Source organism: Garra rufa, chromosome 13 (genome assembly GCF_049309525.1).
Source record: "Garra rufa chromosome 13, GarRuf1.0, whole genome shotgun sequence".
Lineage (NCBI taxonomy): Eukaryota > Metazoa > Chordata > Actinopteri > Cypriniformes > Cyprinidae > Garra > Garra rufa.
Window position 1 is genome coordinate 21,429,445 of NC_133373.1, and position 72,089 is coordinate 21,501,533.

At 37.9% G+C, this 72,089-nt stretch overlaps 2 protein-coding genes across 3 annotated transcripts; both read left to right on the top strand.

Annotated features, from left to right (window-relative positions):
* The first annotated feature begins 15,454 nt into the window (after nt 1-15,454).
* LOC141283713 (uncharacterized) lies at nt 15,455-22,629 on the top strand. Of its 2 annotated transcripts, XM_073817027.1 has the most exons (4): nt 15,455-15,909; nt 16,072-16,234; nt 16,319-16,434; nt 21,450-22,629. In XM_073817027.1, the coding sequence occupies exons 1-4, from the start codon at nt 15,742-15,744 to the stop codon at nt 22,260-22,262; spliced, it is 1,260 nt and encodes a 419-aa protein (XP_073673128.1). In that variant the 5' UTR covers nt 15,455-15,741; the 3' UTR covers nt 22,263-22,629. The 2 variants fall into 2 exon arrangements, with proteins under 2 accessions (XP_073673128.1, XP_073673127.1); XM_073817026.1 differs by having other exon boundaries at nt 16,072-16,434.
* A 6,981-nt stretch (nt 22,630-29,610) lies between these two features.
* On the top strand, nt 29,611-53,303 carry smyd2b (SET and MYND domain containing 2b). The gene is made up of 12 exons (XM_073816833.1): nt 29,611-29,862; nt 30,553-30,616; nt 33,737-33,847; nt 33,938-33,998; nt 36,804-36,928; nt 44,997-45,064; nt 46,251-46,353; nt 51,294-51,404; nt 52,063-52,183; nt 52,608-52,782; nt 52,880-52,988; nt 53,147-53,303. Exons 1-12 carry the CDS (start codon nt 29,687-29,689, stop codon nt 53,225-53,227), a joined length of 1,305 nt encoding a protein of 434 aa, XP_073672934.1. The 5' UTR covers nt 29,611-29,686; the 3' UTR covers nt 53,228-53,303.
* Nucleotides 53,304-72,089: the final 18,786 nt, after the last annotated feature.

Sequence of the window (72,089 nt, forward strand, 5' to 3'; positions counted from 1 at the left end):
TATGTAGCTATTCCTAATAGATAAACATGTCACTGTTTTAGTTGAATGCTAAATACATACATTTTCCCAAAAATTATGAAGCCAAAATGTTACTGGATTCCAGTGATGCGCGGGTTGATTCAAAATGAGCCAGGTTAACAAAAATATTTGTAATGATATTCGGGTCACGGTCGGTCGGGTCGTTTGAAATAAAGATGCCAATTAAACCTTTGTAATTTATATAGTACTAGACACAATTGTCTATGAAATACATAGGCTTACACTTTATTGGCTGAATAATATACCTTTTGAATGTTGAGCGTTATAACTGTTGAATAAATGCTGACGCGGGACAAAACGCCCGATTTCCCAACACGTTGAACTGAGCAATGCCATTGTACCATTTTAATAGGCTACTTCTAAACGCATATAGCTCAGTAATGTCAGTTTTATGTATTTTCTGAGAGGGGGTGGGATTTTTGTTGGGAAAGTCGGGGAGAGACGCACACTTCGATTAGACTGGATAAACACATGCAGCATCTTAATTGTGAAGAAAATGGTTTTCCTAATAAATGTCTCGAATATTTTGATTATGTCCAATGCTTCTCTTTCTTTTTGGAATTATTAGACACATTTCACTATGTCTTTTCAAATGCCTAGGTCTGTTTAATTTCCTTAATTATAACATTTCTAGCACTATTTTTAAATGTTTATTCAAGCAATAATATATAAATTATCTCATGTAGGCTATATGCTTGTTTAAAAGCAGGGATTAAAAACGAATTCCAAGTAAAAACTGTATTTTTTCTTTACATTTCCAGACAGCGAAACGAACGAAATTAAACATTACTTAAATTCCAAAGCACTATAATTTCCTCATTCATTTGATACAACTATTATAGCTATACAATCAATATATATATAAAATAATATTATTTTATTTTATTATTCGTGATTCCTGAATTTATATATGAAAACTTTGTTTTGAAGTGCATTCGTTATGTTATAACCTTGCCTATTAAATTGATTTAATATTCTTGATAATTTTTAGAAGAACTTAAAAGTTAAGAAAAAAGGAATTAGCTTGTAGTCTATATATATTTAGGGCTATAGGCTAATCTTTTTCTTAATTTTTACACTGTATATCGAAATAAAATCTTTCTTGATCGTAGGGCTATTTAACATCGGAGAATCACTGACATACTTCGAAAACGAAACTATTTAAATCTGTATAAAGGAAAGACAAAATAAATCACAACAAGAACAATCTGTATTTTTCTTGTAATCAAGAATATTTCTTTTGACAAAATTACCTAATTAATGCTGAATGATGTTTGACAGTGTACGCATCTCATAGCCGCATAATCGCTGCTGTCAGTCGCAAATATTAAACACGCGGGTCAGGAAGCGGGTCGGGTACAATATTTACCTTTTTTTGCGGTCCGAGTTGTTAGTTGAAAACGTCGGTCGGGTTCGGGTTGTTTATACCCGCGCATCACTGCTGGATACCAGGAATGACCCAGTAGTGTTTTATACGGCAAAGTAGTATCTCCAGTCCATCATTCTTCATAATTAAATCATTCATGTAACACAAAATACATTTGTGTCAGACAGGCCTGATCTTTAAATGCTGTCACAGATTACAAACAGTGAACAGCGTAATTATGCATGCAATGAAGCTCACTCTGCATGGACCATATATGCAATCTTTTGTGCCAGTGATGAAGTAAACTGAATGCTTTTACACATTTTTTTTTTCTCCATTTCTACAACACGTTTTGGCCCTAACGGCCTTCCATACTCTACGGCGTTGGTGTCACGCATCTGTGTGGCGACGTAACCCTTCTCATATGGCAAGTGGATCGTGCCACGGATTACCAGCCGAAGACGACGGTCGTGTACTTTTCCGTTTGAGAAGGGTTACGTCGCCACACAGACGCGTGACACCAACGCCATAGAGAAGTAGGCTACGTCGCCTCAACAGACGCGTGATAAGTTACGTCGCCTCAATAGAATTTCCCCTCGGGGATAAATAAAGAAATTCTGATTCTGATAAGTATGTCTCTGTTAGATTTGTTGAATTTGTAATACATTGTCAGCACAGCTGTAATTTCCCCAGTTTCATACAATAAAAATCAAAGATGAACATGTTTATTTAAAATCAAGTAACATGTAATAAAAACAATATATTAAGTATATTTTGATGGATATGGCCTGTTTTATTTCATTTAAAGGGATGTATTTGCATTTTACTTAAAGGGGTAGTTAACGAAAATCAAGAACTTCAAAACCAAGTAATCACTATAGGCTAATCATTTTAATTTCATTTCAGTCCTATTGTTATTTTCTTTCTTCTGTGAAACAATAAAGTTATTGTTTTTGTTTTTGTTTTTAAAATCTCATCAGTTGAAGGCACTGTTCTCTCCTTACACATGGAATAAAGCTAAGAATGAAATCATAAGTTTTGGATTGTCAGAATACTAGATCAATAGAAAAAAATCCTAAGAATAAAAATTAAAGTACACGTTCATATTATTATCCAATTATTTTCATGACTAAAAAATACAAAATAGACACAATGTTTTGTAAATAATTAATAAATTTTCCAGCATGAATAAAGATCACAACAAGAACAATACGTAATGTTTCAGATGTTTAATCATTTACAGTTTTTTTCAGTCGCTAACAAGCGTTTGTCCAAACAGTTGTCACATTTTCAAAACTCTAAACACAATTAGCACAGCATCGGTCTTTTATGGCCATACCATTTACACATTTCATGTCATTTTCACCCAATATGCAGTCAGTGAACACATTTCCACAATGCTTACATTTTCTTAACAGACAAGCTATACCTCCAAACAAAATTATGGATTGTTTTAGTAGTATTTACGAATGTTAACACACAACATCCCACAATAGCAAAAACAATATTCCAAACCTTAGATACAGTATAAAAACCTCTGCTTCTGCAATGATATCAGTTCAAAAACAATATCAATATCAAAAATATATCTCAGCTGATAAAGAACAAACAATTGAATAGCTGATTTATGTTGGGTAAATTGGGCCAACCACAGCAGATTCCAGTCTGGCTTAGACTCGGAGGCAGTAATTTTTTCTATTACATTTACACTTATACAGTAAAATGAGGACTTTGAGGAGTGATGTTTTGGAAACAGGGTTGGGGTTAATTCAGGAATGAACTCAACAATTCCAATTCAAAGAAGGAAATGGAATTGGAATGGAATTGGAATTCAACAACAATTACAGGAAACAGAGTTGGAATTGAATTGGAATTACAGGAAGTGGAATTCAATTCAGGGAAATTCCACTGAATTCCATTTATTGCTGTTTCTGAGCATCTATGTGTGATTGCATTTAGATACATACATTTTAACTTTATTTGATGCTTTACAAATACCAAGTAATGTATGAAATAGAGTTGATCAAATGCAAGTAAATAAAAATGAGAACTGTACATTATGAATTAATAATTGAATGACAGTGGTGATAAGTTTCTGGATGTACTATACATTCAATATATGATTACCACATAATATATGTCTCAACTCACAAAAAAAATGAGTCATGTTCATTCATGTATTTCATTCACTTTTTATTGCATCGAATTATTATCATTTCCTGAAATTTGGCATGCGAAATGATCATGCTTAACCAACTAAACATGCAGTACTTTGTATTTCTTTTATGTGTTTGTTGTTTATGTGATTTACAATATTTGATGTACTATAAACTAGCAACTCAAGTGGAATTTTTTGGAAATGATTTGATTTCAATTCTGTTTCCTGACATTCCAATTCCAAATCCAATTCCATTCCAGGAAGTGAATTGGAATTTACCATTCATTCTCAATTCAATTCATTTCAAGATCGCAGAGATTAGATACAGTAATCTTGTGCTTTTTTTAGACCCCCCCCCCCCCCCCTTTTCTGTTCTATCATACCGTGTTTCTACTGTACCTCCTGTTATAAAGAGAAAAAGAAACTTATTTGCTTTTTACTGGAATAATTTTGAATGTGAACATAACTGTACATGTGGACAGACAGTTTCCAACCAAGAAATTTAGTGTCAAAACGGTGGATTGCATGTTTTGCATGCAAATACCTGTAAAACTGAAACATAAAAAGTCTATGCAGTTTTTTTAATGTCAACAATAGCCAGTATTTTGAAACCTGGTGTACTTTGATTGACTGCATGTACCTTGTGAAGTGAAAACAAGTGTTATTCTTTGACAGAATAATTTCATTTTGAGTCAGATTTCCAGTGTTTTGGTAAAGTTAGTGTGTGCAGAGAAAGATGTGTTCTATTTTGAAATGAAGAATTAGTATATATTTAACAAAATGTATTTTTGAGAAGAAAATTATCCATTTGGCCAATTGTGTTTTGTAGGTGCGAGTCTGTGTTAAGAGTTTAGAAAAAGTATCTTAAGTATGGGTAAGTGCTTGTTGGCGATTGAAAAAAACTGTAATAACAAATTGTAAAATGCAATAAAAATCAGGAATCTGTAAATTTGATTAAATTTTTTTTTTTACTTTTATTTAATTGACAAAAGTACAACGAAAAGATTTTCAAAGTTTCACTGACCAGCTTAAATATATTTTGTAAATATAAACAAATTTTGATTTTGATGGCTACACCACACTAAAAAAAGTTGGGACAGAGGCTAAATAAAAAAAGGGTTATAGAATATCCAAAATGAGCTGTTTTGGAACAGTTTGTGAGCAGGGTAAATTAGTAATAGGTAAGGTTATTAGGTTTGGCTCATCAGAAAGCTATATATTAAGTGATGCTGCTGGTTCACTGGGCCAGACCTCATCTCAGATAGTCAGAGAGACAGTGGAAATGTGTGCTGTGGTCAGATGAGTTCAATGGGAAAAATGGATGTCGAGCTGTCAGTCCCACTGATCGAAGAGAACTCAAAAATATTAGGCCTAGAAGATTCCTTATCCTGTGGCTCCATCAAGTGGACAACATTAATATCACCGCCTTCATCTTTCAATTAAAATGGCTGATTAGCGTTAGCCTGGGTGTCCCCATGCTGCCTTCCGCGCAGCGCGATTTTATTCACGCTGGAAGGTAGTAGGAAACCATGGACCAAATTTTCACCTCAGATAGGGAACCAATCACAGAACGGGGAGGGAGCAGCAAGACGATGACGCTTTCTATGCGACTCACCGAAGCAGTTTGTTTATAACTATGGATCCAGCATGGCAGCAAGTTATCATTCAATACAGCCGTTCACATGTCGCGCCTAAAAACGCGTGGAAAACACTAGGCGCGTCGCTTTCTCCTTTCCAAACCGCTCTGTAGCTCGCGCATGGAAAACGTGAACGCGTTGCAACCGCGTCGCTTCCATTATGCGCGCGCATACCGCGCGTCTACATTTGAAATAACAAACTTTAGCGCGCAAAAGACGCGACATGTGAACGGCCCCTTAGATAGTGTTCTAAGTAGTTTAGAACGCAAGTTTATTTTGAAAAAAGAGCAACTTTTGGCGTTAAACCATCGCTCTGTATACGTCATCCGGTATGATTGAAACGATTGGCTATGAGCTACGCACAGGCGCATTTTATAGACATTCGTAGCGCCCAATAAACGGCTCTGGGCATTCGTAAACCACGCCTCAAATACGAGAAAATGAACATGTGGTTCCCAGACCACGAATCATGACGAAGTCATAACGTGGTCTGGCGTTAGCCAGGCTAGATTAGCGTCCCAAACATGATAAATTCGTTAAACTAAAGACGACACGCTACAGGACTGTCATGAATGGAATTTGGTCTTGAGGAAGGATCGTGCCTAGTAGGTCTGGGTCTGTTCATGGCCTCAGTCGCTGTTTACAGTCGGCAAAAAAGTGTCAAAACTGTGTCTAAAGATAATAATCTTAGAATCCAAGAACCAGTCATTGCCATTCGTTTTCACAAAGATGTTTTAAACATTTAATATTTGTCACTGACACCAAGTGCAGCTATAGCGGAGAAGTGTTCCCTGTCATATATCATTCAGCATTAATTTTGTAATTTTATCAAACATTTTTCTTGATAGGAAAAATCTCTGTTGTGATTTATTTCTTGTCTTTTTCAATTCATAAGTTTACGCTGCAAATTTAAATAGTTTCGTTTTTATGCAGTCGATACCCTAAATTATGTCAGTGATTCTCTAATTTTTAAAGATGATCAAGTATTATTTTATTTCGATCGGCAGTCTAACACAAGTAAAAAAAAAAAAAAAAACGTATTGCCCCATCTATAGAATACAGGCTCATTCCTTAATTTTTAACTTCTAAAAATTTGTTATGAAGAATAAATCAACTTTAGGCTAGGCTAACGAATTTCTTCATAACCTATATACATAAGTTATAGCCTATACTTCAAAACTAAGTTTTCATATATAAATTAATAAATCACGAATATGACGAAACAAAACTATATGTAGATATAGATATATAATATCCTCATCCATTTGATACAAAACTTTTTTTTGCTTTATATATGTATATATATATATATATATATATTAGGGCCGGGACTCGATTAAAAAAATTAATCTAATTAATCAGAGGCTTTGTAATTAATTAATCGAAATTAATCGCATTTTAATCGCATATAAATATTTGACCTGAGAACAGTGAGAAGTAAGTTTTCATATGGATTTTTAGTATACCATTGAATAATGACTGAATACATAAACTTAAGCAACAAAATATTGTTTATTTTTGTTCAACCAAGTCCAACAGACCAGTGCAATATTGCCATTAAGTGTAGCAATAGGATACAGTGTTTCCCCTAGGTTTCCATACTTTTTTTTCTCGGTACTTTACCCCACTTTGTGTAATAACGTTTATTTAACATAAAACATTTATTTCAGTGAAAAAATAAATCCAAAACTCTCTATTTTAACATTTTGAACAATAGGGCTTTACAATCTTTTGCTATTTTTTTTTTTAAGAAATTCTTGTGTTTTAATTTTCTCATAATCAAATGAAAGCATAAACATTTATTTATTTTTAATCAAATGAAAAATAAACCTTTTTAATTTTTGGCAAACAAACAAGAGGTTTGCTGTTAAAATCAATAAATAATAATAATTTAACATTTAAATAATAATCGTAGTATTTTTTTCTACAATTAAGTGGTTTATCTTGTTGTTATATTTATTTTTTATAATATATATTGTTTTTTGTTAATTATTTAAATAGGAATATTGTTCTGTTTCATGTTAAACCGTACTTTTATTTTGACAGGTTGCCGTGAAGTTTCTGTGTGTAAAGTATGATATGATGCTAGTTTTCTCAAATGAAACGGTAAAAGTGACACTGACAGTAGCTTTGGAGATTGAGTCTGTTCATTTGAGATGCAAATGCCAAAAATTAACGGGAGCATCACGCGTGCAGTAAAAAAAAAAACGCGTCACTGCCATTCTAACATACAGAGGCAAACCGTACATGCAGGATTCATATTAAAACGGTCTTTTTGCATTTCAGTTTTCACAGACACTAGTCCATATCGCGATTTGAATTAAGTGACAGACCAACTTTTGATTTATCAATAAAAAAATCGACGAATTTACGTGGTATTCCGCGCTATAGTAAATTCGTTTTTTATGAATGGAGTCCGCGATCCAGTCCGTGTTTTCTTGGAGGAGACATTGTAAACGCGCCCCCCTAAGATAATGGTAGGGGACACACTGGGATATTTAGAAATATACTAGCCTACATTTCAGAAATTCAGGTACCCTATAGGTAGGTAGACCTTCTGTAAAAGCATTGAGGTGATACTTGAGGCTCGTTGGTGCTCCAGTATAATCGGTCCGCTGAAACTCATCCAGTGAGAAACGTTCCGCGGTGCAAAATTAAGTGCGATTAAAATGCGTTAAAAAAATTTAACGCGTTATTTTTGTGTAATTAATTAATCTTAATTAACGCGTTAAAGTCCCGGCCCTAATATATATATATTGTCATGATCGGGGCTGTGGGTCTCCCCTCAGCCTCCTGAGGTCGCTGTTCACACTGCACTTTCATTAACACTGATTCACTCACACCTGTTCACTATCATGTGGACTTTAAAAACTCTCACCTTTTACTCCTGCTTCATGTCTGCATTGTCTTTTGTCCTGGATGTTATTTTGTGTGTTCCTGATTCCTAGCCTTGACCGTGTTCCCTGTTTTGTTTATTTTAGTATTCAGTTTATGTTTAGTTGTGCCGTGTTGGCCTTTTGTTTGTTTATTTTGTTATTTGTCTCATTAAAAACTACTTTCCCGCATCTGGACCCAGACCTCCTTTCTCACACGTGACATATATATATATGTAACGAATGAAAACAAATAGCCTGCATTTAACTTAGGTCTACAGACAATTCGTTTTAATCCCTGATTGCATTTACGTTTTTTTTTTTTTTTTTACATTTTTAAATTTTTGTATTTTTTTTTTTTACTTTTTAAATCTATCTATCTATCTATCTATCTATCTATCTATCTATCTATCTATCTATCTATCTATCTATCTATCTATCCTTTCATTTTTTTGTCTTTTATGTATTTTTTTATTTCTTTTTTGTGTATTTTTTTGTCATTTTTATTTCTTAGTTCTGTACACAGCAAGGCTTATAACAATCATTAAAGCATCAGTCGTCTGCTTTTCTGTGCAAAAAGACTAACAAATGCATCCATATCTAGGCCTGTGGTTATGCCCTACTCCTGAGCCAGAGTAACTAAATTTATTTTTCTTTCATGTAGCAATAGTGCGGCGGAAGGGAGTAAGAACACGAGACAAAGTGGAGAAAGAGCTCTCGCATGATGCAGATGATATTCCAATCACAATGTCACATACATGCGACGGAGCTGAGGAAAGGCATTCTTATACCCGTGTAGATATTTGCAAACGGTGGAGAGATCTACAAACTCTACATTGCCATCATCATCAGTCTTTTTAAATTCTTTTTCCAGTCTTTTTGCATTTCAGTTTTCACAGACACTAGTCCATATCGCGATTTGAATTAAGTGACAGACCAACTTTTGATTTATTAATCCAAAAATCAACGAATTCCATGGTATTCCGCGCTATAGTAAAGTCGGTTTTTATTAATGGAGTCCGCGATCCCGTCCGTGTTTTCGTGGAGGAGACATTGTAAACGCGCGATCATGTAGAGACAGAAATGACATGCCTTCGTGTAAATAAGATAAATAACATAAGGCTATTTAGTTTGTTTGTTTTATGAAATTCTGAATTTTGCATGCCTATACGTTTGGGGGGGCAGTCACAGCATTTAGGGGGGCATTGCCCCACCTTGCCCATGCCTATGTCCGGGCTCGTGATCAGTGCATGCTAACATTTGTGCAATTTCTTAAAAGGAGGTTGCTATACTTTTATTTTGGATTTGGATACACAGCAGACGAATTTCAAGAATTTTTTTTTTTTTTTTTTTGCTCTTTTATGGATTGATGCATGAACAAATAATTTTATTTCATCATATTCGTGATTCATGAATTTATGTAAACTTAGTTTTGAAGTAGGCTATTCGTTATGAAGAAAATTTGTTAGGCTAGCATAAAGTTCATTTAATATTCTTCATAATACATTTAATTTGTTTTTTATTATACTGCAGATCAAAATAAAATTATTTTAGATACTTTTTAAAAATGAGAGAATCACTGACATAATTTAAGCTACTTTTTTCGACTGGAGAAAAAAACGATTTAAATTATCATTATTATTTGTTTTGCTCTTTAATGGATTCTATTATTGACTTGAAATCGTGTTACATGTGAATGGTCTACATGAGATATATTATTGCTCAAATAATTGTTTTTGAAAACGTGCTAGAAATGTTATAATTATGGGAATTTAACATAGACCTACGCATTTTGAAAGACATGATAAAATGTGTCTACTCATAATTACAAAATGAAAAGCATTGGACTTAATGCAAAACATAATGTAACAGCTAAACAGAATATGAAATATCATTATCATATCATCATCATACATGAAATAGACTTTATTATGCAGCAATTATTATGCACTATAGGTGTTGGTAAATAACTAAATAAAAGTAATAGCCTATAAATACATCTACTGTAATGCAAACTTTAAATTTAGTTGAAGAAGACGTACATGGAGACGATGTATGTATCAGGCGTCATGTGAGGCGACGTATATGAAGATGACGTATGTATCAGGCGTCTTGTGAGACAACGCACCTAGTTCAGACGTACTTATCACACGTAATTTTTTTATACATTTCTCATTTCTCTTTTATACATTCTCTCGCCGCCATTATTGGTTCCACAACAGTGACGTCGCCGTGACATCGCCGCGGATATGTCGTCTGCCTTCCCTATTAATCCCATTGAAAATTTGACACGGACTGACGGCGACGGAAGGGTAGACTGCGCCTTCGTCTTCTTCTGCTTCGCCATATTCTCACACGGAAAACTACACGACCGTCGCCTGCGGCTGGTAATCCGTGGCACGATCCACTCGCCATACTCCCCGACTGCTTTCGGCTAATCTCGCCGATCGGTCTGCGCAGCGCAGCATGAGCTCGAACACACCTGTTGTGTTTTCTGACTTGTCGTTTTGTTTTCTTGTTTGTCGTTGTGGTTTCTGACTTGCTATTTTGTTTCCGGAGTTGTTATTGTGTTTTATGGTTTGCCGTTTTGTTTTTAGATTTGATATTGTGTTTTCTAATTTGTAAATTTGATTCTGGACTTGTTATTTGGTTTTCAGATTTGTTTTTTTGTGTTGCGATTTGTTGTTGTGTTTTGCACTTCTCGGCCACTGTAGATATCCCATGAATTATTCAATAATTCAAGACTTAATGTTAATGCACATAGAACGTATCTCACGTTGTCGTAGATAGTTTGCGGTTTGATATTCAGATTTCTTTTGGCTATAAATACACAGTGCGCTGTAATAAACATGCAAATAATACCGAATGTCGTTCTCCATGATGTGTGAATTCTGGTGATGCTGTCCTCCTGGCCGAAATCAGGTTTTTTTTCGATGTGACTCCTAATTTTATAATGCTTATAGCTCTGAAAGTTGGAAACTTAGAAGTGTGAAACCAGTGTCATCTTAACCAGCATGATCTGTGAATGTCTTCACAGCAAAGCTCTTGTCTCTAAACTCCTTGGTAAGTCCGCTATAAGGAATATGAAAGATATGCGCTCTTCATGCTTAACGTATTCTACCAATAAATATGCAGACCGCTCAAATACAAAAACAATGTTTTTAGGTCAAACTCGATTTGTGAAAACTTACATAATTACAATTTATCACGTGTCAGTGTTTCTTCTTGCTCTGCTCCCCTTTTCTTTTATTGTAATGTCACACTGTGCTGTTCCAATGAATAAAAGTTTTCCTATACACAATAAAGTTGTGGGTGTGGTACCTTTCCTTGGTTTACTTGTCTTCAATATTCTGATTTACAAAACAATACATATATTTAATACACAATATTAATATGGAATATAACATTTTTCTCAGTTGACGGTTTCCCTGAGCCCTTAACTTGATTATTCTGCATTGTGAAAAAATTGGCAGTGCGGTTGGTCAGTTAACCCTTATCTGGGTCACTAACATCACTATTCTGATCTGTGAAAACTTTCACAGTTAAGTATGGGTCAGCTGACCCTTTTCTGGGTCAAGTACATAACTATTCTGATCTGTGAAAACTTTCACAGTTCAGTACGGGTCAGCTGACCCTTTTCTGGGTCAAGTACAACACTATTCTGATCTGTGAAAACTTTCACAGGTAAGTACAGGTCAGCTGACCCGTACTGAACTGTGAAAGTTTTCACAGATCAGAATAGTGATGTTGGTGACCCAGATAAGGGTCAGCTGACCCGTACTTAACTGTGAAAGTTTTCACAGATCAGAACAGTGATGTTAGTGACCCAGAGAAGGGTTAACTGACCAACCGCACTGCCAATTTTTTTCACAATGCAGAATAATCAAGTTAAGGGCTCAGGGAAACGGTCAACTGAGAAAAATGTTATATTCCATATTAATATTGTATATTAAATATATGTATTGTTTTGTAAATCAGAATATTGAAGACAAGTAAACCAAGGAAAGGTACCACACCCACAACTTTCCTTGGTTTACTTGTCCAGTTTTGTGGGTGTGGTACCTTTCCTTTATTGTCAAGAAAAGGTACCACACCCACAAAACTTTTATTCATTGGAAAAGCACAGTGTGACATTACAATAAAAGAAAAGGGGAGCAGAGCAAAAAGAAATACTGACACGTGATAAATTGTAATTATGTAAGTTTTCACAAATCGAGTTTGACCTAAAAACATTGTTTTTGTATTTGAACGGTCTGCATATTTATTGGTAGAATACGTTAAGCATGAGAGCGCATTTCTTTCATATTCCTTATTGCGGACTTACCAAGGAGTTTAGAGACAAGAGCTTTGCTGTGAAAAAAAAATCACAAATCATGCTGGTTAAGATGACACTGGTTTCACTCTTCTAACTTAAGTTTCCAACTTTCGGAGCTATAAGCATTATAAAATTATGAGTCGCAACGAAAAAAAACCTGGGGCCGTATGTATAAAGCTTCTCAGAGTCAAATTTTAGTCTTAAGTGTTTCAAAATTCTAAGAGTGACGTAATTTTACTCTTATTTCTGGACTTAAGATAAAGAGTGATTCATAAAAGTTCTTAAGTGTTAAGACTAGGTCTCAGCTCCTAAATTATTTAAGAGAGTTGGAGAGGTCTCCTAACCTAGTTAGGAGTAACACAATGGCAGCAAAAAGGAGGAAACACACACTTTACAATACACATATGACATATTGGAGTTATATGATGATATGGAGTTGATAAAATGATACAATCGTGACCATCAAGCATTCTTTAATGTATTTATTTTTGTAATTGACCAAGTAATAAGCATGATAACTTAATCCACTCTACAAATCAATGCTCTAGCTGCAATAATATGTTTGTTTGTTTATTTATTTTCACTGGAAAATTTGAAAGATTGTAAAAATGCAGCAAAGCACTGGTGATGACACAGTAAGCAGGGTCTTAAATATTGTGACACTAACCTCACCAAACACATCAGTGACCAAAAGTGATGTGTGGAGGGTTTTAATGACCTCACATTTCACTTAAACCATCAAAATATGAAAAAAACACTGATCAATGTTGCTAACTGCTTTCAGTTGAAAGTAGTTAAAACAGTCACACAATGTAGCTGATGAGGATGAGGACATAATGGTGAGTTCACTGATCTATATAATATAAATATATCAGTGGGAGAGTGTTGTAATCTAAATAAGGTTTAGTCTCAAAGTCTCAAAAGGGGGAAGGACGTCAACAAATCTAGTGACAAAATCACTAAACTGTCAACATTGACATTGAATACAACATAATCAGTTATTAATTTTGTGTTGGTCCTCTCTTGTTTTTGCATGTGTTCATAATTTCTTTGTAGGACAGCAATGCCAATAAATATGACACATTTTACTGCATTATTATAAAAAAAAAAAATAAAAGTAAAAACAATTGACTCCAAGCAAATATGCAATATGCTTACAAAATCAGTAACACTTTTTTCTCTCTCTTGGCCACAACTTAAAGGCAGTTTATTGACTTTCCAACTGACCGTCAAACCATGCTGCAAAACAAGAAACTTTTAAGTTTGTGGGCTTTCTTTGAGTTCTTGGAGCTGTTCACATCATTGCTCCAACTGTAAATGAGGAGACATGGATTTCAAAGCATTAATAATAATTTGTGATAATTTTCCACAATGCAAACCATTTGTTTAAATACACTGAAATATTAAATAGTGTCTTAATTAAATGTTTGTATTGTAGTTCCATCAAATAATTGGTGTTGTGCTGCTGTGACTCACTGAGCAGGCTCACTATTGGCTGATTCAGAGGTCAAGGGTGGCCATTTTGTGTTTCAATCATTGTAGTCCTTAATTTACAACACTTAAGTCAGAACTTAAGAATCAGTCTCAAACTTTACTGAAAGTTGCTTTTAGATTCTTTATAAAAGTCTCCTACTCTTAAAAGAGTCCTACTTCTTACTAAGAATTTTTTTGACACTTAAGTCAAAGTTTAAGACTACTCTTAAGAGCATTTCTTAGAAGTTTTATACATACGGCCCCTGATTTCGGCCAGGAGGACGAGGATGGAACGTCTTGCTGCAGCCTGCGGTGGACATCCAACCCCGCCCACATCCATGTGTGACGTCAGACACCACGCCCACGTCAATGCGTCATCGTGTGACTCCCCTCCCAATCGGTAGCCTTAAAGCGGTGCATTTCAAAATAATTCACGAAATTTATCCATGTAAAGTAGCTCTTTCTAAATTCATGGACATTGATAATACCTGCAGTTTCTGTAACACACATGAGGAAGACTTGTGTCATTTGTTTTATAATTGTGAATTGTCTCTTAGTTTTTGGTCTGATGTTAGCACCTTTCTATTTCTGCAAAGAAATGTTAATTATATGCTTTCTTTAAAAGATGTTATCTGTACTTATTCTCATAAAAGTAAAATGATTGAGTACGTTGTTAACTTTTACATTTTGCAAGGCAAATATTATATTCATAAACAGAAATTGGCTAAATGCATACCAAAATGTAATTTATTTTTATCAGAAATAGAAGTTTTTAAAAAGTCTTTAAAACAAATGAATACATTTGTTGTTACATTTCACGGAGAACTTTTTTTCTGGTTATGCTCCCACAATATAATTTTTGTATATGTAAGGGAAAAGGAAGAAAATTTGAACTATTGTTTAGTTGTTTCTAGGTTTTAATTTAGTTTTTGTTTATTTGTTTACTTTTTATTTATACGTTTATTTATTTATTTTTCCCCCCTCTTATTACATATTGTATTACTGTATACAGATTAAGCTTGTATTTTGTGTATCTGGATTTCTATTTCAATATTTTTGTAATGTCCAATTATTCTTTAATGAAATAATAAAAAAAAAAGAATCCCGATGTTGTACGCATGTGCAAGAATGGCGGAAGTATGTTGTATCGGGGATGTAAACAAAAAAGTTTGTATTAAATAATACAAATTAAACCTAGGTCACCTTTCATATGGAACTAATTACGTTCGAACAGCCGGTAAAACGCTTGCTTTGGTTGATTAAAGTTAGGAAAATGGTAATTGGTAATAAAACATTTAAACCTATACCCTATTTGTTTGTGTAGTGACATAAATTCACGTTTATTATAATCGATTTTGACATAGCTTAGACAAGATCAGATTTAGATGGACAATTAAGTTTTGTTATTCGTAAAAGTAACACTTAGCATATTTTCATTTTCATCTAATTCTCTAAAGATATGTCCACAAATGTGAACATTGCTAATCATATTATCACTATTTTAATATGTGTTAATACTATTTAATATGTTGGATGTGTGACGTATTTGAACATGGGCGTGGCGTCTGGCGTCACACTTGGATGTGGGCGGGGTTGGATGTCCACCGCAGGCTGCAGCGAGCCCTACACTGGGAGGAGGACAGCATCACCAGAATTCACACATCATGGAGAACGACATTCGGTATTATTTGCATGTTTAATACAGCGCACTGTGTATTTATAGCCAAAAGAAATCTGAATATCAAACCGCAAACTATCTTTACTGACGTCCCAAACCCTCACATTTCACAACAAAACGCACGCGAGAAGCAATACAGGAAATGACGTAAGAGCACGCATGAGATAGGAGTTCTCGCGCGAGACTGGAATTCCTAAAAACAATGAACCCCGATTCAGTGTTAAGCAAGCAGCGTGCCTTTCAAGTTGTTTGTGCGTTGATTTGCAGCGAAAAACAGAAGCAGAAAAATAAAAATAAACGAATATGGAAGAGAGAATGTCTGGAACGGCGCGAGCAGCCTGGGTTGTCTGTTCTGCAGAGTGAGTCGGAGGTAAATAAACCATTTAGCAGTGGATGTAGGAAGCTGCCCGCGGGTGTCGCAGCTCTTAAAGGCAATGTTTCTGCTTTGTTTTTGTGTCTAATAATTGAAAAGTCTACGTGTATTTGAATGTATTCCGGTAGCAACTATTTGTTTGTGTTTGCCATACAATAGATGACTGATGAGAATGGGATAGGGGATCTGTGGATGACAGCAGAGGAGTTTGAGTTCCTGCTGCGGATGGTCGGACCCCTCATAACCAAGCAGCACACAAAAATGAGACGGGCAATATCCCCAAGAGATCGCTTGTCTGTGACCTTGCGGTTTTTGGCAACAGGTGATATCAAAATAGTTACTGATTTAGCTATTGGCAATTTTAAGGGTGTTTTCTTGTATATTTTGTATTTTATTTCTTACGCAGGCAAAACGTTTAGTTCCCTCAGTGCACAGTACAGGATTGGGGCCAGCACTATTTCACAGATAGTTATGGAGACCTGTGGCGCTCTATACCAGCTCATGAAAAAAGACTTTCTGAAGGTAAGTTTTGATAACCACCATTTGCTCAAGTACAGTGCACATTTACAGTTTTTTACAATCGCTAGGACACATTTCTCAATATTTGGGTCACTTTTTCTCCTAACCATTTTTCAACTTGACACAGCAGTTCATTCACATTCAAAATGCACTAAAACTACAAAAACACTTTATTAATACCTCAAATCAAGTAATTTTTACATAACTCTAGCAAAGGTTTTCCTCAGACAAACACACTTTACCACTCAGAATGCAACAACCTAAAAAAAAACACTAACAACAGGTAGCATTATACAATGTTTTCTTTTGTAAGATTTCTTTACAAAACAGGATCGATACTCTCTACTGTTTATAAATCATTGCAGTATATGTTACATGGTCCATGTTTACATTACAGTACAAAATTATTCGTAAATTTTACACAACATCAGTCTATGTGGTGTAAACCGTGAATCAATTATCATTGCTTTGACACAAAATGCATTCATTGACGACATCTGTCAATTAATTATTTTATCACTTTGACACAAACACCCCCAATCTTTATCAGGGTGTCAGCGGGGTTGTAAAAGGTAGTAAAAGGTAGTAAATGAAATTAGCCAAAATTAAGGCCATTAAAAAGTATTAAAAAGTAATAAACGTCATCTGACGAGGTATTAAATTTTCGAGCCCATTTTTTATTTTATTTTTTGTAGATAAATTTTCTATTTGTGTTAAGTGCAGGCCTTTTTTCTAAAATTTGCGTGGATTTATTTTTATGTTGAGAGTAGGACCTGAGGATGTTCGTTCGTGCGCGCGCTGAAACAAACTGGGCACCCAGCTGGTTTGCTGCCAAACATGTAACGTTAGGCGAGCTCGCTTCAAATCGCATATGGAATCAAATAGCCACCAAGCCAGGATGCGCGGAAGTAGCGAGCAGCTTTCCATATCAAAAGAGGCTTAATTATAATTTTAAGAGGTCTTACATTTGGGTACAGAAAGACGAGAATCGCGATAGGGCTGGATAAAACCAGAGCCATATAGAAAGGCTATATTATTTCTATATGGCTCTGGATAAAACTAAAAGGCAATGATGTCATTGAATAAATATGCATGCTTCACGTTTTAAAGTTAAAATGCTGCACGGATGTCTTTATATGAATGTATCTGAAGGGAACTGACTGTCCTCAGAAACGTGCCGTTGGCATTTTCATTTCTTGCCTGATAAAACGGCGCTAATGCTGATTTCATTTGTGTGCAGCCGTTACTAGGGAAACCATAGTATTTCAGCCAAGCGTGCCGTAGGTGTCCTGAAAAGTGAAGCCAAAAGTTTTCGATCGCCCCCTGGTGGCTGGCTGCAGTATAGGTCATAACCCCCGCCCTCTCCATGTAATCTAATGGGACGTGAGCCAAACTAAATAATCGAATTACACTTAAAATAATTTTTTTCCAAAGATTATTTCCATCATGTGAGGTGGTTCCTATAATGCTGATTGATGTTCAAGTGTTCGTTTTTCTAATAAGTTCGCTTTTAAGTAGTTATTTGATGCTATAAAAACGGGGTGTGGTGTCATGATTGTGATCGTGCAATTGGGTCTGCGGGAGTTTGGGCTGGATTTTGACACTGCGGCTCCGCCTCACGACTCTACTGCGCAGACTCCGGCTCCAAACGAGTCTCTACTGCGCATGCTCTGGCTCCAAATGACGCAATTTCCCCCAAGATGGTAGCGGCCATATTTAGATGTTTTGGCTTCACTTTTCTACATGGGAAAGAGGCGGAGACGCGTTGTCCATCTTTTTTTACAGTCTATGATTTCAGCGCTACTAAAGCGCCCCCTCGTGATTGAGAATGAATTTGCACGTCCAAATTTTCAGCTGTTTTTAGTCAGATTATTGTAAATATCGTCCAATGTTTTTATGCAGTAAACACATAGAGTTGTAAATGTGAAAGAAGTTAATGTGCTTTCTAAAAATCTTAACAATTATTAATAAATATAATGCATTATATGCTTGATTTATGCCTTTTAATGGTATAAAGGCTGACATGCCATTGTATAAGATTTTTTGCTTTTGTGAAAACCTGTATCTGAATTGTAAATCATGTAATTTTATGGCTTAATATGTTACCGTACATCGTCCAACCACACTCTGCTGTTCATACTTGTGCAGCTCTTAAAAAAGGTCATAAATTGCCTTAAATTGATATTTAAAAATTCTGCAGATACACTGTAAATAGTGAAATAAAATTCATTCATTGATATTTGATAATATTTGTGTATTTAAAATATTTTTGATTTACATTTAGACTCCTATCTAATTTTTTTTATATTTAAAAAAAATAAATTATTTGGGCTAGTTAAAAAAAATTCCGGGCTACAAAAATCTGAAGAGTACCAGAGATTTTGAAATTTTGCAAGCCCTGAAGTCATGCTGTATCAGAATTGCTCATTAAGTTGCATAAGTTGGTTTGCTTGCAATTGTCAATTGTAATATCCAGCATTTCAAAGGGTGATTTACGTTGTAGCCTAAAGTGGAGGTTGTATATGGAAGTGTGATTGCAGAGAACCGACTGGCACATAGTTAATGAGATATTCTGCACTTTATTAATTACTATTAAGGCACTTTATTCTACTAAGAGCCAAATGAGTAAACATGCCAATGACTGGTCAACATGTGCCCACATTTACAGGCAGTAAAATCTGTCACATACTTATATAATTACAGTGTAAAGTTGCACTTTATTATTATCTGGTGGCTTCCTCTTTTTATTTTTCAAGGCCCTAATTGAACCACTGTTCATTCAAATATCCAACATTGTTATGCAATTGTTACTTTTTGACGTTGATTAAAAACTATGGACAAAGGCCCATTGTGACATCTTGATTAATCCATCTGCTTTACTTAAATGTATCAGCCTAATTTATTTTAATAACACCTGTGCTTACTTTACGACCACCTCTTTTAGATTGCTTACACATCAGACTTACTGACTAATGATCTATAAAGAAGATGTCTCCTTCCTCTTCTGTCTTTATTTCTATTTTTATATCTTTGGGCAATTTGAGTCCAGTGTTGATAAGTTATAATGACCTTGTTACATTGTGATGCAATATGTTATTGCATTTGGAAAGATATTTAATTTACGCCACTACAGTTGCAGCTCTAAGTTGCGCTGGTATTAAATTTTTTTTTGAAGGTATTAAAAAGGTAGTAAATGGTATTAAATTAAACTTAAGAAGTTCTGTATATACCCTGTTTATGTACTAAGCCAATTTGCACAAGTTCACATACTGAAGTTCAAAACCTAGCACAGCACAAAAATGAATAGGCCTAATACAGAAATTTGCAACATTTCTACAGTAATATCATATAGAAAAATATTTTAAATGTAAAAAAAATCAAATATTGTCAAAACAGTTGAATATAGCTGAACATCTTCACAAGTGTTACAGTTTTTCACTTTCATTACCATATATACAAAAAGTGAAAACTTAGGAATAATTTTGTACTGCAATGTAAACATGAGCCATGTAACATATACTGCAATGATTTATAAACAGTAGAGAGTATCATTCCTGTTTTGTAAAGAATTTCTTTACAAAAGAACACATTGTATAATACTACCTGTTGTACTACCTGAAGTCATTGCCTCAAGATCATAAACTGAGGGGGCATATTTTAATGTGTAAGCAGCCATAGCAATCTGGGATTAGCCAAAGACTAGACTTCTGGCCTCTGGGTCCCCTGTAAGAATCTCTTTGAATTTATTTTGAGTTAAAAAATTTTTGCAAACGTTAATACGTGCGTGTAAAACTGATATTTTTACATTCAGTCGACTACATATGACAGCATTTTTTACTAGCTTTTTCCTTGCACAATTTCACACATCTTATTCTGCAGTGTTTAGCTTCAACCCTGATCAAACAAACCTGAAAAATCTAAGCAAAGTCTTCAGGATTACATAAAAAATCCAATGTTGTTGCATAAATTATATTATTTGATTGATTAGGGATGGAGCTAAACCCTTAGGACAGTGGACCTCAAGGGGTGGAATTGCCCATCTCTGAGGATGAAGACGAGTTGAGCAATGTAAAAATACAAGAAATGTCTCTGCCTCATGCCTCAATTTTAGTACACTTAGACTAATCAAACATGCAGTGTGTTTTGAATATTAAAAATTTGTATGCATCAGATAAGTCATAGAATTATTGATGACTTATGGTGCGTTCACACCGCCCCAACCGTCATGCGTCAGTTGCGGCAAGATTACATGTAAAGTCAATGGTTGAGTCCGTCAGCGGTCCGTCAGGGGCTCTGCGTTGCGTTGGGTCCGTTGGATCCGTCGACTTTTCAAGCGTTACCTGCGTTTCAAGCGTCAACGCAGCCAACGCAAGCAACGCAGAAGTTCAGCTAGTTGAACTTTTGACGGACTTAACGCACTTGACGCAGTGCGTCAACCAATCAGAGCGTCTCACTGTAGCGACGTCACCACACGTATCTTGAATGAAGCGGGAGCAGAAAAAAATATCGTTTTCAACAATGGAAGACAAGCTTATTGTAGCCGTCTGCAATCGCAGAGAACTGTATGATCCGTCCTCGTTTTTGTATAAAGACAGGAATGTCTATTTAATAAATAAAGCCAAGCCACTCTCTCGATACGATCCGCCATAGTTCAGAAAGTCCAGCGAGGAAGCCCCTACCACGTGATCTTTTTTGCTCAACGCACATGCGTTGCCGGACGTGTGCGGTGTGAACGCACCAAAAAGCAAGCGTTGCAATCTTCAACGTACATGCGTCAAACTAGATGCGTTAGGAGCGTTGCCTGACGCAGACAAAGTGTGCGGTGTGAACGCACCATTAGGCTGTTTATATACTCTAATAGGGTGAGGTATCCTGGGAGATACAACTCATAAAGATCAAAAATATAAGTCTCAATTTATGAATTCATATTCATAGTACTGAATTGTTTTCATGCGTGAGAAATATAAGAATCAGTGTACAAATCTTTGTCTTAACTTTTTTTTTTGTTCTGTTGCTAGACACCATCAACAGAGACAGAATGGCGGGCGATAGCCCGGGACTTTGAATCGAAATGGCAGTTTCCGCATTGCCTAGGTGCGCTTGGTGGGAAACAGATTCATATACAGCCTCCAGCAAAAAGTGGCTGCCTTGACAATAATAACAAGGGCAGATTATATGTGACAATAATAGCTGCTGTGGATGCAAATTACAAGTTCATTTGTACAAGTGTGGGAACCCAAGAGAAGGTCTCTGATGCTGAACTGTTCACTCACTCTGACTTGTGTAAGGAGATGGATCAGGGTCTGCTGAATTTTCCTCCACCTGAACCATTGCCCAACAGTGACATAATGATGCCGTACGTTTTTGTGGGTGATGAGGCGCATCCTTTGAGGCCTGATCTCATGAAGCCATATCCAAATAAGCAGATGGACCAAAGTCAGCGGGTGCTGAACTATCGTCTTTCAAGAGCACGGAGAGTTGCAGAAAATGCATTCAGCATTCTAACAAACAGGTTAAGGTTTTTTAGGAGCACCGTATACTTGGAGCCAGACAAAGTCATTAAGATCACTATGGCCTCCCTATGCATCCATAACTTCCTCTGCGAGCGCAAGTCTAAGGCATATACAACTCCTGCCATTGCAGATTTGAAGAATGGGGACCACAGCATGGTTGAGGGAACCTGGAAGAATCAAGGGAATGAGTCTTTCCAGCCGGTCGAGCAAAAAAGGGAACCCAATGCATTAGTTACCGTAGAAACACAACGAAACCTTCTCCGTGACTATTTTGTCTCGCAGGCAGACTGTATTCCTTTGCAAGAGGAACACATTTAGTATTGTTGGAATGGAGAACACCGAAGAACGTCAAGAGTTAAATGTATTGTATAGCACTCTTCACAATACAGAAAAACTTTTTTTTTTTTTTACTGCATCAGCTTTTAAGGAGTTTTTTTTTTTTTTTAATAACTGTATAAACTTTATAATAGTGATATGTTGTTGTTGTTTTTTTTTACACTGTAATGCTGGCAGTTGGTGAGGCATGTAACCGTTAAATGGGGGAGCAAAAGTCTGTGATGTTTATGGTGTTCCAGGTGTTGTTCCAATTTGTGAATTTTATTTTTTGTATGTTTTAATACTGTTACACTAACACAACTCTTACATGTACAGTGTGAATTACTCACAAAAAAGACTAAAAGCAGAATCGATATAAATATTGATTATATTACAAACTGCAGAAAAAGACAATAAGTGAATAAGATAAAAAGACAGTGTATAATGTGTACAACAGACATTGACACACACACACACACATATATATATGTGTGTGTGTGTGTGTCAATGTCTGTTGTACATACACTGTCTTTTTGTTTTGTTCACGGGTGAGAAATCACACAACAAGGTCGCTCAGTGAAATAACCCCGGAGGGTGGATTTATTAAATACTTTAAAAGGGTGAGGGAAGAAATAAGGTGAGTGCTGTCTTCGTGGCTGGTGCTCCTGTGAAGTCCTCGTGCTCGTGAAGGTGGGTATCCAGGCGTGCTCAGTCGGGCTGTCGGTCACTCGCTGCCTTCTGTTTGACGAGAGCGAAAAGGTTAGTACCAGCATGTTCAGCAATAGACAGTTGTCTGTCGAAATGAGAGCGGTGGCGGCTTTTGAAGCCGCTTGATGACGGGCTGCAGCTGTGACCGATCAGCCCATGATGAGGACGTGCAGGTGCCGTGCCTTTGCTGCCAGGGCGAAGCTGATGAGCCCAGAGAGACTCGTCACAATATACATACAGGGCCGCTGCTGGCCAAATGGGTGCCCTAAGCAGAAATTTACTTTTGTGCCCCCTCCCCCAAATGTTACAGAAGTAAAAATAAAATAATACAAAAACACCTACTATAGGGGCCAAAATAGAACTTTATTCAAATAAAAGTAAATAGTAAATACATAAATAAATTGTATCATTTATAAATTACAATTGCAGCTCTACAGCAAAAAATACAAACTAAAATTACACTTTAAATAAAACATTTAAAAATGTGAAATCTTAATAAAATAAACAATAATAAACTTAAATAAAATCAACACTGTCATCTGCTGGAGCTTTCCAAAGTTCAAAATTTACAAAGGCACACTTCTGCTTTTTCTTGAGGCAAAGTCGTAAATGAGCTCTTCATATGATAAAGCCTTTGCTATTTGACAATAAAGCAGACAAGGGTTATGATGTCCACATATTTTTGTTGAGGAAATGATAGGAAAGATTATGTGGATATTTTAATTAAATGTTTGGTCAATATTAAACAAGGAATTCGATCATCATGTAAGTGTAACAACTGCATTTACCAGGCCTTTGGAGCCCTTTTCAGGCATTTCTATTAAAATTGTAATGTAAACTGTTAATTTTGTATTAGATTATGTATTTTAACACTGTTATTTAATTACACTATATGGTCATTATTAATCAATAATCATAATTACCATAATTGTTTTAATATAATGCATTTTAAGTCATTTTGTTTACTTAGGTCTGCCTGTATTCATATTAAGAAAGGTGCGTTAGTCATGAAATTATTACCGACATTAAAACACATGATTAACGTCGACAGAATAATATAAAGTTTCACAGGATTATGAAAGTACCTGAAAGTGATGCACGGGCTTCATCTTGGGCTTTTTTTTTCTTTCGTTTCTCGGCGCCGGACTGTTGATGTCTCTTTCCAGGACCAGGCATATTGTTCATTAATTCTTATCATCATTTTTGGCCAAATAGGCAGCCGTAAACAGAGGTGAGGGCGCGTTGTGGCGCAGATGCTGCGCGTCACCACGTGTGCTTACTAGCCTATAGTCTGCGTTCACCGTAAAATGCAATATATACATTTATATTTTTATATTTTTGTTTATTTGTGTATGTATATTATTAATATTAATTTATTATTATAATATATAAAAACGATTTTTTTTGAGCAGCTGGGATGGTGCCCCCCGGGAGTTGGTGCCCTACGCAGACTGCGTACTTTGCGCATAGGGATTCCATAAATTGGCTCTATTAATAACTGATCACTGAAAGGCAATTTAAACCCAAAATATTTGGCAAATTCTCTCCAACTATTCTCTATCTCGACCCAGTTATGGTACAGCTCAGAGGAAACCTTAAATAGGCATTGGTACTCCTGCCAAAATTGTTCTCTATATCATATGTCCAAGCAAATCAGGAGGAAATCTTTTTTTCAAAACTGAAGCCATGCTTGCTAATGTTCTGATGCAGGTCTATGACTCTTCCATCTGAATTTTCCATCTAAAACACATTTTTCACATTTGGATTCGCATCTTGGTACGGACATCATGACAAGTAAAGTAAAGGGCCAGTAGTAAAGTAAAGTGAATTGCCTTTTCAATGTTAAAGTCTTGGTGCTATCGTAACATATTCACAACTATAAACAAAAGCATATATTATAACTCCCACCATTGCTGTTGCCATGATCAGCAAACATATTTTAAGTGAAAACTGTACCATTTATTGGATGTCATGCAAACTTTTAATTTGATATAGTTTTCCTATGGGGTTGGACATTTTTTTTTCCCAAAGCAGTTCACAAACATTAAACATACTTGAGAGGTCTGAGAGTGTGTCCTTTTGACCATTTGGGGCTATATGGTTTTTCTCCTCCAAATCACATTTTAGTTTGCGTTTCAAGATAAAAGGTAAGAAGAGCTTGGAAGAGACAGAAGTGGTTAGCTGTTTGGAGGCAAATGCACCCTCTTCTACCCCCTAAAAAGCCAATGGGCAAGTTTTAATAACAAGCAAGTTTTAATGTCACTTCCTATAAAGACATGCACAATAGCGCTATGGTCCTATTATGCACTCAAAAAAATAAATTGTTCAATGAACATGATTTAATCGTAGCACCCATTATACCCACTAAACCAATCTAATAAACTTGGAAAGCTTTGAATATGTTATATGAATGTGATTTAAACTTGCAGATTTAACATTGTTTTAATATGTCAGTGTAGCTTCTTTCCAACTAATTGAATCAAAATGTTTGTATCGTGTTAGTCTAATATGTCAGTAAAAGCACTTCAATTCAACAAAATTCTGCCTTGTTACATCTATTAGTTAATGTCTTGTTCATGTATAGTTTTGGTACTTTAATTAATACCCATCTTGTTGTTTCAATTAGATTTGTTTTAGGTGAAAGAACTAAGAACCAAAACATTACCAAAATTTCAGTAACCTACAGAAAAACCACATAAAACATGCAAACAATTAAACATTTTTATTTTTTCATTCAGTTTTAACATACACATACAAATAAGTTTAAACTACTTTCTTCACTTTAAGTCTCCTATCCATTTGAGTGTTTGTAAAACAGGATTCAAACAGCATATCAGTCCAAATAACAGCACAAGCCTGACTTCCACACCTTCAGTTAGGACACCAATGTCCTGTGGGTCATTGTTAGGAAGCGTTCCCTCGTTCAGTATGACATTCACTCCCGCCACAGTTTGCTCCATGGTACATTTTGACTCGATGTCTGAATCCTGTGGGGCAAAACACATAAAAGATCACAAATAAAAATAATTGTTACAAGAATTGCTTATACACTTATTGGCCACTTTATTATGTACACCTGTAAAGTAAACTTCAATCCAATACAGGAGCTCTGATGTGAATCAGAGGTTATAATTTCTCAGTTTTTAAGTTGAAACTGTCAGAAAAGTAATAATTCTTCTCTGTTTATTATTGAGGTCACAGTGGGTGCTGGTGTGTTATTGCAGTGCATTATATTAAAAAAAAGTTATAATTTATCTGGCAACCATATTTAAAATGAATGAGGTTGCTAAAACATTATAACCACCGTAGAATATAAAGCACTCCAATAAAACAAAAGCATGCAAGTATAGTTTTCTGATGTGGTTTAATTTATTTCTTATTATTATTTCAGATCAATTTAAATCTTTAGTAGGGCTTTACACAAAGTTTTGCAAATTAGGCCCTAAGAGAGCTCAACCATTATATATAAAAAATTAATTGGTTTAGTACAGGGGTCCCCAAACTCAGGCCCGTGGGCCGAATGCGGCCCGCCCCCACATTTGGACCGGCCCTCTGAACAATGCCAGAGACATATTTTGAAGATGTAATTTTAAATACATTTACTTATATCATGTCGGTATTTGATAATAAAGGTTGGCTTTCAAACTAAAAATTCCCTTAGTGATTAACATAGACTAATTATTTGTTAAATTCACCATCAGAATGGTACATATTTAACATAATGTGTCATCGCGATCGAATAGGTGATGTGCGAACCAGCTAGAAAATTCAGAGCGGTGACACAATGACTCAATAGCATTTTAAGTGGAACTAGCACTGCTTGTGGGACAAGTGCAAAAGCAAGACTTCACTCATCTCCCAGTTACCCAAAGTTTTTCAGCTGAGAAACCACAATTTTTTAAAGTTTCACAATTTTAGTTGAATTACTGAAATGAATTAACTTTCCATGACATTGAGATGCACCAGCATATCTTTTGAAAAGAAATGATCATTAGTCTGTGTGGTGCATAACAAAATAATAAACTATTCAAGCATTAAAAGGCATAATAAAAACAGGTAAAATCATAATAAAATAATACTAGTAGTCAGTCCAGCCCATGGAATTTTCTTTTATAAACCGACCCGGCCCCCCATTAAAGAAAAGAAAATTATGTGGCCCTCTCAGAAAAAAGCTTGGGGACCCCTGGTTTAGTACATAAGAACTTTGTGTACCAGTAGTTTCCTATCAATGAACAATTTGTCCAGCTCAATTATTTGACAAAGTTAAGTTCTCTCATGTCACATTTTTGTTGTAGCAAACAGGGAAAAACATGACCCAAGTACAGAATATATGGGCTTTTGAAATTATTTTCTCATAAACTCACCAAATACGCCTTGAATAGTTTTTCAGGGTCTTCATTCAAGTAGATGCACAGGCTTCTCTGGTACGGTATGTAGAGTGTCATCCTGTAGGGTGGGGACAAGATATATCAACTTCAGTGGTGGCACAGCTTAACAGTACTGAACGTGTTACTGTCTGTGTAGAATGTAACAGGTGAACTCTATACACATGGGTTTTAAGTCCTGCCCATGTCCTCAATGTGCATGCATAATTTAATTATATAGCAGTCAACAAAAAAGTTAATCAAAGTTGTCCTTAGGTCAAAAACCCAACCTTAACACCAAACCTGTCCCTAACCTTACCCATATCCCACCTTAATAGAAGCAAGTGTTTTGCAATACAAAATGACCACAATAAGTACATTGTACTTATTTTATGCTGCAAGTACATAGTAGTTAAGGCCATCTAATAAAAAGTGTGACCCAAATTTTATTAAAGGTTTTAATCCACTTCAAATGTTGACTACTGTACACAAACATAATGACTGCCTCTTCCAAAGCAATGTTTAGTTTATAATGCTTAAGTAACTTGTACCTACAACTCTCCTTTGCAACACTTCCTGCACTGCCACATACACGTCACTGAAAGAGAAAGAAAAGGAAAGTTCAGTATTCAAGGATAGTTAGTTATACATTATTTTTTAGTGTTAAAAAAACTACTTACCATGTAATAAAGGTGAGGTTCACACCAGAAGAGCATGGGGACAGCTATATATTGTGATGTATTTGTGAAAAACAAAACAAAAAAAGTGTATAAAAGTTATATACTATATTTCCCAAATAAAACCATGCATACCTATTCAATCATAACTTTAACTGCAATTTGTTAGGACATTTAAAATATATCCACTCCATTATAGATTTTACTTGACAATTTTTTATTAAAAAAATTTAATGACTAATAAAAGCTTTAGGAAGGGACTATTACTAACTAAGAGAAAATGAAGGTTATAAGAAGCTCAAGAAGCTTGTTTTTTATTTTAAATTATTGCACAATAATCAAATCTAATGGGTTTTGTAGGTAATCTTGTTACTTAATCTTCATATTGATTCTTAAATTGTATTTTAATATTATTTTTGTATTTTAATATTAACATTTTATTCACTGAGTGACTGCAGGAGTAATGATCTATAATAGAGAATTATTAAATTATTAAATAGATCAGTGGTTCTGTCCATACATTCGTGATATTTGGAAATAAATACAAAAAAAAGAAAAAAAAAAAAAAAAACGTTTTCTAAACATAATCCTTCTCTCATACAATTTAATTAAACCCACAGGCGAACATAACTCTTTAATGAGATACCTACAGAGGCCCGAAACAAAATGTGGAGATATAATTGGATATTTAGTTATATTAGATAAAAAAACTTAACTTTTACAAAGGAGTAGATGAACCACTTGCATACAACTTGTTCTGTTATTTATAGGAAGACCCACAGCGTGAGATTATGACCGACAATCTGCCGGCGGCAGGCTAGTGTAGTGCATCTCGAACGCACCTAAAGTTTCAGAGCTTAAACGCAAGAAAGGTTCCTTTCAGGGGCGGACTAGCCATCGGGAGAACCGGAAGAATTCCCTGCCATTTTTTTTTTTATTTATATTTTATTTTCATATGTATTGTTGTTTCTGTTGCCTGCCGAATGTACTAAAGTGATTATTTCCAAATTCGCCATTCAATAATAAAACTCTTAATAAAGCACAGCGATTTACAGTGGGTACAGTAGTATTTTTGGCAGCACTGTACATCTCTGGAAACACAGCAGGGATCATGTCCTCGCAAAAGTATTGTCTGATGCATCTGTGCAAGTTAAACAAATACTGAAATTAAATAAATAAATAAACTATGACTAAATAAAAACATTACACATGCTAAAATGTACCATGGGGATGAGAGAATGCTAGTAGGCTACTTATTGCTTCCGATTAAGCCAATAACTTCCGATTAATGTTTTAGGGGGTCAGAACATAACAATAACATTAATATTCATGTCGAGACAGCGATAAATGTAATGTAATTTAGATTTGATATACACATCTCAAAGTTCAGTTTATCTTTAAAGTACAGTTCAGATTTCTAACCGTGCATACAGGTTGTACATTAGTTCGAACGGACGCTACCTGCATCTGGACCTATGATGTATATCAAACCCCACTCCTCCACTCACTAGATCCAGCGAGGTGGAGCTGGAGCTCCAGCGCTCCTCCTATTTGGCTCTGCAGCGAGCACCCTCTCGCACTTAAATATTCATATATAGGCTGCTCCACCCCAAAATCTCAGAAACCTCAGACTCGAAACACCGGTGTGGACTACCATTAAGTGCTGGATTTGTCTGTCATGATGGATTTGGAAGGCATCGCCGGCATTGAGCAGTTTGATAGCCCGGGGAAGGGCAGAGGACTGCGGGTGAGCAGAGCGTATGAAGTCGGTGAATTGCTGTTCTCTTGTCCCGCTTATTCATACATACTTTCCGTTAACGAGAGAGGATTCATCTGTGAACAGTGCTTTACAAGGTCTGACTTTTCGTTTTGTTCTAATTTTATGTGTGAATGTGTCTTGTTGGTACTTTATTTTGTTTATTTATCTTTATATTCTACTGAGTTACTTGAATGCTTATTATTTTCTAACAAATTACTCTCTTACTGGCTGTATTTATATTTCTGAGTTTCTCTTTTGGTTTTATTGTGAAGGATGTCTAAGTCTTTAGTTTTTTTAAATATAATATAAAAGACAGCATTAGACAATATGAATGAAACCTTCTCTAATTTTAGATGTATCTATCTTTTCTGTCATGACCAGCAGATAAGCTCTAAAAGGGCACATCTAAAAATACAGCAGAAGGTCCAGAAGCAGCTGCCCAAACTCAGGACATTTGCTCTGGCCCTGTGTGGTGACACTGACAGCACACTCAATGTGACAGCTGCCAAAGAGAGATTGTTGATTTAGAATCTAACACCTCTATCACATTCTCTTCCAGTCTTTATTAGTTGTTAATGAACCACAGTTATAGAAAATAGAGTGAATTAATGAGTGTCAATGAATGAACAAGTTATATTGTCATGTAGTAATAAACACACTCACTGCTACATGAAAATATTGCTTGTTCTTTCACACTCAAGCACACACATTCATTTTGTTTATCATTAAGAGTTTTAATAAACATTGGTGGTTGTGTTTTTTTCTCTCTCTCTATCATGTAACAGGAAAAAGGGTCTTGCAAATTGTGGAAAGTGCAAAAAAGCATTCTACTGCAATGTCAACTGTCAGGTAAAACACACACACACACACACACACACACACACACACACACACACACACACACACACACACACACACACGTTGGGTTTACATGTTTTATGGGGACATTCCATAGGTGTAATGGTTTTCATACTGTACAAACCATATTTTCTATGGCCCTACACCTACCCTACACCTAAACCTAGCCCTCACAGGAGATTGTGCACACTTTTACTTCCTCAAAAAACTCATTGTGCATGATTTATAATCTGTTTCCTCATGGGGACCTAAGAAATGTCCCCACAAGGTCAAAATCTACTGGTATTACTATCCTTGTGGGGACATTTGGTCCCTACAACGTGATGAATACCAGGTACACACACACACACACACACACACACACACACACACACACACACACACACACACACACATACCCACACTATGGTTTACATACTAATAGTGAAATGAAGAAACAAATTACAAGCAAAATTACTAATTAGAACAATGGAAGACATACATATGTAAATAAGTAAATGGGAATCTGACAGCTTTGGAAGCTTTTAGGAAGGATTTTAAAATAAATCAACAAAAAAGGTAATTGTGACATTTAATCTCACAGTTTGGACTTTATTTCTGAAAATGGTGAGTTTATTTCTCACAGTTCTGAATTTACATCACACATACCTCACAAATTTGACTTTTTTCCTGAATTCTGAATTTTCTCTCAGAATTGCAAAAAAACATCTGAATTATGAGATAACTTATGTTTGTTTTTTGTGTTTCTTACGTGGTGGAAATGGGCTTCCGTAAACAGCAGTGTTCAGAATTCTTTCAACTTACTACTACATAGACAAGTTTTTATTAAAAATCCATCATAACAACCCATCATTAATCAGTTCATGAAGTTTAGAAACATCAGTGACTTCTTATGCATGGCAGCAAGTCAGTGATATGTTTTGCCCTATTTATATGAGGCTCCATCTGCAAAGAACATTAGGATTTAAATATATCTGAATTTTAGCAAACAACTTTGTTCCAAACTATTTGGTTTTCCACACAAATCAATTTAATTAGTTTTTCCATATTGTTCATTGTTATTCATGACAAAGCTAAACATTTAAATCTAAATATTTTTTGACAATATTGTTGCATTGTTCTTGAAATATTTAGTTTTTTTTTTTTTTTAGCTAAACAGTTTAGGGCATACAAAATCAGCACTTGTTAAAAAAATACATAAATAAAGACCACTTACTGTTTTTATTAAATTACCACAAAAACAACATTTAAAAATCAAACGTACTTCAAATATAATCATAGGTAAAAAATTTAAAGAATTTAAAGTGCAACTTTACACAAAAAGTTTTGGTTGTTGCATCAACAAAGCAAGTTTTTTGAAGAACAATGATACACATTACAAAGAACATGTGTCAAGGGCATTTGCACTCCAAGACTTGATGCACAGATCTGTCCTGACATACAGTATCTAATTTTTTTGTCCTGTCCATTGCCATGATTATCACTGTCAATCACCACATTTTTGATTCAACCCTGCAGTTGTCAGTGTCAGGTTGTCAATCCACAAATTCAGTGTGCAGCTAGTAACAGGTCTGACTTGTTCCGACACAAATTAAGCCCTGGGTTGCAGGTACTACCTCATGCTACAAGTAGTGAGAAGGACTAGAGACACATGTTGTCACTTTCATTTGCACCTAAGCAGGTAAAACTGATTCACAATCACACAAACCATAGAGATTTATGTTCCTGAAGTTTAGCTGACTTCTTGTTATACTGTTTAGTGTTCCCTTAATTTTTATTGAGCAGCCTATTTTAAGTTCATTGCAAAATATGCATGTGTGTACAAATATATCCTTTGGCACACTTTGCTCTCTGTGACTCTCAGATTGGTGGAGTTTTCTATACAGCATCAGGAGTAATGTAGTTTTTCACTATTAATTCTGCTATTAAACATGGTTGTTTTAAAAATAAATTGAATTGATGTGAATGGATGCGTTTAACATAAAACATATACAGTCAATTAACAATCAAAAAACCTCTGACACTCTTAATTTATATGCTGACACACATAAGCACAAGATTGTTTAAAAAGCAGTCACATATCAGCTGTCATAGTCGTGAGATAAAAAAGGGGAGTGAAACTGGCTCATAATAAAAGTGAAACATTTTACATTATCACTATATACACAATATTCCCTGATGTTTCATCATCAGCAAAGATATCAGGATTACATCGCCAATACATGTATCGCCCGGGCCTATTATTCATACTACTAAACATTTGATTTATTTGATTTATTAACTTTTCAGCATCATTACAGGTATTTAAGGATGTTTGTCATTAAGAAACACTGAATTATTTTGCTGTTAAAAAAATGTCAATAGCAATTTACTCCATATTAATGTACACAAATAAAATAAATAAATAAAATAAATTACTGATTTAAATAAAATAAAATAGTACAATATTTTTCGTTTACACTGTACAGTGTACATTTAGTGTGCAATCTAAGAATCCTAACTGATGCTGTTTTCTGGTTGCCCTGCAGGTGGCATAGCAGTCTAGGATTGCTCCAGAGTCAGACTTTTGGGAGATGACTTAAAATTCTAAGATATTTTTTTTTAACTGTTTCTTTGCAGTCTTGTTTATTAAAACTTGTTAACGGTTTAAATAGCCATTTTTTATGGTATAGTGGTTGGCTCATTCCAGACAGTTTGAGTGGACTGGTTGATTTTCTTCTGCAAAATAAGTACTTCAAACAAACTCAGACTAAACAAACTCAAATGTGAACTGAAATTATATCAAGAGGTGGTCTGAGTATGGTTTGCTTATAACATGACTTGATTATTAAGTGTGTGTAATGGCAAACATTTTTGGCTTTTAAAGGTTATCATATATAAGGTAATGATGACACACACAGAGATGAGATGTAATATGCTTATTTTTATGTCTAGAGAGATTGCAAATATGAAAATGCAAAAATGACACCAGATTTTTTCTTTAGGAAAGAATGGTTACTGATAACTGATAACTTTTCATGGAATATAATGCAATAGTATAGACCTTCATGTGTGTATCATGTATATGTATTAGTGAGTGTTTAATGTGTCATTTTTGTGTGTATTTGACAGAAAAAGAACTGGCCCATGCACAAATTGGAGTGCCATGCCATGTGTGCATTTGGAGAGAACTGGTGCCCCTCAGAGACAGTGCGACTGGTGGCCAGAATCATCGCCAGGCTGGTCAGGAACAAGCACCATTTTATTCCTTGTTATTTACTCTCTCTGTAGATACAGAATAAATGAGTGTTTGACACATATTTACTAATGCAGAGACACCAGAAAGAGAGAAGCCCATCAGAAAAACTGCTCTTGCTGAGGGATATGGAAGCCCGTAAGTACCAGAATTCACCCACATCATACATCTGACAGAAAGGATGTGCTTTGTTTTGCATTTTACATTTATTTTGTCAAATGGGCTTTTACATATCAAGTGCTATTTTGTAATGCTATGTGCAATGCTTTTTTTTTTAATTATTTTTTATTTTGATCAAATTTAAGATCATAACAAGCCTTAAATATTTAAATAGTCTTAACTCTTTACCACTCTTTAGCTCTTGAATTTGGGGATGGTAAACAGGAATCATGATATGGGCTATTAATGGCTTGCGCATGGAAAACGCGAGCGCGTCGCAACCGCGTCGCTTCCATTATGCGCGTGCATACCGCGCGTTTACATTTGAAATAACGAACTTTAGCGCGCAAAAGACGCGACATGTGAACGGCCCCTTAGAACACTAAGTAGTTTAGAACACAAGTTTATTTTGAAAAAAGAGCAACTTTTGGCGTTAAACCATCGTATACGTCATCCGGTATGATTGAAATTATTGGCTATGAGCTACGCACAGGCGCATTTGATAGACATTCGTAGCGCCCAATTAACGGCTCTGGGCATTCGTAAACCACACCTCAAATACGAGAAAATGAACATGTGGTTCCCAGACAGTGTTGCCAGACGTACGATAATTATCGTATTTGTACCATAATTTTGACCTCTGTACGATGTACGATCAATAATACCACAATGTACGATAATTTCAGAATTTTGTGACACCATGGTCGTTGTAATTATAGAGTTTCTATTCTCATCTAGCTGTGTGGATCCTACGTCTACCTTCATGATTGTGAGGAGACGTGAACGTGGTGTTACGCATGTCTTTCATCCAATCTTACGTCTTCTCAACCAATCATCATAGAGAATGGCTCTCTCTCACGAGCACAAGTTAACGTTCCTGTCGCAACTAGGTCAGTTGTCTCAAAACTGAGGTTGTTAGTTTAACATAAAGTATAGAAAATGAGTGCTGAAAAGGATAAATAGCTGTAACATCTAGATTAATAGCTGTATTTTGAACGTTTGACTCGGGTAAGATAATTAGTTTAGCATTGCAACAAGGTATAGAAAATGAGTGCTGAAAAGGAGAAATAGCTGTAAAACCTAGATAAATATCTTTATTTTGAATGTTTGACTCAAATACGATAATTTTCTCCCAAATACGATAATTTTGAGCTTCTGGTACGATACTTGGACATTTCCAATCTGGCAACACTGTTCCCAGACCACGAATCATGACGAAGTTATAACGTGGTCTTGGCGTTAGCCAGGCTAACTAAAAATATAAAAATAAAAACTCAAAATATTAATAAAAAACTATAAAAGTAGCTCAGTGATACTAAAATAACACTGTTGCCCTAGCCTGTTTAATTAAATAAATAAATAAAAATCTGAGATCCATGATTTATTTTAAGATTGTATGTCATGATGATTTGACTTGGTTTTGTTTGTTTTCATGGACTCTTAGTTTGTATTCTTAGTTTTCGTTCCTGTTTATTGTGTTTCATGACTGATTAATTATGTTGCACACCTGCTTCATGTTGTGTTGTTCCTTAGCTTGTGTATTTAGGCCCTCAGTTTTGGTACTGTTTTTGTTTTGGTGTGTTACTAATGTGTCTAAACTTATGTGGTTCTGCCTGTGGAGTATCTTCTTGTTTTGCTTTATTTAAGTTCAAAAGCTGCTATAGAATCCATATCTCATCTTCCTGCTTTAAGTGTGATAACACCAAACTAAAGAGTAGTGGATATGGATCTATGTACTGCTGCTTCCGTCCACCTAGGGGACCAGGTCTTGAGACTGTGTGGAGGAATTTCTAGATTTGTGTCAACTAGTGACCTGAAATGACAATATGCTCAAGAGCTGTTTCTGGAGTGGACTTGACAACCATCTCCTCATTATCATGCCAAGAGGGAACTCCAGCTGCACACTGCAACAGTACATGAAATATGAATTGTAGCTGATCGGTTCCCCTGTGACCATGGGGGTGGTTGAAGGAGACTTTGAAACCACAACATCTGTGCTCACTATCCACATTCCAGGACCTGTCCATCCAGAGGAAGTCCAAGTGCACTCAGGCTTGCCACAAACCATGAGCTCAAGCCAAGGCCCTTCAAAGATCCATTTTTTCATCATCATTTCTTTTCAAAGAGGGGTGTTATTAGTCCTTGATTAGCACTTTGTCACAAGGAGGGTCAGAGACGTGCGAATCCATTTGCAGCATTTATTGAGAATCGTAAACAAGCAAGAGTAATCACCGGAAAACAGGAACAACGTAGGAAATCCAGTAAACAGTTCGATACTCAGGCGATGGTCGCAATGGCAGGAAGCAGGAATCGTCAACGGGGTACACAGTCCAGAGTCATACACAGATAATCCAACACAGAGATAAACGCTTAGAATTACGACCATATGGAACGATAAGACTTCGCAATGAGGCTGTGTGTGTGTGTGTGGCTTAAATGCATGTGTGTGAATGAGGAACAGATGTGTGCAGCAATCAGTGCAATGGGTGACGAGGAGCAGCTGAGTGCAGTGATTGGTGCAGTGGTTTGTGGGGGATGAAGTCCATGATGTGTAGTGCAAGAGTTCATGATGACAAGACGACCAATACGTGACACACTTGTAGAATAAATTTAAGCATCTTTTTTTAACCATCTAATCTAATTCCCAGTGGTTACATTTTTTTTTCTTGTATAAATATCATCTCTTGGAAATACAGCACAGTTGCAAATTTTTGTTAACTTTAAGCATGTACAGCTGTTACAGTAGATGTTATTTTGATTCTGACTTTCTTCATTTTCTCATAGACATTGAGGATATGGATAATGAGAAAAGAGAGCTGAGTGAAGCACATATAGCTGGTCTCCATCACTTCTACTCCAAACACCTGGACTTCCCTGATCATCAGGCTCTGCTCACACTTTTCTCACAGGTAAACACAGACGTTTTGACGGCTGACCCTTTACTAAGCACTTCCTTACTGCGTTACTGATCAATCCTTCTTTAGTAAATAAAATCAGCGTAAATTAATGCATGATTTTGCTACTAAGCTCTTTACTAAGCTCTGTTATCATGCAACTAGGGTTACCACTTTTAATACAAAAAAATAAGGGACGCATACTGCAGTGGGGACCACATCCCTTGGGGGCCAAGACCACAGTGATCACAGGCCCAATGGCATGCCAGTGGTGGTAAATCGAAACTTAAAATATGTTTTCAGGAAAGTATGAACACTTGGACATTAAAATAAACTGTCTTTTATTGAAATCTGTGTAAACAGATGCAGTCAGTCTTTCTCCTTTACAACTCAACAGACTTCTCTAATAATCATATGAATGAACTTAATTCTAATGGGTGGTATTGATAACAGATTTTGGCTAAAATATTTGTCATTATTTGCAGTAACACCTATCCAAACATGGAAACAGCACATACATAAACTAGCTACAAACATTAGCTAGTAAAGTTTTTATATAGCCTATTTCTAATTTTAAAATATGGAAAGTTGCAATTTACTAGTTTATTTTCTTTACATGGGCATTATGTTGTTTATTAATGTATTAAATGTAATGTTTCATGTAATAAATTAATGCTTATGTGTCTGACTTAACCTTAACAAACAAATCATAATATTACATATCCACTTACATAGTATTTACAGAATTTTTACAAATTACAATTTGTGACCCAGTGTGTGAAAACCAGGCCAAATCTAATTCTGAGATAAAGTTTGATTTTAGCCATTAATTTCACTGTGATTTCAGTTGTTGACATGGTTTTACTCAGTTAATATTAAATACATATATTTTTATTATTTTCACAGACTGTTCTTTATTTCATGTAGAAAACAGTAAATTTAAAAAAAAAAATGACTCCAGCTAGGTTTTCACAGCCTGGGTGACATTTTTAACATTATTTAGCAATTAAGCTAAATATTGTTGATAATAATTACACTGTCATTACCATGTCTGCTTCGGGAGAGACTTGGGGTACGAAGAACTGTCTGACTTTTTGAGAGCTCTGTCATTGCGGGAATGCTGCTCTCCGGAGGCATGTTGTCGCACGACAAGACCCGCCCTCCTCACTGGACAGTTAAAAAGACCAATCAAACTAACGATGACATCAAGTATTACCCAATCAAAAGTAGGAAAGGAGGCACCTTCATAAAATGCGTGTGGGATGATTTGCATGAGACTCTGCTTTAAAAAATGATAAAAAAAAATAAAAATACGGAACAAAACCCGTCCCTTATTGATTCAAAACGGGACGCGCAATTTCATTCTAAAACCCTGATGCAACAGAATGCAGAATATTTGCAGAGGCTACACTGTAAAATCTAATTAGTTGGGCTTACTTTAAAAAAAAGCATGCAATAAAGTGAAATAGGGATAGTTTGTTGTACTGACAAATGCTTAGTATAGTTTACTTACACAAGAGTTCTAGTAACAAAAAAATAACTGTAGGGGGTATTTGATCCTTTACTTTAGGTTTACTCTTGACTTAGTATAGCTACTCACTGACTCCCAGAGTGCATTGCGGCATGAATAAATTATGCAATTGCTTTGTTTTACTTTTGTTCTTATTTGCTGTCATGTCAGTAGTAGCACAAAAAAATAAGAAATAAAAATGGTTATTGTTACAGTTTCAAGAAAAATAAATAAAACTGAGTTGTTACCTGTCACAAACGGGACGACCAAGAGTGAGGATCCAAATGCAAGGCTTTATTAAGCAGATCGTAGTCAGACAGACAGGGTCGAAAACACCAGCAAACATGAACAGTGAAGACAATCCAATAGCGTAATCCAATAAACAAGCGTAGGTCAAAATCCAGGTGGGCAGTCCAAATGAAACAATGAAATGAAAACAAGAAACTAGAAAACTAAGACTAAGACTGGGAAAACAAAAACAGAACTATGATTAGGGAACAACAAGGAGACTAGGAAACCTGGGAGCAATGGAAAACGCTTGGTAGAGTCCGCTGGAGCAAAACAATACTTCGCGATGTGTGTGTGTGATGAGCTGGCTTTTATGTCTGATAAACAGGAAGTAACCATAGAGGCAGCAGAGGGAGCAGCAACAGTCAGTGGGGGTAAGGGCTCCCTCTGCTGGCCTGGCGTGACATAGCCCCCCCCCAAGGAGCGGCTTCCAGACGCTCCAAAAAACAACAGGAGGAAACAGTCCAGGGGAGCGGTGGGGGGGCCAGGAGACTGAGGCAGAACAGGTTGGGCAAAGGCCCTCCAGAGCAGGGCAGAAGATTCAGGAGCCCTCCAGGGCAGGGCTGGAGGCAGAGCAGTCCTTTGAGGTGGAGCAAGAGTCTTAGGAGCCCTCCAGGGCGGAGCAGGAGGCTTAGCGACCCTCCGGGGCAGAGCAGGAAGCGTAGAAGCCCTCCAGGGCGGAGCCGAAGGCGGAGCAAGGGGTTTAGGAACCCTCCAGGGCGGAGCAGGAGGCGGAGCGGCCCTCCAGGGCAGAGCAGGAGGCGCAGGAGCCCTCCAGGGCGGAGCAGGAGGCGCAGGAACCCTCCAGGGCGGAGCAGAAGGCGCAGGAGCCCTCCAGGGCGGAGCAGGAGGCACAGGAGCCCTCCAGGGCGAATCAGGAGGCGCAGGAGCCCTCCAGGGCGGAACAGGAGGCGCAGGAGCCCTCCAGGGCAGAACAGGAGGCGCAGGGGCCCTCCAGGGCGGAACAGGAGGCGTAGAAGCCCTCCAGGGCGGAACAGGAGGCCGCATTATGGACTGGGACCTGGGGAGAACAGAGATAGAGGAGGCAGACAGAGCAAGGAGAGAAGTAGAGAGTTCATGGGAGAACGTGGCCTCCATAGCCGTGACCAGGCAGACGAGAACTTCAGGAACGACTTTCGTGGCAGTTCCTGGGCAGACAGAGACTTCTGGAACGGCCCCAGACGCCAAGACAGAGATGACAGGGAACCTAGGCGGTGCAGGCAGAGCAGGGAGTCTTGGCGGGGCAGACAGAGCAAGGAACTTTGGCGGAGCAGGCAGGGCAGGGAATTTTGGCGGAGCAGACAGAGCAAGGAGTCTTGGCGGAACAGGCAGAGCAAGGAACCTTGGCGGAGCAGGTAGAGCAAGGAGTCCTGGCGGAGCAGATATAGCAGGGAACCCTGGCGGTGCTGGCAGAGCAGGGAGCACTGGCGGTGCTGGCAGAGCAGGGAGCCTTGGCTGAGCGGGCAGAGCGTGAAGCCTTGGCGGAGCGGGCAGAGCGTGAAGCCTTGGCGGAGCGGGCAGAGCGTGAAGCCTTGGCGGAGCGGGCAGAGCGTGAAGCCTTGGCGGAGCGGGCAGGGCGTGAAGCCTTGGCGGAGCGGGCAGAGCGTGAAGCCTTGGCGGAGCGGGCAGAGCGTGAAGTTCCGCTATGTACGCCACCTCCGAAAGAGGTATAGGCGCAGCGGACATGCCTGTAGATGAGGTCTCCAGAACAAACTTGTGGGCAGACTCATGGGCCGAAGAGGCAACTGGGGCGCAGTGTGCAGCCCACACACTCAAAATGGCGATAGCCATAACAGGTAACACAGTTGGCAGAGGAATGCCCTCCGGGTCATTGGGCGTGGGGCTTGGGAGCGTTGGCTCTGTGTGACTTGGGAGCGTTGGTTCTGCATGGCTTGGCAGCGTTGGCTCTGCATGGCTTGGGAGCGTTGGCTCTGCATGGCTTGGGAGCGTTGGCTCTGTATGGCTTGGGAGCGTTGGCTCTGCATGGCTTGGGAGCGTTGGCTCTGCATGGCTTGGGAGTGAAGGCTCTGGATGCACAGGGGAGATGTGACTTGGCAGTGAAGAAGTAGCTATGACCTGACTCGTCATGACAAGAGCAGCAGTGACTTGATTTGGCGTGAGAGGGACAGCTGTGGCTTGGCTTGGCTCGGAGGGAACAGCTGCTTGACTTGGCTCTGAAGGAACGACTGCTGCGACATGACTTGGCCTGACAGGAACAGCAGCTGTATCTTGACTTGTCCTGGCAGGAACAGTGACTGTGACGTGACTTGACTCGGCAGGGACAGCAGCTGTAACTTGACTTGACTTGGTAGGAACGGCAGCTGGTGCAGGTTCGAGAGAAGCAGATATGACGTTCACAGGCAATGGCTTGGTTGACGTGGCGTGAGCAGACGCTGGCTTGGTTGACGTGGCGCTAGCAGACGCTGGCTTGGCTGATGTGGGGTGAGCAGACGTTGGCTTGGCTGACGCTGATAGTAAGGGATCAACTGAACGAGCTGACAGCAGTGGTGGGTCCTCCAAGCTTGATATTAGTCTCTGATAAGTCCTGGAAGGGTGAGAGTCTGATGCTGTAGCCACCATGTTGATAGCAGACTCAGGTATGGCGGCCATTTTGTGTGCAAGCTTGGGAGTGGCGGTCCTCCTGGGTGCAGGTTCTGGCATGGCGACCATCCTTGTGGCAGGCTCTGGCGTGGCGGCCATCTTTGCAGCGGGCTCTGGCGTGGCGGCCATCTTTGCAGCGGGCTCTGGCGTGGCGGCCATCTTTGCAGCAGGCTCTGGCGTGGCGGCCATCTTTGCAGCAGGCTCTGGCGTGGCGGCCATCTTACGGGAGGACTTGGGCGTGGCAGCCATCTTGGGCAGTGGTTCTGGAGGTACAGACATCTTGTGAGAAGACTTGGGCGTGACGGTAGCCATCTTGAGTGCAGACCCTGGAGTGGCGGCAGCCATCTTGTTAGCAGGCTCAGGAAAGGCGGCCATCTTGTGAGCAGGATCTGGAAGAGCGGCCATTTTGTGAACAGGATCTGGAAGGGCGGCCATTTTGGGTGCCGACTCAGGAAAGGCGGCCATCTTGTGAACAGGCTTGGGGGTGGCAGCCATCTTGTGAACAGGCTTGGGGATGGCGGCCATCTTGTGATCGGGCCTTGGGGTGGCAGCCATCTTGCGATCGGGCCTTGGGGTGGCAGTCATCTTGCGAGAGGAGTCAGACGTGGTAGATTTCTTGTGAGCTGGGTCCAATTGGGTGACCATCTTGAATGCGGACTCAGGAAGAATAGTCATTCCGAAAGCAGATTCTGGAAAGGCAGCCATCTTGTGAAGGGGCTCTTGAAGGGCGGCCATCTTGTGAACTGGCTCTGGAGGGACAGCTGTCTTTTGAACAGGCTTTGAAATGGCGGCCATCTTGTGAACGGGCTTTGGGATGGCAGCCATCTTGTGCTGTAGCTCTAGGCTGGCAGACATCTTGTGCTGAGACTCTGGGCTAGCAGACATCTTGTGCTGAGGCTCGGGGCTAGCAGACATCTTGTGCTGTGGCTCAGGGTTAGCAGACATCTTGTGCTGAGGCTCTAGGCTGGCAGACATTTTGTGCTGTGACCTTTTGAGTATACCCACAGTGAATGGAGAGCCACAAAACGATAACACAAAGTCAATGAATTGTGCGAGGGTCCAACTCGGGTCCTCATCGGGTAAACTCAGGCTGATATCAGTGTCCAACCCGCTCCAGAAACATTCCTTTAACATCGATTCGTTACAAGGTGCCAGGTGACTGTACGTAAGAAATTCCTCAACATAACATTCGATGGGACGGTCATCTTGAAAAATGGAACAGAGTGAACTTACGGGGTCTGCTGAGCTCATTCTTGGAGGGTACTTCTGCTGGTGGGTAAAGCCGCTGGATCCGGGTGCGCGAAGTATTCTGTCACAAACGGGACGACCAAGAGTGAGGATCCAAATGCAAGGCTTTATTAAGCAGATCGTAGTCAGACAGACAGGGTCGAAAACACCAGCAAACATGAACAGTGAAGACAATCCAATAGCGTAATCCAATAAACAAGCGTAGGTCAAAATCCAGGTGGGCAGTCCAAATGAAACAATGAAATGAAAACAAGAAACTAGAAAACTAAGACTAAGACTGGGAAAACAAAAACAGAACTATGATTAGGGAACAACAAGGAGACTAGGAAACCTGGGAGCAATGGAAAACGCTTGGTAGAGTCCGCTGGAGCAAAACAATACTTCGCGATGTGTGTGTGTGATGAGCTGGCTTTTATGTCTGATAAACAGGAAGTAACCATAGAGGCAGCAGAGGGAGCAGCAACAGTCAGTGGGGGTAAGGGCTCCCTCTGCTGGCCTGGCGTGACATAACCATTGTTGTGATTGACGTGCTGAATGTTGAAGTTTATGTGTTAGCACATTACCCCAAATATTATTGAATTATATCAACCCAATTAAAAGCTTTTAGAGGTGTTTATGAAAAACAACGAAATTGTACAAGATCATTAGTCAACGTTAAAAAATACACTAGGTAAGAATTTAGTTAGAAAATACAGTTTAAATGCAACCTAATTATTACTTTTCTACTCCTGAAAAAAAAATCTGATTTCATGTTGCATTACTGCATCAATAGGAATTATTCGAAGTGCCCAACAAAAGGGAATACTAAGATAACTGCAGACATGGGGGAAATGAGCAAAAAGTCTATTAAGAATTGCCCCGCCTCAAAAACTCTTTTTTCTTTTCTTCTTCTTCTTCTGTTGTTTTGTTGCACATTAGCACTGCTGCCTCTCATTGGCTTATTAATGTCATTGGTTCCTTTGTGGCTAATTGAATATTTTAAGTAAGCGTCACTCAAAGCAGTAAGTAAATTGTTTATTTGCCTTGAAAGTAGCTGTAAATTAAAGGTTGTATCAGCGATTCTAGGATGAAACATAAAATGTCACATTCAGCTGACCTTTCTTCATGATCCGCTCGCTGCCTGCCCCATAAATCGGCTGTAAAAAAAACGCGTCTCTGTGGTCAGCCTAGGGTCCGAGATATGCCAAAAAAACAATCGGTGCTACCAACCTTTCCACAGAAAAACAGTGTTCCAACCAATCACCGTCAGGGGGTTGGTGTTGTGGACTTTCGTACTGGTGCAGGGATGTGAGGGAGGCAGAGTGAAAGTCCACAACACCAACCCCCTGACGGTGATTGGTTGGAACACTGTTTTTCTGTGGAAAGGTTGGTAACACCGATTGTTTTTTTGGCATATCTCGGACCCTAGGCTGACCACAGAGACGCGTTTTTTTTTTACAGCTGATTTATGGGGCAGGCAGCGAGCGGATCGTGAAGAAAGGTCAGCTGAATGTGACACTTTATGTTTCAGGCTTGAAATCGCTGATACAACCTTTAATAAAACCTGATAATTATAGCAAATAAGTAAAGATAACTAATTATATCTAAGTAAGGTAAACTATTTGATTTTACAGTGTATGGATTTCAGGTAATGATGTTGTAAATCAGTTTCAGGGTTTGGCACAGACTGGTCTTTTTGCTTTATAAGACCTTAGTATATTATGGGAGCAATGGGTGTATAGCAAACAATTTTATTTTGGGTGAACAATTCCTCTAAAATGTGTGAGAAAAAATATTGTAAGGTTATAAAGCTAATAATTAAATAAAATTTCAGGAAAAAAATATAATTGGCCTTTACATTGTCATTGTGCTAAAATAATTCTAATAATATTTGGAAAATATTATTACTAATTCAAACTTATATAATCGCCTTTCACAAAAAAATATTGGTTAAAAGCAACTTTTAATTGTTATTTTTATTAACTCTGAAAAATTAGTCTAGGGTGAGTTTTGTTTTAACCATTTTTAATAATATTGTAATACAATACATTTAAACAGTAAAACACAATTTAATTAAATAACGAAGTGTGCACCTAAATGGTCCTTGTTTATGTTTGGAGCACTAGGGTAGATGAAATATATCCAGGAGAAGTGTAAAAATGCTCACTCAAGTACGAATATGAGATGTGGCCCAAAACAACAAATAATAAAAAATGCTTTTTGGAATATTACACTTCATTCCACCTATCCCTCCATAAAGTGCTAGAATTCTACATTGTTATATAGTGAAAATCAGACTAAATTGATTCCTTGGAGCATTCTCCAAAATATGTCTTAGCGAGCAACAGTAACCAAAGGGGGTCTCTGCAAAGGATCAGTTAATCACTTAATGGTCCAATTAAAGTAAATGATTGTTTACAGCAATGATTCATGATGTGTCCTGTCTACTTTACACAGGTTCATTGTAACGGCTTTACTGTGGAGGACGAGGAGCTCTCGAACTTGGGTTTAGCTATTTTTCCAGAGTAAGCGCGAGTAAACACATACACAGTTTTTATAACAATGTGCTCACAAGTCTGCATGCTGTCCCTGTGTGTAAGTGTTTTAAATTAGGATGATAAATAATCATATATGCTGTGGTAATAGGGAACATTAGACGGTCCAAATCTATTTTTAGCCTCTCTTGGACATGCTTTGTGAGCAGTCCTGAACGCTCATAAAGCAGTGCTCTGCTATTTACATCAGTGACTGTCATTCACTTTGAATGGATTGTGTTCAGAAATGGGGTTGGCTAAATATTCTATCAGCAATACTAGATACAGATATTCTATCTGAAACTAATGTCACAAATTTTTGGTCAGTAATCAAAACAAAACCAAAACTAAGTTCCTGAAATAACAACCAACTACTGGTAATAATTTAGCATATTGTAAATATATATTTTAAAAAGCACTCCATATTAGACACTAAATAAATTATTATTAATTATTAATGTTAGTATCAGAGATATAGATGATGGATTGGTTACTTAAAGCACACATACTCACAGATACTTACTTGAAAATGAATTTCAGAAATGAATCGATTTTGAAAATGTTTGCATTACTGTGAAGTGTTGCATGAGCCCTTAACCGTCTACAGCATAATGTATAAAGCATAAGTATAATTTTATTGAATCAACCATATAATTTCCAAATTTTTACTTTTCTAAGAAAACGTTAAACATTAAAGTATATTGTGTTGTTTTTCTCATTACAAATTGCTTTTCGTATTTTTGTCTAATCTTCATTTTATTGACAAAACAAAGTCTGTCAACAAACATTTTCATCATTAATTTCATTAACATAATGAACACTGGACAAGAAAGATAAAACACTTAGTAATTCTGGAAAGTTTGTTATTGTTTATATTAGGGCATTGTTAAGGGGTCAATTCTGTAGATCTTACAGCCTAACACAGCAAAAGAAAATAAAGGAAAGCAAGCCACCCAACATTAGGGCTGAAAGCGTAATCCACCATTTTGTGTACTTGGAGAAACATATCACAGAAGTTCTGAGTGGGGACATTTTTTTCCTTAACAGCCTCTTATATTTCCCATTTCTATCTTTATCCTTTAATAGCTCTCTAAACTCTCTGAGGTACTTTCTAACACTCTTTTTATCCACTTTTCACCTCCCACATTCCTGTATTGTGTTTCTCTTACTCTCTTAGCATTGCCCTCTTGAACCACAGCTGCTGTCCCAACGTCATAGTCACATACAGAGGTATCAACGCTGAAGTACGGGCTGTGCAGGAAATCAGTCCAGGGCAAGAGGTCAGTATACCACATTTCAATTAAAACATACTGATGAAAAATATAGATATTAGCAATGATATTAACAATGCACTGACACTGTTTTTGAAGAACAATCTAGAAATGTGATTTTTTTTAAATAATCAATCCTGGGCCCGTATTCACAAAACATCTTAAGGCTAAAAGTAGCTCATAACTTGCCGATTTAGGAGAAAATCTTAAAAATAATGGGCGTGTCAATCCTAAAATTAAGACTCCTAAATTTTTGCTCTAAGAGTATTTCACAAAGTATTGTAGCGCTAAAACTGGCTCCTAAATCTGTGAAACATTAGAAGTAGTGAAGAGGACTCCCAAGTCACTAAGACCAAATCACAAACTAAGCCTATACTCTCTGCTGAAAAAAAAAAAACATTCTAGAAATTCAAATTGTTTCTACTACAAATACCATTACAAATATTAGAAACCATCAACTTTTGACCATTAATAGTTTCCTGTACAGTTTTTTTTTTTTTTTTTACATAATCCATTATGATTATCAGGAAAAACATGAAAACATTTTTTGTAAAGGTTTCCTTATTTTTTTTTTATTTATTTTTTTTTTAGCAGCGCAAAAATGGCTGTTGCCGGCTATCTGCCTTGGAACGTAAACATTTTAGGAACATGTTGCATTTATTGGCACACATATGTTTTTCCACATATATTTTTTGGTTTTGGAGGTTATCCATACTCCAAATTTTCCTTTGAATATATCCTTGTTTACATAAACAGTTTGGGTAAAAAGCTGTTCGGTCCAGTTCGGTTTGCATGTCTTACTATTAGCCATGATTATTCTAGTCAGTCAATTAAAATTTATATGCATATCTGCTAATTGTTTGTGAGAAGCACACATGTAAGAGGCTGACAATTAGCTGAAAATATACTTGTTGTTGACATTAGTGGCAACATCTTTATTTTTAAATCTTTAGTTGAATATGGCAACATAAAATCACCCTCTACAATATTTTATGAATAAATCTCTGACAGAGACTCCTCCCCTATCAGCCAATCACAGTGTGCATAGTAAATAAGCATGCTGACATCATCCTTAGCAACAAGGTCAACCCCGCCCTTACTCTCAGCTTAAGACTTCTCTCTATTCCTTAGTAAAAGTTTGTCTCAGCAGCTTTGTGAATAGGTTTTAAGAGAAAACTCTTAGCTAAAAACTTTTACTGCTATTTAGGAGAACTATTAGTGCTAAGATGTTTTGTGAATACTGGCCCTGGTCAATAAGTCTACACTACCTGCTTAATTAACTTACCTAAATGCATCTTATACGAAATATTACAAATTCACAAGTGAGCTTAAACCAAGATGTCAAACAAAAATAAACTTAGCCTCACAATACATTATATTTACATTTTTTTACAATCTGTAGGACCCATTTCTCTATACTAAATTCACTTGTTTAAAAGTTTTTCCTAAACAACTTTCAGCTTGGCTCAGTAGTAAAATGTACATCCAAAATGCAGTAAAAACTACTAAAACATGTCATACATGTGCCAATTGAAGTCATTCTTTAAATTATCACACTAGAAAAGGTTGTCACCCAACAAGCACATTTTGTCACTCATAAAACAATGATTTAAAAAATGTCTTGGTTACTATTATAACCCTTATTCCCTGATGGAAGGAACAGAGATGTTGTGTCAAAATGTGCATTACAATTGTCTGCCTTTTTCTTGCGCATGTGCTATTGTACATGCACCGTCCGCGCGGTCTTAAAAAATTGCCTGCATGGTGCACGGCTGTCCGCAAGCCCTCCTGATGACGAACATTACTTAATGCAGACAGCCGAAGTAGCCTATACTTTGGCCATTACAATGGAAGGTCACATACATTTTTAACAGCTGAGCGTATCTAGTTGTTAGCAGTGGGAAGATTTCACCTTGTCTAGTGAAAAAGGAACACATCCTACCCGAAGGGACAGGTAAATATATGGAAATACGTCCTATAGACTTACCTTAGAGGGAATAATACTTGGGGAACTGTGGTGGGCTCCACCTACTAGGGAAGAGACTGACATACACAGAGACTTGTTACAGAACAGAGCACTGTCCAGAGGAAGACACAGGGTTCACATAGGGAAACCGTACTGTAGAACAGTGGTTTTCAAACCTGTCCTGAAGGCACCCCAGCCCTGCACATTTTGTATTTCTCCCCTCATCTATCACACCTGATTCAGCTCATTAGTGGAGACTGCAAGACCTGAAGTGTGAATGTGTAGTGCTGGGGTGCCTAATAGACAGGTTTGAAAACCACTGCTGTAGAAATTGTAGAAGAATGCACTGCCATAAGGGAGTTGTTATATATGAAGCACTAATGCAATACCAAGGCTCACCTAACAGCGGCATATCGCAGGTAATGTGTCTGTTTATTAATTTCTCCACCAATTTCATCCACCAAATACAGGGTTCACCACTCAATGAAAACTTTAACTGGACCTATATAGGTCACAAGGAGCTGAATGCAATCTCTCCACAGAGGTGAGAGGTCATCCTCCATGACTTCAAGGATGCCCATTTTCACTCCTCTTACATACGTCTCCAATAAATCAGTGTCCTAAGAATTATATACATTTGATGAAAAATGTATATAATAAAAATCAAAGCTTGAATACACTCTTTCAAACAAAGCATGGCGCATTATCTGCAATGATGGGAATAACGGTGTTGTAAGTAAACGGTGTTACTAATGGCCATCCGTTTTTCAGTAACAAGTAATCAAACATATTACTGTTTCCCCTGTTACGACGCCATTACGATTACTCACAATAAAATGCGGCATTACTATAATTGAGCTCACTAAAGCGGTTTTCATCTGTGTAGGCTCTTTCTCAGCCATAGGACCTGCAAAGCTGTGCATTGCATTCCTCTGAGGTAAATTCTGGCTTATTCCTCTCAGCACGTCTTCTAGAAACTAAAAGTAGTCAAGATGAACTTGATAAATGTTCACATTTGTTTACGGAGGTGATGTGGGCATTTACCTACATGTCTGCACGTCTCACATGCATGGAGCTCAGGATGTTTTATTTACATGTCTGTGAAGAGAGGTACGAGAGACCGTGTAAATGACTATACACAAATAAAAGTACACCCTTCGACACCAGAGGGTTAACAGGGTTGCCGTGGGATGATTTAAATGTCCGTGGGTTGAAGCGACCCCAATAACATGATATTTAGCTCCTGGACTCCTGGTTACTATTTGTGAGAAGCAACTAATTACTCTGATAATACCCAGAACCCATGGAGATCCAAAAATATGTGTAAAGCTTGCGCTGGGCTCAACAGAGACAATGCTGGGTCTCTCTTATCAGGAGAGATTGCTTTTAAGGTTGCCAATTGATTTCTGAAAGGGGTAGAGAGAACCTCAGACACAGTCAGACTGGAGTCTCAGGACCATGTGAGAGTTTGCGGATCCAAACTCTTGGCACGTTTCGTTAAAGTTCACTTCCAGAACAAAAATTTTCACTTTTCATCCAAGATGTTAATTTCTTTCTTTCTCCAGTTGTAAAGAAATTATGTTTCTTGAGGAAAACATTTCAGAAATGTTCTTCATATACTGGCCTTCTATGGTGGCCGTGAGTTTGAACTGCCAAAATGCAGTTTAAAGGTTGTATCAGCGATTTCTAGCCTGAAACATAAAGTGTAAAATTCAGCTGATCTTTCATCACGATCCGCTCGCTGCCTGCCCCATAAATTGTCTGTGAAAAAAACGCGTCTCTCTGGTCAGCCTAGGGTCCGAGATATGCCAAAAAAACAATCGGCACTACCAACCATTCCACAGCAAAAACAAACATTGTTCCAACCAATCAGCGTCAGGGGTTTGGTGTTGTGGACTTTCGCTCCGCCTCCCTCACATCCCTGCACCAGTAGGAAAGTCCACAACACGAACCCCCTGACGCTGATTGGTTGGAACAAGGTTTGTTTATCTGTGGAATAGTTGATAGCGCCGATTGTTTTTTTGGCATTTCTCGGACCCTAGGCTGACCAGAGAGACGCGGTTTTTTCACAGACAATTTATGGGGCAGGCAGCGAGCGGATCGTGAATAAAGGTCAGCTGAATTTGACACTTTATGTTTTAGGCTAGAAATCGCTGATACAACCTTTAAATGCAGCTTCAAAGAGCTCTAAACGATTCCAGCTGAGGAAGAAGGGTCTTATCCAGTGAAACGATTGGTTATTTCCTAAAAAAATCAGGTTGTTTTATTTACATGTCTGTGAAGAGAGGTACGAGAGACCGTGTAAATGACTATACACAAATAAAAGTACACCCTTCGACACCAGAGGGTTAACAGGGTTGCTGTGGGATGATTTAAATGTCTGTGGGTTGAAGCGACCCCAATAACATGATATTTAGCTCCTGTTACTATTTGTGAGAGGCAACTAATTACTATAATTACTTTTTTAAAGTAACATGCCCAACACTGAATATGTGATGACTTTTGTCAACACTTAATGAAAACAGCCCACATAGAAACCATGTCAGCCACTTTGTTAAATATAACCACACATTTCATAAATTAATTTACTTCTGTATGATTCCTTACAGATCATAATTGAGTGTCACTGAAAATGCATTAAGGGTGTTCAAAGGGCCAGAAATGGAGGGGTGCTCAGGGACTACAAAAAGCTTTAAAATATATATATACTTGGTTTAGGTAGAATAGGTGTATTAAAATTAGTTGTACAGATTTTTCATGGATTTTTGCTGAGCCAACACAACGAAACCAGTCATTTAAACTTGGGGTTTTTACAGTTTAATGTGGTCTGATGATTTATGAGTGAGCATGCTTTTGGATTACCCAACATGCCCAAAGTCGATATTCGGTAAAACTGAAGATGTCATGAACCTGATGTCTCAAACTCTGCAGTTATTTTTTTGTTGCTGACGGCTTACTCTATATTTGCTCTCTCCGTGTGTAGATATATACCAGCTACATAGACCTGCTGTATCCTACAGAGGACAGGATCGAGAGACTCAGAGACGTCTACTACTTCAGCTGTGACTGCAAAGAGTGCACGACCAAATCCATGGTGTGTAGAATGGATGGAATATACTTTCTCACATTTGACAGTAACACTTTACAATAAGGTGTCAGTAATAATAATTAATGTATTAACTAACTAACTAATAAATGAACAACAAACATGTATTAAACTATTTATTAATCTGTGTTAATGTTAGTTAATAAAAATATATTAGACATTTACATTACTATTATGTTTTTGTTTTTTAAATAATCAATGTTTTTTGCACTTTCTGTTTATTAAAAAACCTGAAAAATCATGGTTTCCACAAAAATATTGAGCAGCACAACTGTTTTAAACATTAATAATAATCTTTGTGAGCACCAGTTCATTATATTTGAATGATTTCTTAAGGATCATGTGACACTGAAGACTGGTGTAATGGCTGGTGGGGAAAAAATCAGCTTTGCCATCACACAAGAATAAATTATTATTATTTTTTTTAAATCACATGGACAACTTTTATTTTAAATTGAAGCAATAGTTTTACAAAATTTCCCTAAAAACCTAATTCAGAACTTCAAGATCTAATTGAAATGTCTAAGTATGCCACAAAATTAGTTTTTGAAACAGTTCGACCATCTACCTTAATGTAAAAATGTGTATTCACGACATGTACAAGAGAGAGAGATTGTTGTAAATGCAATATTGTTTTGTTTTGTAGGATATGGAGAAGATGAAGGTGCGGAAACTGAGTGATGAGATCAGTCAAAAGGAGATCAGGGACATGGTGCGTTACGCTCGGAATGCCATGGAAGATTTCCGCAGAGCCAAACTTCAGAAAAATATCCTTTTTTGACCCTTGTGCTTCTTGTGTGCAAAATTAATTGCAGTGCTGCTTGATTGCTTCATTTATAAACCTGTCAATTTAATACTCAGGTATCCAAAATATTATTATTCAGTGTATAATTTAAGCTAAGTCAACCAGTATATTACTACTACCTACATGGTTGTGATTTAGAAGTGATTTAAACAAACATGTCGCTTTTTTTTTTTAAACCTAGGTTCTTAAATAATGTGGCTTTTTAGTGAGAAGTGTTGCTTTTATTGACCAAAGTCATATCTAGTGAAATATTAAATGAATACAGCCAGTTAGATCACCTAGAAACCACCCAGAACACCTAAGCCCACAACTGATGCTGTTTAGTCAAAGGTCATTAAATAATTTGAAGCTCAAGTCAAACGTTTATTGAATCTTGACTCAGTCACGTCCTGCTGAGCTGCTAGAGATGTGTGAGCTCAGCATTGATAAGATGAGCACCGTGTTTGATGACTCTAACATCTACGTCCTTCATATGATGTACCAGGCCATGGGCATCTGTCTTTTCAATGAGGATTATGATGGAGCAGTTAGATATGGAGAAAAAGTCATAAAACCATACAAGTAAGAACATAGACATCATACACATTTATCTATAGAATACATAAATTGTGTGATATTTGTGTTTACCAACATATGAATGTCTGTTTTTTTCCTGTAGTGTCCTTTACCCAGCATACTCTTTAAATATTGCATCTATGTATCTGAAGATGGGCAGACTCTACATAGCTCTGGACAGGAAGTCCACTGGCATAAGTGCCCTTCAAAAGGTACAAACTCCTCCAAAATTGACAGGCCTTCATGTCATTCCAAACCTGTATCACATTCTTATGGAAGACTTGGGATGTAGCTCACAAATCATAAGTAACAATCAAAAGTAAAAATGTAAAAATGCCATAAGTGAGTGATAATTGTGTTTGTGTTACAGGCATTGGCCATCATGGAGGTTGTCCATGGAAAGGACCACACATATGTAACAGAACTCAAACAGGAAATAAGAGGGGAATAATGTAAATATTGTGTACTGTTTAAGATTGCACTTGAATTTCACTACAGTAAACAAATGGAGACACGTTCTTTAGTAATATGCTTAAAAGTCTGATAAAGTATTTCTGTACAAGAAACTCTCAGAAAGAAGTGCAAGTGTGAATATAGCTGCAAGCAGCGATGGCGGGCCCTCGCCACAAACGCAATCACCATCCCGGTAGCATCAGGAAAACGGTGCCCAGTGGGCACATGCATTCACAGTAACCCTCTGGACTAACCCTAACTGTCTCTCCTCCTCTCCCTCTTACCACCCATCCCCCCTCCTTACACTCAGCCACTTACCACACACACACACACACACACACACACACACACACACACACAGAGAGAGAGACAGAGAGAGACAGAGTGCGATCAGATATGTTTTTTAATTTTCTTTCATTTGTGGAGTTTTGTATAATTATGAAATGAACTGTGTGATCAGAATGAATAGTTCTTTGTATGAAAAGTTTCAAAGAGTTTGGATGGTGCACTTTAAAGATATAATAAATCACTGAAAATTGAAATTGGAAAATTAAATTCTAAGCACGCTATCTGCCTCAAAAACACAGGAAACAAATATTTGAATGTATTTTTTTTAGTGGTGGGCCGTTATCGGCGTTAACGTGCTGCGTTAACGTGAAACTCTTATCGCGCGATAAAAAAAAAAATATCGCCGTTAATCTATTCTCAAATTTGGGTTGGGAGCTGGGTCTAAACTACGCAAGCTATGATGACTTTCACCTTGATAGTTTAACGCGGATGTATACCGAAGACTATAGAATATGGTCGCGCGTTTAAGTCTCCTCCGCCAAAACACAGATGGGATCGCGTAGTCCTCCATTCATAAAAACCGAATCTACTATAGCGAAATGCCACGTAAATTCGTCGTTTTTTGGATTCATAAATCAAATGTTGGTCAGTCACTTAATTCAAATCGCGATATGGACTAGTGTATGTGAAAACTGAAATGCAAAAAGACCGTTTTAATATGAATCCGATATGTTCCGTTTGCCTAGCTGTATGTATGCATTGCGGAGACAAGCTTTTACTACACGCATACTGAAACACACGTGACGCTCCCGGTAATTTTTGGCATTTTCATCTCACATAAACTCAATCTCCCAAACTGCTGTGAGTGTCACTTTTACCGTTTCATTTGAGAAAACTAGCATCCCAGCTAACACAATTACGTCATGACGACGTTACTGGACCGGACCATATTCGTCGCAGCGACGTACCAAATAACGTTCCAGCGACGTAACTTTGTGATTCCCATATTCGTCGTAGCGACGTTATTTGGTACGTTGCTGGAACGTGGTGAGTACGTCTCCACGACCAAACTGGCACGTCGTGAGGACGTTACTATAAAGGACCATATTGGTCGCGGCGACGTTCCAAATAACGTACCAGCGACGTAACTTTGTGATTCCCATATTCGTCGTAGCGACGTTATTGCGTTACGTTGCTAGGACGTGGCAAGTGCGTCCTAACGATCAAACTAGCACCTTCCCAGTATTTTTAATATTTGCTTCTCACCTTTAGTCCTGACCGAGGATGTGTTCCTACCACCTTGAAATCAATATATAATGACAAACTCAAACATTTTCTGCTGTAAAAAACAAACACTAAATCCTTGTTTTCAAATTGTTGTAGTTTTTGTAAATATATTCACTGCATACATGCAAACCAATACAAAATCATTAAATTCCAACAGAAAATCAGCAAAAACACAGTGCATTCATTTATTAAATCACCATTTATTCAGTGTTATTTTCTACATATACTAAGCCATTGCATTTTAAACATGACACCTATTATTTAACCATGTAAAGTGCTGCCAAGTCATTAGCACAGATAATTGAACACATCACATAAAGTACATAGTAATCAAAGAATAATACAATCACTGATTAAAATGTTTTACTTTTACTGAAAATTTTTAAATATTTAATTAATGATGGGTATAGTATAGTAATAGTTATCAGTAGCCTACTCTTATTAACACAACTCCCCTAGTTTGGTACAAAAATACTGATACAAAGATAGAAACAATCCAGTAGTGATTTCTGTATTACTTTAAGTTAAATTGTTTTCTGAGTGTCCTGTGTATGAAACACCTGCTACAAATATCTGGTGGTGAAGTGCTGTAATACTGCTTCACTCTCAGAAGCAAAACCTAAACAATTACCAAAGGACCGTAATTCTTCTCAGAAGATAACAGAAATAAAGAAAATGGCCACATTAATAAACAGTAAGAACATGTTAATATAACAATGTAGAGATTACATCTCCCCTGTATTAGGCCCACCCAAAAAACATACAGTAAATGAGCCTGTTGACTTTTTCAGAAAAATCTGAGATCTGTCCCCAGCTGTGGAGAAGACTCTTTGCTGAGAATTTAGGTTCTGGACAGTTGTGAGAGAAAAAGAAGAATGTCTTTCTTACCACAGCAGCAGAAGGTACTCTCTTCTGAGGAAAGGATAGGAGGGTGACACTTCACTCTTGATCTACTCTTGGAGAGTTGATGAGGAGTTTTGCTAAATAAGGTTCCTGCTCAGCACTTGGTCTTATTCAGCAACGAGTACCTCTAATGCAGTGCCCCATACTCCAGATTCTTTGCAAACTTGAAACTTTTAATAAAATTGACCATATTATTGTAGTCAGGTTTATTGTTTTTATTATAACACATGGCAAATGTATGAGAAAATTATGTCAAAGGTGTTTTTCTTCCTCTTCGCTATCCTGAGGCTGTACTGTCAATATCCTTCTCTGGCAGCTGAAAGGGAGAATCACCTTGTTAATGTTGCTACTGTATGTACACACAACCAGTCAAAATCTGCAGTCTTTCAGTTTTTTTAATGTTTTTCGACACACCAAAGCTATATTTATATTTAACTTACAATACAATAATAATACTGTGAAATATTTTAATTTAAAATACGTTTTCTGTTGTTTTTCAAATAGACTTTAAAATGCATTTCTTTCCTGTGAGGCAAAGGTGAATTGTTCAGTAGCCTTTACTCCAGTCTTCAGTTTCACATGATCATTCTGATATGATTTGATGCTCAAAAACATTTTTGATTATTATCAATGTTGAAAACAGTTGTGCTACTTAATATTTCTGTGTAAACTGTGATTTTTTTAGGATAATTTTATAAATACATAGTTAAGGTTTAAAACCTTTTTTTTTTTTTTTACTTTTGTAACATTATAAATGTTTTTACTACCACTTCAGATCAGTTTAATGCATCCTTGCTATTAAGGTCTTCATAAAGAAAAAAAAAACTTAAGTGACTCCAACCTAGTGTACACAACTAAATTGGGCAACACAGCATATTAGAATGATTTTGAACACTTACAACTGGAGTATTGATGCTGAAAATTCAGCTTTGAATTTAAATGAAAACACATCTTGTAATAAACAATGCACAGATTGCAAAGAACTTACATTCTGATGATTACTTCATTTTCCTCACGGCTGCCTTCCTCATTCCTAGGCCTTCTCATTTTTCACCTTTCCCTTGAATCCACATAAAATATAAATAAAACTAATTAACCAATTAATTTTATAGACAGTTTGAATAAGTTTGTATAAAACTGCTAATCTTCCTTTTAAAATCTTAAGTTATTCTCCAGCTTCTAAAGGAAAGGCACAATCTGTGGCCATGTTCACAGAGAATTTGATCTTACTATTAGGTGTCCTGGCTAGGAGATTTAGCTTAAAACCTATTCACGAAACTCTTAAGAGTCCACAGTAACCAAAAAGAGGGATACGTCATTTGCATTGACTTTTTTTCTTTGTTAAATTTCCACACTAAGCATGGGTTGGAGCTCTTAATACAAAGTGCACCAGATAGAAAAAATTTAGTTTAAAATGTACAGTACATACTTTTGTACACTAGGCCATGCCCCCAGACAGACGAAGGTCCAGCCCCCAAAGTCTCAAACAAATCCTGTGGGAAACACAGCAAAGTGATGTGGTTGTGTATGATTTAGAAATAGGGGAGTCTTACATTGGTCAAATTCAGGCCAACTCAAATATTTTTTAAACATGTTTAAAAATGATCAGGAGCACAGGAGGTGCTCATAAAGGCAGTGGTTTACAATTGTGGTCCAGGTGACCCACAGCACTGCACATTTTGTATGTCTCTCTTGTTAAACCCACCTTCTTCAGATCATCAGCTCCTTAAGAAAGAGCTTCATGAACAAATCTGTCAGTAAAAAGAGATGTGCAAAATGTATTGTGCTGTGTGTCCCCAGGTCCAGGTTTGAAAACCACTGTTGTAAGTTACCATGACATATGACAATCATACAAGCATCAACAATTTCAAAAAAATGTCTCCTGACTGAGGAAAAAACAAAATCATTCACAGGCTCTGGAATTAGACTATCAATTGATATCTATCTAGCTATGAGTAATTGAAATGATAAATCCAACCCTGTGGATTACCTGTCTCTCCTCCTGAGCATTTTGTTGTGTGGGTCCAGGAAGGATACCACTGCACAACTCCTTCAACCATGAGAAAATGCAGTTCCAGCATGTCTTCACATCCAGGACAACAGAAGGGTCAGGGAGGCCTGAAATATAAATATTTAAGCCACTGAAATCAATTTAAATCTATAGTTGTGCCTGAGTGACACTGAAACAATGAGGTTTAGTTTTTTACCGAGGATTTGCTGGGTTCTTTTGAACACAGTCTTCATGATGGATGATCTCTTGATCCTGGATCCTTTCTGCCATACACTTAGAGATGGTTTGAATGTCATGTGGTTGTGTCTAAAATACAAATAGCAGCACCATTAGTCCTGTTGCTTTATATATATTTTTTGGTACTGAACAAGTCAGGAACCAAATCAGTAAGTTACGTGTACTTGATACCCATCCCTAATCATAATCATGGTTGTCGTGTTGCTGCTGCCCAGACTCTCTCTCCACCTGTTATTAAAAAAAGTATGTTAGTTTTGAATAAAACATTGATAAAACAATGAACAATGAATAAAGCATTCAAACTACTACTTAAAAAAATAGGCTCAATACATTTAGTGCAATAATATGAAAAATTATCCAGAGACCAGCTTTGAGGACGTGCCCACGACGTTTCTGGGACCTTGGCCAAAATCCTTAAACTACTACATAGTAATGAATATCATTTCTAATAAGCAACTCACTGAATGACTCAACTGGTTCACTGGCAGTAAGGACATAAAATAGTAAACTATTTGTTGGATACATATTTGTTAAAACTAAACTATCAGATCTGTTTGTCAATGAAAAGTCACTAGCATAAAAATTATGCAAGTTATGTATGTAAAAATGTTGTATGTAAAAACAAATAACATGTAACGAGCAAATTACACCATTTACAGGCCTGTTAATCGACAGGAAAGCAGGACATTATTAATCCCACATACACTGAATGGGATTTCGGCAGCCTCGGTCTAATTAAAAGTTTATATAACATCAGTGGTTTGTATTTAAGTTTACAATACGGCCAGGCTAGCATGAGCATAGTCAGATGCGAACGACAAGCAGTCAACGTTACTATGGTAGAAGTTAAAATAATTAAAAAAAATGAATACTGTATAGTGTATCGTGGGTAAATTTCAAACTAGACTAAAAATAAGGTATAACATTTTAATTTAGGATTTTAAAAGTTAACTTAACGTTACCACAGACCGCATCCAGAACTAAGCTAATTAACGTTAACATTAACCAAACAGGGCATTTATTTATTAAATGAATATAGAAAACCTCCAAAAACACAAAACACTACTTATCTTACGTGTCATCTAACGTTATATCAGCAAAAAATTATGAATAAGAGTAGATTTTAAGCGCTTACCTTTTCCTTCTCGTCCGTCTTCTGGAAGTTGACCGTTAATGACGGGCACGCGCACGGCGCACTTACGCAGCACTCAGAAAGTGACGTGCGCTGGTTTTAACATTTGTCCCGTTCCCCCTTTCAATAAACCATTCACAACCATAAATTATCACCATTTGCTAAGCAAACTATTTGGTTTTTGTTTTGCCATTAATTTGATGACAAACATTTCTATATTTTAAATGACGGGTTATACTTATATAATAATTCATTCCATCATGCAAAATGCTTGACGAATTCAGTATATTCCCCATATTATAGGCTATTAAAACGGTTTACACCTTTAAAAATAAGCTTAATACATGTAGTGCAATAATATGAAAAGTTAGTTGGAGACCTGCTGACCACGTCGCTATAACGTTTCCCACGCGACCAACCAGCGACGTCTTTTAAGGACGTGCCTACGACGTTTCTGGGACGTTAGCCAAAATTCAAAAATATGGAACGTTACCACAACGTCCTCACGACGTTGTCATAAAGTAATGTCGCGCTGACCAAATGACGACCAACTGGCGACGTCCTCACAACGTACTGTGTTTGCTGGGATCATATCATACTGTATGACACAGAAACTTCACGGCAACCTGTCAAAATAAAAGTACGGTGTAACATGTAATGGGCTGGGTAGGTGTTGACGTTAAAAAAACACAATCTAATAGGTAGAAAAAATAATTTCATTGTTAGTTAGTTAGTAAACACAAGTACATCTAATTGAACATAATTTATTTTCATCAACAAATTATCATAGAACAGCTTTATGAGCTTTATGATCCATTCTCAAAGACTTTAAGTCATTATTTGGGTAGCACACATATTCTGAATGCCTTCAGCAGAATTCAAATTAGCCATTTTAATCTAGATTAATCTAGATTAATTCCAAGATTTAATCTAGATTAATCTAGATTAAAAAAAATAATCTATGCCCACCCCTAATTTTTTTTTATTTGCCATGGCAACGGTATTTGATGCATCAGGGACGCCTTTACAGACTCTCATCGGCCGTGTTTTTACATTATTCTGATGAAGTTTGAAGAAAATCGAGTACAAATATATTGTTCGTTGTTCGTTCATGTTTGTTAGTTCATTAACCAATGTTAACAAAAGAGACCCTATTTTAAATAGTTACCATGTTTTATGATCTACAACCATTTTTAAATATTATTTTAATGATCTATAAGCATATGTGAAATAATTAAAAAATAACAAATATATTAAAAATAAATACATATTAACTTAGTTGATGTATTTGTTTCTCATTCTAATTAAGTGAACTGAGCAGTATAGTGTCATACTTATTAGATTTTTTATTCTATCAGTGAAAGTGTATATATGTATATAAATCATATAATTTTTCCTTTGAAGATTAAAAAAAAAATTTAATGCTCTTTAAGCATCTATACAAAATAATTATGTAAAAGTACACCGACAGTACAGTACATATCAACTCATTCTATGCATTATTGTCATTCTTATACACTGAGAATGAGCTAAATAGCATTAGGTCAAACGATTCCTTATTTTATGAGGACCTCTAGTGTTCATCCCTGGTATTAGAGCTTTAATCTGACAAACATATATGACACTTTTAATGTTTTTAGGGCTTCTGAGCATGATAACATTTTGAAACTAAATGTATTTCCTAAGAATTTCTTGTTCTTTATATGTCAAAAGTTTTGATGAGTTAGAATAATGCAATTTAAAGATATGGAAATAACTCTTCATCTTTTTTACTGTTACTTTCATAAATCACCACATCAACACCGTTCAAGATATCCCAAAGCCATTCACAATTTAGCATCTTCAGTATCTTGGCATCATGTTGACAAAGTTTGGTGTGAACTGTCTGATTCTGCTATGAGTGATATTAATTTATTCACAGCTATATTTTTCCAAAAATCCACATTCAAATCAAAATAGCCGACTTCCTGTTGGTCGTAGCTAATGGGTGTAAATTAGAAAGTTGTCCAGCTTGATGAGACCAATATACCGACTGAGTTTGATGTCTGTAGCTACAACTAACCCTCCAACTTTTGTCAAAAGGTGGCGCTATAGAGTGTCTCCTCCATGCCCATTTATGAGCTTTTGTCAGTGTTTTACTATCATTAATACTGATGTGTGTGTTGAGTTTCATGAAATTCTAAGCATGTTATCTGCATCAAAAACACAGGAAACAAATGTTAAAGTTTGACATGTTGCCACGGCAACAGCGTTTGATCTATCAAGGACCCCTTTACAGATTCTCAAATTGAGTAAAATTAGGAGGCTGATTTAAAAGCATTTGCAAACAACACACTTCCTGCTGCCAGTTGGTGGCACTATAATTTTGACTCATAATAGTCACATCTCTGTGATCGGCATCAGACGACAAACAAACTGCTGAAGTTTGGTCAAAATCTGGCAAAGTCTGTCAAAGTTATTAGACATTTCCTGTTTCTCATTTCTCGCCATAATTTGTCGCCCCACCACGGCCAAACTGTTCGAGATATCAATATTCCCTTGGCAATTTTGCGTCCCCAATGTCTTGAGGTCATGCTGACCGAGTTGGAATCGGTGGAAAGGCCTAGGAGGAGTATTTCAAATTCCACAGCCTGATTTTTCCAAAAATCCACATTTAAATAAAAATAGCCGACTTCCTGTTGGTTGTAGCTAATGGGTGTAAATTAGAAAGTTGTCCGGCTTGATGAGACCAATATACCGACCGAGTTCGATGTCTGTAGCTACAACTAACCCTCCAACTTTTGTCAAAAGGTGGCGCTATAGAGTGCCTCCTCCACGCCCATTTATGAGCTTTTGCCAGTGTCTAACTATCATTAATACTGATGTGTGTGTTGAGTTTCATGAAATTCTAAGCATGTTATCTGCCTCAAAAACACAGGAAACAAATGCTAAAGTTTGACACGTTGCCACGGCAACAGCGTTTGATCTATCAAGGACCCCTTTACAGATTCTCATCGGCCTTTTTTGTAAAATTAAGAGGCTGATTTAAAAGCGTTTTGCAAACAACACACTTCCTGCTGCCAGTTGGTGGCGCTATAACTTTGACTCATAATAGTCACATCTCTGTGATCGGCATCAGACGACAAACTTCCGAAGTTTGGTCAAAATCAGGCAAAGTGTGTCAAAGTTATTAGACACTTCCTGTTTCTCATTTCTCGCCATAATTTGTCGCCCCGCCACGGCCAAACCATTCGAGATATCAACAATCCCCTGGCAATTTTGCGTCCCCAATGTCTTGAGGTCATGCTGACCGAGTTTGGTGGCTATCGGTGGAAAGGCCTAGGAGGAGTATTTCAAATTCCACAGCCTGATTGTCCGGCTTGATGAGTCCAATATATGTACCAAGTTTGGTGACTGTAGGAGAAAGTAACCCCCCAACTTTTGTCAAAAGGTGGCGCTATGGAGCGCCCGCTCAATACCCATTTATGGGCTTTTATCACTGTCTAAATATCATTAATACAGATGTGTGTGTTGAGTTTCATGAAATTCTAAGCATTTTAAGTGGCTCAAAAACACAAAAATCTAAATTTAAAGTTTGACACGTTGCCATGGCAACATGATAAAAGTTATCGATAACTCCCTTCACAGATTCTCATCGGTCGTGTTTTGACATTATTGTGATGAAGTTTGAAGCAAATTGAGTAAAATTAAGAGGCTGAGTTTAAAGCATTTCGAAAATGTCACGTTTTCTGCTGCCAGTTGGTGGCGCTATAACTTTGTCTCATAATAGTCACATCTCTGTGATCAGCATCAGATGACGAACAAACTGCTGAAGTTTGGTCAAAATCAGACAATGTATGTCAAAGTTATTAGGCACTTCCTGTTTCTCATTTCTCGCCATAACTTTGTCGCCCAGCCACGGCCAAACCGTTAGAGAAAACTCCCCTGGCAATTTTGCATCCCCAATGTCTTGAGATCATGCTGACCGAGTTTGGTGGCCATCGGTGGAAAGGCCTATGAGGAGTATTTCAAATTCCATTGCATGCGCTTTTTAGACATCCCTGAATAGCTGACTTCCTGTTTGGCGAAGCACGGACTATGAGCGCAAAAGCTGTTCGGCCCGATGAGATCTATATGTGTATGAATTTTGGTGACTGTAGGTCAATTGGTGTGCGCTCCAGAGCCCCTCAACAGGTGGCGCTATGATAATATCTGAATATTGGCCTTTAGGTGTCTTCAGGCCAGGACTCTTACCAAATCTGTGAATTTTGAGGCAGATTGGACATTTTATGGCTGAGTTATAACAACTTCTATGTGCATGGCGAAATGTCAAACTTTGTCAGGCCGCCACAGACACGCCCTTTAACGAAAACTCAAGATCTTCACAATTTAACATCTCTAAGGCCTTTAGATTAGACTGACCAAATATAATGTTGATTTCATTAAATCTCTAGAAGGAGTTTGCTATAAACCTAACCCCCTGCAAAGACTTCAGATATTGCCAACTGTGAACCATAATATAAAACTGCTACATTTTTGCTATATTCTGATGATGATGATAAGAACATGTAATTCATGATGATAACAAAATGTTATTATTGCTTGCGTCCACCATTTCTGCTTAAATGTCATCGTTACCCATCTGTACAATTTGTGTGTGGATATTGCTTTGCTGGTGACTCCTGTTATAAGACATCACTCTTAAGCGCTACATAACTAAGAATCAATTGGGAAAACGGTGCCCAGTTGGCACATGCATTTACCGTAACCCTCTGCCAGTTTGGATTTAAAGTTTACAGAATTGAAAGGGTTACACTTTAAAATCAACACACAGACACATACAATATATAAAATTTTGCCATCCAGTTTCATTTGTTAATATTAACTATATTAGCATGAGCAATAATTAAATAGCATTTATTAATGTTAATTAATATTAACCTAAAAAAGTACTCATATATTGTTTAAAGGTAAATTAGTATCTTTTAACATTAGTTTATGTACTGTAAATTAACATGAACATTAACACAGTTCATGTGGGTGTCCAGCAATACACAATAAAGTGCTCTATAAACGCTTCATTCTTTCAAAATATCTTTAAAAATCAAGTTGAGTATTGTAATGGGGCGATATATATATATAACTCATCTTAAAATGGTACAATTTTCAGATGTTTTGAACAGATAACAGCAAAGTTTGTTTTGTTGTCAAAGTTTGTCTTAAAATTGTTAATTTAAATTTTATATTCAATAAATAGCACTATGAAAATAAATGTCTATCAATGAAGATAAATCGCTCATGCTAAAAAGTTGTATTTTTCTTAATCTTTTGCTATGTTACTGAATAGGACAAGTTCATGGTACAATTCAGTAAAAAATAAATAAAAAAACAACAACTGCAAAATACAAACAATCAAAGACTTAGTGACCCTTTATATTTTCTCAAAATATCAGACTCTCAAAGATCAGACGTATTTATGTCGATTACACTACATCAATGTGCATTTCTTCCTCAAAGATGGTCTATTGCAAAACAGCATGTTTCACTCTCTCTCCCTCTCTCCCTTTCACCCCTCCCCCTTTAGTCACTCTTCAGTCACTCTGTAGTGACTGAACACACACACATAGAGACATTCAGCCAGAGTGAGAGCAGGTTTATGATTTCTTTTTTTAATTTTCTTTAATTCATAGAAGCTTGTATACTTATGAGATGAACAGCATTTGCTCAGAAGGATTAGATCTCTGTGTGAAAAAAGTTTTAAAGAGTTTGGATGCTGCACTTTAAAGATATTGTAACGTTGCTGGACGATACAAGGCGAAAGAGGATCTAGATGCAGTAGTTTGAGAATCCATGACAAAACAATAAAATCCAGAGGGTACAGGAACTCAGACCATAGCAAGAGACAACCATTACACATTTAACAACCGACAAACTAAAGAGGAAACACAAGACTAGCAGGGGGAAGGTCTAATTAGAAACCGTGGAAACTAACAAGGAGTGGGTGTGGTCAAATGAGTGTCCATAGAAACAAACAAGGGAGCAGAGTGGCAGGGAGACATTCAACAAAGGGAGACAAAAACTACAAAATAAGAGTCCTCAAACACAGACCAGACTCCCCAGGAACCCTCCAGGGCTGAGCAGGAGGCAGAGTAGCCCTCTGAGGTGGAGCAGGAGGCTTAGAAGCCCTCCAGGGCGGAGCCGGAAGCGGAGCAACCCTCCGGGGCGGAGCAGAAGGCTTAGGAGCCCTCCAGGGCAGAGCCGGAAGCAGAGCAGCCATCCGGAGCGGAGCAGGAGGCTTAGGAGCCCTCCAGGGTGGAGCCGGAAGCGGAGCAACCCTCCGGGGCGGAGAAGAAGTCTGCCAGGGAGGCGTAGACGGACCAGGAGCCCACCAGGGCGGAGCAGACGGAGCAGAAGCCCGCCAGGGCGGTGTAGACGGACCAGGAGCCCACCAGAGCGGTGCAGACAGACCAGAAGCCCACCAGGGCGGTGTAGACGGAGCAGGAGCCCACCAGGGCGAAAACGGAGGCCCAGAAGCCCTCCACGGCGGAACATGAGGCGCAGAAGCCCTCCAGGGCAGAACAGGAGGCGCTGGAGCCCTCCAGGGCAGAACAGGGAGCCGCGTCATGGACTGGGACCTGGGTAGAGCAGGGATAGAGGAAGCAGACAGAACAAGGAGAGAAGCAGAGAGTTCATAGGGGAACGCCGCCTCCATAGGAGGTTCTACAATGGGTGCTGACACTTCTGGAGGCAATGGCGCAGCTTCTCGAAGCGGTGAGATCTCTGGAAGGCTGGGCGGAACCAGCGGAGACTCTGGAAGGCTGGGCGGAACCAGCGGAGACTCCGGAAGGCTGGGCGGAACCAGCGGAGACTCTGGACCTGCCTCGGACTGTGAGGTCGGGTCCTGGCTTGACTCAGGATGTGAGGTCGGGTCCTGGCTTGACTCAGGATGTGAGGTCGGGTCCTGGCTTGACTCAGGAAGTGAAGTTGTGTCTTGACTTGGCTCAGGAAGTTCAGCTGTAGCGAGACTTGGTTTGACAGGAACAGCAACTGTAACTTGACTTGACTTTACAGGAGCAGTGACTGTGACGTGACTTGACTCAGAAAGTGCAGACATGACGTTCACAGGCTGTGGTTTGATTGACGTGACGTGAGTGGGTGCTGGTTTGGCAGGCATTGATAATAAGGGGCCAGCTATTCGTGCTGACAGCAGTGGTGGATCCTCCAAGCTGGACATTAGCCTCTGATGAGCCACGAAAATGTATGGGTGTGATGCTGCAGCTACCATTTCATTAACAATCTCGGGCATGGCGGTCATCTTGGGTGCAGGCTTTGGCGTGGTGGCGGCCATCTTTGCGACAGACTCTGGCGTGGCGGCCATCTTAGTAGCAGGCTCTGGCCTGGCGGCCCTCTTTGCAACAGGCTCTGGCCTGGCGGCCATCTCTGCAAAAGTCTCTGGCCTGGCGGCCATCTTTGCAACAGGCTCTGGCGTGGCGGCCATCTTTGCAGCAGACTCTGGTATGGTGGCCATCTTTGCAGCAGGCTCTGGCGTGGCGGCCATCTTTGCAGCAGGCTCTGGCGTGGCGGCCATCTTTGCAGCAGGCTCAGGAAGAACAGCCATCTTGGTCGGGGACGCAGGAACGGACGCCATCTTGCGTGCAGACTCTGGAAAGGCGGTCATCTTGTGAACAAGCCTTGAGATGGCAGCCATCTTGTGAACAGGCTTTGGGATGGTAGCCATCTTGTGAAGGGGCTCTGGGCTAGTAGACATCTTGTGAGGAGACTCGGAAAGGACGACCATCTTGTGAACAGGCTCTGGAGGGGCTGCCATACCCAGAGTAAACCGAGATTTGCAATGTGACATGACGAAGTTGATGAATTATGTGAGAGTCCAACTGGGGTCTTCTTCAGGTAAGTTGAAACTGATTTCTGGGTCGAGTCCACTCCAGAAACACTCCTTCAGCATGGTATCATCACACGGTGCCAGATGGCTATATCTGACAAACTCCCTCACATAATATTCGATGGGTTGGCCGTCTTGAAATATGCTGCAGAGCACACTTACGGGGTTGATCAAGCTTCCTGCTAGATCCATTTTTGGTCGGTTGTTCTGTAACGTTGCTGGACGATACAAGGCGAAAGAGGATCTAGATGCAGTTGTTTATTGAGAATCCATGACAAAACAATAAAATCCAGAGGGTACAGGAACTCAGACCATGGCAAGAGACAACCATTACACATTTAACAACCGACAAACTAAAGAGGAAACACAAGACTATTTATACACAGAGCAGGGGGAAGGTCTAATTAGAAACCGTGGAAACTAACAAGGAGTGGGTGTGGTCAAATGAGTGTCCATAGAAACAAACAAGGGAGCAGAGTGGCAGGGAGACAGTCAACAAAAGGAGACAAAAACTACAAAATAAGAGTCCTCAAACACAGACACAGACCAGACTCGTGACAGATATGAAAAAAATATCGTTATCCTTTTTTACTATCACTTTAAAAAAATCACCACGCCAACACCGTTCAAGATATCCCAAATCCGCTCGCAATTTAGCATCTTCAGAATCTTCTCTTCATGTTAAAAAAGTTTGGTGTGAACACCATGTTACGCTAATAAGGAGTATGAATTTGTTTACAGCCTGATTTTTCCAAAAATCCACATTCAAATCAAAATAGCTGGCTTCCTGTTGGTCTTAGTTAATGAGTTTAATTTAGAAAGTTGTCCAGATTGATGAGAACAATATATGTACAGAGTTTGGTGACTGTAGGAAAAACTAACCCCTCAACTTTTGTCAAAAGATGGTGCTATAGAGTGCCTGCTCCACACCCATTTATGGCCTTTTGCCAGTGTCTAACTATCATTAATATTGATGTGTGTGTTGAGTTTCACGAAATTCTGAGCATGTTCTCTGCCTCGAAAAGACAGGAACCTAATTTTAAAGTTTGACACGTTGCCATGGCAACAGCATTTGATTTATCATCGACCCCTTTACATATTCTCATCGGCCGTGTTTTGACATTATTTTGATGAAGTTTGAAGAAAATCGAGTAAAACTAAGAGTCTGATTTCAAAGCATGTTGAAAATGACACACTTCCTGCTGCCAGTTGGTGGCGCTATAACTTTGACACATAATAGTCACGTTTATGTAATCGGCATCATACAATGCACAAACTGGTGAAGTTTCATCAGAATCAGGCAATGTGTGCAACAATTATTAGACACTTCCTGTTTCTCATTTCTGGCCATTACTTTGTCGCCTTGCCACGGCCAAACCGTTCGAGATATCAAAAATCCCCTAGCAATTTAGCATCCCCAATGCCTTGAGATCATGCTGACCGAGTTTGGTGACAATCCCATGGAAATCCTGGGAAGAGTATATCAAGAGTATATCATGCTGTGCATGCGCTTTTTACACAGCCCTAAATATCTCGCTTCCTGTTGAGTGGAGCCCATGACATAGAGTACAAAAGTTGTTTGGATCAGTGAGATCTATATGTGTACCGAGTTTCATATGAATAAGTGTAAGTATGTGTGCGCAGTACATCAAGTTTTCTAAATGTGTTCCAGGGGGCGCTGTAGAGGCCCTGTACCACGCCCAGGTCCCAGCCTCTGTGGCGTCCTGATGGCCGCAGATTCCGACGTGTGTGCAAATTTTCAAGAGTTTTTGAGGGCCCTAATAAGAATCCTTGGGAAAACAAGAGGGCCTTCGCCCATTCTGGGCTCGGGCCCTAATAAACGGAGCAATTCCAATAGGGTCCTCACACCATCGGTGCTTGGGCCCTAATAAACGGAGCAATTCAAATAGGGTCCTCACACCATCGGTGCTCGGGCCCTAATAAACGGAGCAATTCCAATAATAAACGGAGCAATTCCAATAGGGTCCTCGCACTGCAGTGCTCGGGCCCTAATAATAATAATAAACGGAGCAGATCCAAGAGGGTCCTCGCACCATCGGTGCTCGGGCCCTAATAAACGGAGCAGATACAAGAGCATCCTCGCACCATCGGTGCTCGGGCCCTAATAAATGGAACAGAAACAAGAGGGTCCTCGCACCACCGGTGCTTGGGCCCTAATAATCCTTAGAAGAACAAAAGGGCCTTCGCCCATTCTGGGCTCGGGCCCTAATAATAATCCTTAGAAGAACAATAGGGCCTTCGTCCACTCTGGGCTCGGGCCCTAACAAGTGTGCAAAAAGGGAAAACAAAGTAAGCAATTGATATAATTTAAGCAGTTGGGTAATTAGAACAGGGGCAGCAAATAAATAGACAAACAGAGCAAAGATACTGTAGTCGCAGAACTGAGCAGACATTGATATACCCATCACAAATCACAGAGAAATGAAAGGTGGAACAGGTACAAGGAGAATTTTAACAGGAAGAAAAGGAAAAGACAGATCTTAAATTAGTCAAAATCAACTCAGTACCACACTCATAATCTGGAAAAGAGTAACAGATTGATACAAACTGAAATGAGTACAGAAATTTGACTTAACCAATGAATTCTGTAGCCTGGCTAACGCCAGACCACGTTATGACTTCGTCATGATTCGTGGTCTGGGAACCACATGTTCATTTTCTCGTATTTGAGGCGTGGTTTACGAATGCCCAGAGCCGTTTATTGGGTGCTACGAATGTCTATCAAATGCGCCTGTGCGTAGCTCATAGCCAATCGTTTCAATCATACCGGATGACGTATACAGAGCGATGGTTTAACGCCAAAAGTTGCTCTTTTTTCAAAATAAACTTGTGTTCTAAACTACTTAGAACACTATCTAAGGGGCCGTTCACATGTCGCGTCTTTTGCGCGCTAAAGTTCGTTATTTCAAATGTAGACGCGCGGTATGCGCGCGCATAATGGAAGCGGCGCGGTTGCGACGCGCTCGCGTTTTCCATGCGCAAGCTACAGAACGGTTTGGAAAGGAGAAAGCGACGCGCCTAGCGTTTTCCACGCGTTTTTAGGCGCGACATGTGAACGGCTGCATCGAATGATAACTTGCTGCCATGCTGGATCCATAGTTATAAACAAACTGCTTCGGTGAGTCGCATAGAAGGCGTCATCGTCTTGCTGCTCCCTCCCCGTTCTGTGATTGGTTCCCTATCTGAGGTGAAAATTTGGTCCATGGTTTCCATGCTACCTTCCAGCGTGAATAAAATCGCGCTGCGCGGAAGGCAGCATGGGGACACCCAGGCTATGAATTCTGAGGACCGGAAGTATTTTCTGTATAAATGATCTATATATTAATTTCATTTTTTATATTACAAATACCAGTTGTTTGAGAATATTAAATATATATTGAATCAGTTCTGTTTTATATCGGTGGAAGTTTGGTTTACTATTTGCTTGTTTTTGTTTGTGAATATTATTTCCCAAAAATAATAAACAGATTACTTATTTTTTTTTTTTTTTGTTAAGTATTCTTATGTATCAGACATGAATTTCAACAATGGATCAGCACAGGACAGAGCACTTATGGATAATAAGTAGGAGAGAAAACAAAACAGGTAATGAGGGAAGGACAGGTGATGCAAATTAACCAATAATCAGGTAACAAGGCAGAGGTAAAACACTAGACAGCGAAGCCAAAGAGTATAGAATACCAAGAGGCGAAACTTTGTTGCTGTTTTGGTAACAGCCACTAGGTGGCGCTTCGGTAGCGCGGCCGCCATTCTGGAGTGAAAATTCCAACTGGACAAGAAGCACAGAAGCAGACAGAATGACAACGAAATAGAAGTCAAAGTGGAAATAAAAGAACGCAATGACTGCAGGGAGGTAGTGTGTGACCTAAAAAAAAAAAAAGTCACTCTACACTGTTAGATTTATTTTACGGATCAGAATTCATCATATCTTACGCACCCAAAATTTTCACAGCCAATTCAGAAGTGCAATAGACAATTTCTCAAATTAAGTCATCAGTAAATGTTATGACTACTACAATAAAAGTTGTATTGTATTATTATATATGTTTTATGTTATCAGTTGTGGAATCCAACCATTACATTTGAGGCAGCCTGCTGTATTTTTATTTTATGCAACTTAATGCATTTACTATTACTATTATTATTTACTATTATAGGTCTGAAATATATATTGTATTTATACATTATATTGTACGTGTTAAACCCATGGATCACACTACAAATATCGCTATAATAGCTGTGTCTTTCATAACTAAATAATTAAATAATTTTGGAGTCTTTAGTCATGCTTTAACGGACATTAATATAATACTGCAAAAACATTTTACTGTGAAAATTTAAACCAAGCACTTAACAAAAACACACAAGACAAGCAAAGACAACACAAAAGCTCATCAACAGTTTCAGTTTAGTTAGCGGCAACTCTTTTAGCAGTGTTCATTACCATAGTAAGATATGCTTCATGGCTAACCTGCTCTGGGGCAGCTTATGTTCTGATTTAGAGATCTCAAACCAAAATTTGACAAAAAAAAAAAAGATTTAAGCAATGTGACATCTCTGACACAATAAAGTCTATCCTCCAGTTTCTCTTGCTCCAAATTAAAGGGCATTACATAGTAAAACATTTTAAAGATAAAATTGTCTTTTTTTTACTGATGATTATTTATTATAAATATTTTATGTGATATATATACATATATATTATACCCATAATTATTAGTTTAATAATAATTATTAAGCTTTAGGTCTGTCAAATTTGCCATTAAGACTTAAAGAAACATAAAGACAAGCAGATAGTTCAAGGACTACCATCAAGGCCATGACGAGGGGACTGTTGTGTTCTAACACAAGTTTGATAATGCATTGAATTAGTGTTCAGTGATGCATTGTGTTTGTGTTGAAAGCATTCTGTCATGCCTGACCAATGTATAGGTTTGTTTACGTAAGGACTGGGATTGGGGAACGCTGGTCTAGACCATGGATGGCAAACTCCAGTCCTGGAGAGCCGCAGTCCTGCAGAGTTGAGCTACAATCCTTATAAAAACTCACCTGCCTGTACTTTACTAGTAACCTTTCAGACCACGATTAGCTTGTCCATGTGT

Coding starts and splice junctions, on each gene's coding strand:
- LOC141283713 (XM_073817026.1), top strand. CDS start 15,742: ATGAACCCCGATTCAGTGTTAAGCAAGCAGCGTGCCTTTCAAGTTGTT. Junction 15,910..16,071: donor TTCTGCAGAGTGAGTCGGAG/GTAAATAAACCA, acceptor GCCATACAATAG/ATGACTGATGAGAATGGGAT. Junction 16,435..21,449: donor TGAAAAAAGACTTTCTGAAG/GTAAGTTTTGAT, acceptor TTCTGTTGCTAG/ACACCATCAACAGAGACAGA.
- smyd2b (XM_073816833.1), top strand. CDS start 29,687: ATGATGGATTTGGAAGGCATCGCCGGCATTGAGCAGTTTGATAGCCCG. Junction 33,999..36,803: donor GCTGAGGGATATGGAAGCCC/GTAAGTACCAGA, acceptor ATTTTCTCATAG/ACATTGAGGATATGGATAAT. Junction 52,989..53,146: donor GCATAAGTGCCCTTCAAAAG/GTACAAACTCCT, acceptor TTTGTGTTACAG/GCATTGGCCATCATGGAGGT.